At 37.0% G+C, this 51,870-nt stretch overlaps 2 protein-coding genes and 1 pseudogene across 5 annotated transcripts; 2 read left to right on the top strand and 1 right to left on the bottom strand.

Moving 5' to 3' along the window:
* Positions 1–5,414: 5,414 nt before the first annotated feature.
* Positions 5,415–17,175, top strand: LOC149838485 (uncharacterized). The gene is made up of 6 exons (XM_090006618.1): positions 5,415–5,845; positions 9,457–9,557; positions 10,524–10,621; positions 14,585–14,784; positions 15,126–15,195; positions 16,812–17,175. Exons 1-6 carry the CDS (start codon positions 5,533–5,535, stop codon positions 16,816–16,818), a joined length of 789 nt encoding a protein of 262 aa, XP_089862744.1. The 5' UTR covers positions 5,415–5,532; the 3' UTR covers positions 16,819–17,175.
* Positions 17,176–26,723: 9,548 nt separating this feature from the next.
* LOC149838484 (uncharacterized) lies at positions 26,724–28,764 on the bottom strand. 3 transcript variants are annotated; one of them, XM_090007707.1, is made up of 3 exons: positions 28,655–28,676; positions 28,412–28,534; positions 26,724–28,140 (listed from the first exon to the last, which is right to left on the bottom strand). In XM_090007707.1, exon 3 carries the CDS (start codon positions 28,078–28,080, stop codon positions 26,968–26,970), a length of 1,113 nt encoding a protein of 370 aa, XP_089863833.1. In that variant the 5' UTR covers positions 28,081–28,140; positions 28,412–28,534; positions 28,655–28,676; the 3' UTR covers positions 26,724–26,967. The 3 variants fall into 3 exon arrangements, with proteins under 3 accessions (XP_089863833.1, XP_089863832.1, XP_089863831.1); XM_090007706.1 differs by having other exon boundaries at positions 26,724–28,523; positions 28,655–28,764; XM_090007705.1 differs by having other exon boundaries at positions 26,724–28,534.
* Positions 28,765–38,444: 9,680 nt separating this feature from the next.
* On the top strand, positions 38,445–45,810 carry LOC149838483 (uncharacterized; annotated as a pseudogene). Its single transcript, XR_016432190.1, has 2 exons — positions 38,445–38,766; positions 45,044–45,810. The product of XR_016432190.1 is annotated as an uncharacterized LOC149838483 (transcript).
* Positions 45,811–51,870: the final 6,060 nt, after the last annotated feature.

Below are 51,870 nucleotides of genomic sequence, written 5' to 3'. Positions count from 1 at the left end.
AAACTTTTTATGAATATATTGGTCACTGATCTAGGTGACACTTTCTTTTTGTTGTACACTTTCCTGATTACCAACCCACAAATGGTGGGATACACACATGTATTTAAGTTCAATATCGATAATGGAGATCATATACCTCTTTCATCTCTCATCTTCACATGGTATCAGAGCACGACTATTGATCTTGAAACTTCTTTGGGTCGTCTCTCTCACGAGATTGTCATTTTTGTTGTTGTCCATTGCACCTCCGTTGCTTTGGCCGACTAGTGCCCATCTGCAGGAGGTTTGATTTTCTCCCTGCGGCTGTCATGACACTATCACCCTGGCCGACTAGTGCCCATCTGCAGGAGGTTTGATTTTCTCCCTACAGGTGTCGTGACGCTATCACCTTGCTGCTCATTAAGTGATTCTTCATCAACTCCTCAACTCCTTTTTGACATTCCCTATTGGACGTCACTACCCTGTTGTGATGCTGAGGTTTTTCTTGGTTCAAGCTTCAGCATCTTCAACCACAACCCAATGTTGGCAGTTGCAGATTAGAACCTATTGTCTATCATTGATTTTTTCTCAGGGTTACTAGCTGATATTGTCGTCGTCGTGCTGCCATAGTCGTGTCTTCGGCCATGTTGTCGTCGGGTCGTGAGATTGCTGTTGTTTGCTATCATTGTCGTGTCCCCGACTGCGACTATTGTGTCTCCGACTGCCACTTTCGAAATGCTGCTGCTACTGTGCAGCTAGTTGGTGCACTACCATGTCCCCAACTGCCATGGTTTTACTGCTATTGTTGTTGTGTCAGCGATTGCTGCTGTCATGTTGTTGTATCCGCAGTTGCTGCTTGTTTTGCAGGACCTTTAGATCGATCTCCTTGATTTAGATTCATGGCAGACAACAACTACCAATCTGGTGGAGATGTGAGGATGACTGCTTCACCATTTTTTGGTGACAACTATTCAACTAGGAGATGGACCATGCACATGGCCTTGAGAGAGAAGAACAAGCTTGTGTTCATTAATGGGTCATTAGCTTGACCAACTAAAAGCACAGTAGAGGCCGCCATTTAGGTCAAATGCAATGCAATGCTATGGTGTTGTCTTAGATGTTAAATGTGCTATCAAAAGAGCTCACAAACAGTGTTATATGTGCTGACAAAGCTCACGATGTGTGGATTAACCTTGAGCAATGTTATTGCCAAGGTAATGCTATCCCAACATATCAATTGAAGAAATTGATTTTAGATCTTAAACAAGAGCGATCTCCTCTTGCCACTTATTTCACCGCACTCAAAACATTATGGGATAAACTTTCATCGTATTTGACCATACCCAAATACATGTGTTGCATTTAAGGAGTTCAATGAATGCCAAGAGAAGAAAAAGGTTTATCAATTTCTTGATGGGCCTTAACAAGTCACTTGAATATCTTCATAGTCAAATCCTAACCATTGAACCCTTGCCGCATATTAGCAAAGTATATTCAATGGTGTCTCAGGATGAGACCCAACAACTCCTAATGTCATCCAGCCAACATCAAAGTGATATTACAACACTCATGCTCAAAACAAATGTCACCTCTCAATCGTGGCATGGGGAGAGGCAAAGCTCATCCTAGGCGTGATTGTGGAATGGTCAGACATAAGAAGGCACGTTGTTATGCGCTTCATGATGACCTGCCCAATCACCCAAAAAATGGCAGCAAGGAAAATATGAAAGCAGAAAAAGCTATGTCCAACACCACGTCAAGTGGACCCAGTCTCCAACCACATGCATCTTCTTTCCACCATGGGTACCATCCTTTCACAGCTTTCTAAGGACCAACTAAGTCAACTTGCATCATGGTTTAATGTGGATGCTAAACATGCCAAAACCAACTTAGTAGGTAAATCGTCGGGTTTTTCAATTTGTTCTTCTTGGATTATTGACACCAGGGCATTACATCACATGATGCCACATCTTAAGAACCTTTTTTATGTTGTTCCTTTTATAAAGTTGTGTCCAATGAAACTTTCAAATGGCCAAGATGTGTTGGTCATTCATGTGGGCAACACTTGTATTTCTCATTCCATTATCCTGACCAATGTCTTATATGTGCCAAATTTCTGATATAACTTGCTTTATATTGAAAAGTAATCAGCTCCATGAGCTGCAATATTTTCTTTTTTCTTACTTTTTGTTTTCTTCAAAACCTTTCAACGAAGAAGCCGATTGGAGTGGGTGAACTATAAGATGGGTACTATCGTTTCATTCAAGCGCTACCAATTAAGCCAATTCCCACATTTGGCATATAAGGCTTGGACATCCATGCTGTGACCTATTTATTTTTTGAATAAAGAGAATGCTAACATTTATTTTCATTCCATAGATTTTTGTGATGCTTGTCATAGAGCTAATCAGACTAGAATGCCTTTTTCATTAGTTTCAGTGTTAGTACTGAACCATTTGCCCTTTTTCATTGTGATATATGGGGTGGGTATGCTACATCTTAATACATGGGTGCACATTATTTTTTAGCTATTATTGATGATTTTTCACATAGTACATGGGTATATCTCATGAGGTTCAAATTTGAAACCTTTTATTTTCTATGCAAGTTATGTGCTATGATTAAGACTCAATACAAAAGCCAAGTTCAATGCTTCTGAACATACAAGGAGGCTGAATTCATGGCACGAAACATGTAAACATACTTCCATCAAAATGGGATAAATCATCAATGGTCGTGTGTGGGCACACCTCAACAAAATGGAAGGGTTGAATGCATGCATAGGCATCTTCTTGAAGTTGCATGTGCATTACGATTTCAAGCTAATCTACTCGATCATTTTGGAGAGAGTGTATCCTCACAACTGCATATTTAATCAATCGAATGCCCACTTCAGTATTATAAAACAAATCTCGTTACGAGGTTTTGTTCTAAACCAAACCTAAATACAAATATTTTTGCATGGTACATCATCGAAAAGAATAGCAGACAAAAAAGCAATATGGATAGATGAAATTTTGGATAAATGTATGAACTTGGCCATATGATTGTACCTGAAGAGTGCTGATTAAAGATGATCGGTGAACCTTGAGTGGGTTGGGCTTCCACAAAGGTGCATACATAGTTCATGAAATAGGTTGGTTTAGAACAATGCTTAGTTGAATGATGCAAGTGAGCAAAATTGGTTGGGTCTGGGTCAACAACAATGGAGGGGTTGGACGTACTGTCAAAATTTTGGATTGGGTCATTAGGACCAGATGGGAGTAGAGATGCATGGGGGGATGGACTCGCTGTTGGAATGAATGTCATTTTCCTCTATGAGACAATCTAGAGGTTGGGGCAAGGTGAGATCATTAGTCTTGAGTGCCTTATTATGAAAAGAAAAATGACATCCCAACAGGTGAACTGGATATGATTTTCAAGATCATAAACTCAATACATTTTTTGTCCAAATGAATAACCATTAAAAACACAACACAAATTTATCATGAACTGGAGAATGATTGTGAGCATAACATATATTGGCGGAATGCAATGTCAACTCAAATTGGAGCCAGCTTGAGAGCTAATGATACTTAGACTCTAATGCCCCTACCTCTTGACAAAGAGGTCCTATTAAATGTAAATGGGTGTACAAAGTGAAACACGGATCAGATGGATCTATTGAACAATACAAGGCTCATCTTATGGCTAAAGGCTATACTTAGATAGAAGGATTCAATTATCATGAGACGTTCACACCTGTGGCCAAATTGACCACTATGCAATGCCTGTTAGCTCTTCAATTTTGTGGATGGTCGGTTAAGCGGTAGCAATGCTCCTCTATGGAGACTTTTATGAAGAAGTATACATGCAACTCCCACCCGGTTTTTATTCTAAGGTGTAGCATCGGGTATGTCACCTGAACAAGTCCATCTACCATCTTCTTCAAAAAAAGGTTCAAGCAGAAATAATAGCCACTGAACATATATCCACTCACTTGCAATTGGCAGACGTATTCACAAAGGCTTTGGGACGCAATCAATTTCTTTTCTCATATCCAAGTTGGGTATTAGGGACTTACTTGAGGGGGAGTATTGTGATTATATCCAATATATCCAGATCCACGATTACCATGGGTCGCAGTTGCAATCAATCACGATGAGATCCTGCTTACATATTGTTTCCTGTTGCAGTCAATCACGATAAGATCCTACATACATATTGTTTCCAAAATACTTTGCTTTCTAGTACACTTTCTTTTTGCTTTACACTTTCCCTGGTTACCAACCCACGAATGGTGGGATATGCACATGTATTTAAGTTCAATGGACATCACATCTCTTTGGTCTCCCATCTTCACAAACCCTAGCAAAACCTTTGGTGGGTAATTGTTTGTTTCATATTTCACCACATCGGGGGCTGAAGAGCTAAGGCCCCCACCCCTGAGAGGCCTATGTGAGACTTGTTGGCCTTATATGGCAATATGAATTGGCTATGTCACTCCTCACATGCATGGAATCTACGGGGCAATATGAATTGGCTATGTCTCTCTCTCTCTCTCTCTCTCATTAACGCATTCAATGAGCAAATCCAAAAGGATTCTTCAAAGGTAAATACAAAACAGTTTCAAAAGCACAAATTAAATTTTATTTCTCTTGATTTTCTGCATACATGAATTTACATCCTCGTTTAAATAAAGGCTGGTGAAATGACTATCCAGGAGAGGACTATTATTTTTGCCACAGCCCTTACGCACTGCAGGTGATAATCCGAGTGTAAATCACCCCCTGAGCAGGCCATTTAGAACTCCCCCCTTTTCTCCCTGTCTCTCTCACCCTCTGTGCACATCAGCCGATCCTCTAAAGACTCCAACATGACTTTGGCTTTGGATTAAGCAACGGCGGGGATTGAACCTAACTGCTGGTTAGGGATGGCAGTGGACCGGGGGAAAGCGGGGCCCCGCCCCGCCTCACCCTGTTTGGACCGGGGATGGAGGCGGGGACGAAGGTTAAAATCCATCCCCGTTCGGGGATGGAGGCAAGGATGGACGTACCCTTTTCCCGCCTCGCCTCATCCCCGTTTGAACCGGGGATGGCGGACATGAAACGGGGATGAAGGCAGGGTGGAGGTTAAAATCCATCCCGGCCGGGGATGGAGGTTCTAATCTTGAGGCGGGGCGGGGGTGGAGACCTTGTCCCCCGCCCCACTGCCATCCCTACTGCTGGTATGACAGCTAAAGCCCGCTCCAACTGATGACTCTTTGGGTCTTTGGTGGGTAATTTAAAACCTTAAAATGTTTGGTGTACAGCTGAATTAAATCGATAGGTTTATTGTGTATTTAAAATTTGTTAAAAAAATAATATATATATATATATATATATATATATATATTTTTTTTAATTTATCGCGAGGTTTTCTTATGCCGAGAAAATCCCAATATCGAGATCTGTGACTTACTGTAACGACGCTTTCCGAGTCGTTTTTTCCTCACGTAGAAAAAGAGGGAAGCTGAAGAAACTCTCTCTCTCTCTCTCTCTCTCTCTCTCTCTCTCTCTCTCTCTCTCTTGGGCAATGGATGTGTGGTTGCAGAGGGCGAGGGGCCTGGCGGAGGAGGCGGCGAAGGAAGCGTCCAGGCTCTCCCAGGGCTTCGCGGTCGAGGCCTCACGGGCTGCCGACCAGATCAAGGCCGAGGCCCTCAAACGCGCCGACCTGATCAAGACCCTCTCCCCTTCCTCCGCCGCAGGCGCCATCCCCCTCCCCTTCTCCTCCGACGCCGGCTCCGATTCTCCGCCACCGGACCTCGAGAAGTACGGCGTCACCGATGGCCTTCGCGAGTTCGCCAAGGGCCTCACCCTCACCACCTTTCTCGACTTCCCCATCGCTGGTGAGGATCCCCCACGATCTCCTTCTTTGCTCCCCCCTTCTTGGGGGAAATTCGATTGCGGTTTCGATCAGAACGGTTCTATTCGCGCGGAACTCGGCCTAGTTTGAGATCTACGATCAATCTGTTCTTTTGTACTCTTTGAGAGTAGTAGAATCGCTTGATGATCATGAATCGGTCTCGATTCTCGTGATCGTGAATGCGATTTGATGTGCATTGCGCTGTTTTTTAGTGCTTGATCTTGATCTTCATGCAAAGAATCTGCTTTTCCGTGGTACATTTGGGGGCATTACGTGAAACGTGATTCAGTTCATGATCTCCAAACGGATGCTTATTCTACTAATTGGTAGAATAAGAGAAATCATGAACTCGGTTGCAATTTTCATGAGGCCAGAACGTATGTTAAGGTTGCAGATTTGTTTCTTTTCCTGGGGAATCTAGGTTTAGACTTAAGGATGCATTTGGATTCAGGGAATTCAGTGGAACTAGAATCTGATTTCTCTTGCTCCTCTTTGTGTCTCTGGAAAATGCCCGAGGCACTGAGAAGAAATATTGGAATTGGATTCCAATTCCACTAAACTCCTTGAATTCAGAGACGCCCTTAGAGTGGTGGATCCAAGGTTCAAACTACAGAATCTAACATCGTTCTTGGGTCAGGACAGAAAAGTCATTCATGTTAAATATGACAAATTTCCTATGAATTTCTTACAATACCCATGGTGTTTGTTACTCTTGACGCTCAGTTTCCTTCACGTTGGAGGATGGATCTCGTGCAATTTATATGACTATAATTGTTTGTAGGATGCATGTTTGTGAAGTTATCAGTGGCCCATTTCATTGTCTTGAGCATTCTTTGTGATGCTGTCGAGATGGCAGGATCATTTTACGATTTCCTATGCATGATGTGCATATTGTGACAAATCAAAATTTTCCTTTCCTTGCTCTGAGCGGTATTTGAATTAATTTATTTGATACCTTTGAGGTTCCCATCGTAAATCTTCTTGGAAACTCCTGTTTCACGCATTCCAGATTTGCTTCATGGTCCTATGGACCTCAGGAGACAATGACACCATGTACTTCCAAATATTGCACATCTTTTGATTGATTGGGAGCAGAGTGGAACAGTCTATGCAAAGAGAAACGTAGAACTACTGTCTCCATGTATAAAAATAAGGTGTGGGTGGACTATATTTCTTAGATGGATGTCAAAGTCATAAGATAGCTTGAAGCCTTGGGCTCCGGTTTGATGATATGCTGAGAAACCTTTTCTCTTGAAAATCTGGTTTAAAAGCTTGCTGTTTGGATGACATTCTACTAGTGTAGTTTTATGATTTTTTTGTACCAAAATAACTTACAAAATTTATTTTTAATATATGTATACATGCACACACATAGATAAATATATTGTCACCATCATCGTGTCTTATCCCAGCTATACATATAAATGTATAATTATATATTATATATTTATAATACATGATATTATTATATGTAACATACATATGGATATAATATATAATATATAATATATATTATGACATATTATATTATATTATATATATATATATATATCATACAAGTATATGTCCAACTTCAAAGTTAGCAATTCAGCTTTCTTGTTGAATCAAATTTCCTGCTTCCATACTGATTTTTTAAAGTCAGAGTGGTGATATGTCCTTAATTAAAAAAAAAAATAAGACGGATTGGTGGGCCAAGTTCCATAGTTATGTTACTCTAAAATTCTTGTCCTACTGACATAGATCACATAAATAGGACTTCTTTTGTCATCTGTAAAATTGTGGCTCCAAATTGTTGTGATGGTCTTTGTTACATAACAATTGAACATTGTGAATGCAATGATTAACATCTGTCACATGCAGAGGAGGTTATTTTGCTTCTCAATTGTGATAGCAGAAGCATTTTTGCTCTCACCTATTTTTTTGTGACACTATACTTCTGAGGCATATTAAGAACGGATTATATACTTGATCATGGAAATTATTCAACTGCCACGAGGTTGGTGCTATGTCTGTTTGAAGCAAAAAGCAGGAGGCTGATATACTATGTCATCTGGGTACGGGTACGACATGGAAATTCCAAAAACTGTGGGTATGGGGGCACACACACACACACACACACACACACACACTATATATATATATATATATATATATATATATATATATATATATATATATATATATATATATATATATATATATATCACATAAATTCAAAATAAACTGAATATAATCTAAATATATATGCTATATCTAAAATATATATTATATACTGAAAATATAATTATAAATTATAAATTGAATACAAACTTGTATGTACGGATGATAAAATGGCATGTCTCGGTGTCGATGTGTGTCGACATGGGGACATGTGTGACGACACCTATGTCACACAGACTCGGCTAGGGAGGCGCCGCACCCGAGTCGACACTCCCCGACACGGGTGCGGCTTCGGACATGGCCCGGACTCGGTCAACGCCGAGTCGGACTCGGTCAACGAGTCAAGGCCGAGTCCGTCCTTGTTTTGGACTCGGTCAATATTGACCGAGTCCAAAAATGTTCATTTTTAGGGTAAAAAACAAAAAAATGATCTTTTTATATATATTTTTAAAATATATATATATAGCATGAGTCTCAAACATAAGCCCCAGAAAAAAAAAAATTCCGTGGGGCGCTGCCCCCCTACGCCCCCCCCCCCCCACCCGCTGACCGCGCGGTGGGACCCGCGCCGGGGGGAGCCCCCGGACCCCCCTTTCTGCAAGGGCAAAAGTACAATTTGCAAAGTTTATAAAAACACTCATGCTGGTGCCAAACTTTAGAGGACAATATCCACATATATGCACACAGGATATATTATTATATATATGTATATATTTTAAAATATATATATAGCCGAGTCCCGGTGTCCAAAATTTTTAAAATTGCGCTGCTCCCGCACCCATGTGACATAGGTCGACACGCATATGGAGGATGGAAGGATTAATGCAAGAGCCTCTCTAGTCATTATAGGCAAGGAGTCCATAGTGTTAAGTGATACATGCTGCATAGTGTGCACTCTGTAAAAGTGTTACAGAAGATTCTAGCATTTTGATGTGTGGTGCTTATGTTCAAGGTTGCCTTTTTGAAGCCCTAATGATCATCATAAGCACATGCAGTACACACACTCTCTCTCTCTCTCTCTCTCTCTCTCTCTCTCTCTCTCTCTCTCTCTCTCTCTCTCTCTCTCTCTCTCTCTCACACACACACACACACACAAACAAGCAGACATGCAATGAGATGATGGGTCCTACCTAAGTGTTCTTTTGTCTGTTTTTTTTTTCATTATCATCATTTTCATTATTATGCTATCTAATGGATTGAGGTGACTTATTTGTTATTTAGGGATTCTCCTTCCCTCACTGTGTAATTCATATTGCTGATGAGTCCCCTGTTCTATGAATCAAATTCTTTTAAAGAAAACTAATTCTATTTAATATAATATTTGCATTACTATCCAGTAGTTAGTTAAATTTTCCATTTGATCACTGTAATGTGTTGTTTTCAGCAATATGATTTAGATTTTTCCAGCTGACCACTGGTATTGGTGTTTTGTAGATGAACCACAAGCATCAGATGTGCCCACAGTTTTGAATGTTAGGCAGGACTTAACAGAATGGCAAGCAAGGCATGCTACTCTTGTGCTCTCTATAATCAAGGTTATTGTTCTCTTTTATGCTTTCACTATAACTACAGCTGTAGGATTCTGAGCAGCTGGTTCAAGTTGGATTTAACCTCATAACACACTGAAGAAAGGACAGTAGTATTTCTCTACCTATTTGAAATTAGAAAACTATGGTTTTTTCTTTTTTTTTTCTAATGAAAAGACAAACAGGATCTAATTGACAGACAAGTTACATAATATTTGGTCATATAGGACATAAACCTTGTTGAAAGAGTCAGAAACCTTTGATGGGTTGATGATAGATGAAAGAAATTCTTGTCCTTGTAGCACCATGAAGATCAATGCTAGCAAAAGGAAAAGAGGATAAAATAGTCAAACAAAGAGAATACAGAGAATATAAGAAGACACAAAATGCTAAGAAATCAGGTGATTACAGTAATTTCATAAGAGATAGAACAGTGATGTTGCATGTGAAATACGTTTATGTGATCTTGCTTATGGCATATGTTGGGAGATGGGCGAAGAACATGGATTAGGTTTATAATTGGGTCTGGACTTAGAAGATGGACTCTTAAGATGAAATATTGATACTTTTCTTCATAAATTGATGGTTTGCAATAATGTGATGAATGGGAATAGGAATTTCAATGTGATGAATCGAAACAAGAGTTGGTCGTTTCAAATTAGCTGCAAGTATTGGTCTCATGATAATTAGAAAAAAAAAGTTGGTTTGAGGTTGACCTTTTGTGTTTTTCATTTTTTCTGATCTTTTTTCTGTGTTTATTAGTTTTATACATTAAAGTTTCTTATTTGATGCAAATCTGTTGATTAATGTAGTATGGTAGTATCAAGGTGTTGGTGCAGTAAACTATTTCAAGGAACTCTACTGCTACGTGCCTGATGGTGCGGTTGAGCTTTTATTGGATGTCGATTCTTCTGGATGTTGGCTTTGTGTCTGTGCTTCATATTCAATTCTCATTTGTTAATGGTGACTGTGCAGGAAATTTCTCGCTTGAGATACGAGCTATGTCCACGTCATATGAAAGAGAGATATTTTTGGAGAATATATTTCACACTTGTGAAAAGTTATGTGGCACCGTAAGTGTCTTTCATTTGTTTAAAAGTTATATATTGGCATTTTATTGAAAGTAAATGGCATTGCGACACGAAATTTATCTGTTAAAAACTAAAATAATTTTGTGATCATTTTTACCTGCATGGGAACCTTGTATAAGTTAGGGGTGAGGGTGAAAATGGATCGGATTTATACGGGAGTATGGATGCTCTCCTTATGATCTGAGCTTTTAGAAAGCTAATCCAGGTCTAATCAAGATCCAGGACAGGTGTAAGGCATGGGCTGGATCTTGGCATGATAATTCTGAACTGATGAAATGGTTCAGAGATGGTTGGAACACACTCAGATTAAGTTATATATAGGAAAATGAAAAGGAGTTAGGCCTGACCTGAACTCTGCCTACACTTACTGATCAGGACATCTTGCAGGTCTGATCAAATAGCACTGAACTAACCCAGATCTAACCTGAACATATAATTAGATCTAGTCCGACCAAAAGCAGGTCTGATCGAGTAGCTTTAAACTGATCAGTAAGTGCTTTTGGTCAATGGTCTGTGATGTTGGTCACGATTGAGTCAGATTTGATGTATAGTTCTGAGCCGCTTTGACTGTGATTGCACAATACTTGCAACTACAGTCTAATGCTATCTGGGTGAATCATATCCCAGATGCTCTTTTACAAAGATTCATAGATTTCCTATCATTCCCAGGAAAATACCAAAAGGTGTTTTTGCATCACAGTCACCTATATCGTTCAAGGTAATTGCTCGATGAGGGTTTTCCTTGGAAGGATTTTCAGAAACTGGTTTTTCTCAAAAAAATCTTGGGAGTTTTAAAAATTAAAAAATATGGAATTCTAAGAAATACAAGAAAATAATAGGTTTTGTATAAATTTTTCTTTAAAAAATATAAGGAAATAAGTTTGGTTCAGAGATGGTTGGAATACAATCAGATTAAGTTATATATAGGAAAATGAAAAGGAGTTAGGCCTGACCTGAACTCTGTCCACACTTACTGATCAGGACATCTTGCAGGTCTGATCAAATAGCACTGAACTGACCCAGATCTGACCTGAACATATAATTAGATCTAGTCCGACCAAAGGCAGGTCTGATCGAATTGTTTTAAGCTGATCAGAAAGTGCTTTTTGGTCAATGGTCTGTGATGTTGGTCATGGTTGAGTCAGATTTGATGTAGAGTTCTGAGCCGCTTTGACTGCAATTGCACAATACTTGCAACTACAGTTGAATGCTATTGTGTGAGTCATATCCCAGGTGTTCTTTTACAAAGATTCATAGATTTCCTCATCCTGTCATTCCCAGGAAAATACCAAAAGGTGTTTTTGCATCATAGTCACCTATAGCGTTCAAGGTAATTTCTCGATGAGGGTTTTCATTGGAGAGATTTTCAAAAACTGGTTTTTCTCGAAAAAATCTTGGGAGTTTTAAAAATTAAAAATATATAAAGAATAATCAGAAATACAAGAAAATAATAGGTTTTGTATCAATTTTCTTTCAAAATATAAGGAAATAAGTTTGGAAAATATTTAAAATACAAAAGAAACAAAACAATTAAAGAATTTTCTTAAAATATATAAAATAAGGAATTTTTAAATATTGTGATAAAATCATGGTATTATCATGTTATTTTCATAGTTGTGGTATTTTGAAAATATCACAATATTTTGTTAATATTATTGGGTTACCTGATTTTGCTGATATTATTGCGATATTTTCAAAATATCACCGATATGGATGACACTGTTTTGCATTTATTTGTGCATTATTCATAACGTTTAGGTCACCAGCATCTCTTCCATTGTTATCTTGTTTGCAATTGCTTGCTTACAGTAAATTACCTATTACACCAAAATTGGTATAGTTAACATTTTGTTTTTCCTTGTTTAAATTTAGCACTGAGCAGAGTACAGCCATTTTTAGATAAACTGGTCTGCCTTGAACTGTGATGTTTGTCCTTGAGACATCCTTGCCAGATCAGTGTCATTGTCCAATTGTATTGTGCCTACAGTTGGCTTCCTCAGGATCCAACTAGGCATGCTCATTCTCTATTCTTATCAAGTAAATCCCCTTTCGAGAAGTGTGCTTCCCACCTATCTATGAAGCTTCTGGTAACTTGATAGAAATCTCGATTCTCCCACTCTTGTATGCTTTCCACATGTTTCTTCCCTGCTTTGCTACATGCTTCCTATGGGTTTTCTTTCATGCATTTTTTCATGTTTTCCATGTGTTTCATTTCATGCTTCCTACTCACATCCCATGTACTTTCTCTAAATTGGTAACCATCATTTTTAAATTTTGAAAAAAAATTAATTCTTACACTACAAATTTGTGAAATTTAAGGATAGTCATTTTTATTTTAGTTTTTATTCCCATTTCATTCTATTAGTATTCACTTCCCATTTGATCCCATATCACTTCCTTTTTTATTCCTACTTCGGTTTTAAATTGATTCCTCGCTTCCCGCTTCTTATGAATTTTAAAATACCTCACCTCTCGCTTTCGCTTCCCGTTTCCGCTTCCTAATCTGGTAACCCTGGATTTACTCATCTGACTCTCTTTTAAATTGGTAACCATCATTTTTAAATCTTGAAAAGAATTTCATTCTTTCACTACAAAATCATGAAATTTAAGCATAGTCTTTTTTATTTTAGTTTATATTCCCTTCCTATTCGATTAGTATTCACTTCCCATTTGATCCAGTATCACTTTTTTATTCCTATTTCGCTTTTAAATTGATTCATCCCTTCCCACTTATGAATTTTAAAATACCTCGCTTCTGCTTCTTATTTCGCTTCCCGTTTCTGCATCCTAGTCTGGTAACCTTGGATTTACCCATCTGACTCAATTTACATTTAGAAGCAGTAGATGGGTTCAGATTGCATCTTGTCAGATTGTGAGGGTTTAAAGTCGTTTAATAAGATTCAATTGTATGAGATGCATCCAGTTCCAACCAAATTCAAGAATGTATTTTATCATATGGATCTTAAATACTATCTAAACATACCTCTGGGTTTGGATTTATGTAATCCAACCTTCTTTGGATTTGGTCAAATTCAAACCAAATGTTTCTGTCAGAAATATCAGATCTGTATTCAGATCCATTTGTACTTTTTACACATACACCCCTTGTTTTCAACCTTTTCTAGCCAGATCAAGTAAATGCCATATAATATTCTGATATGGATTAAACCCTATTATGTCAGTGCTAGTTTGGATTCGGATTCATATTTTGATTTGCTGCCAGAACATTTGGGCTTGGATTTGGATCTATTGTGATCTGGTCCCATATTCAACCTGTTTGCACCCCTAATTTATGTATAACAATATGCACACATCTAAGCATCCACATACATGTAAAATGTGAACATATACGGTTGCAATGACACACTGGCTGCCATGAACCTTTAAAAGGCAGGTAAAGTTGTGTGCCTCTCTGCATGAGAACATACACTTATTCTTGTTTAAGATGTGAGGCTTGTGCCTTGAGGCTGTAGGCAAAGAGGCTTAAGGGCATATGCCGTTTTGCCATTGAGGTGATATCTTCTAAAACCATGGTCCAGTCATCGTTCAAAAATTTTCTTTGGTCATACGCTGGAAGAAGATTGGTTACAAGCATTCATTAGGAAATGAAGCCAACATTTGGAAATCTAAATTTTCATGAGTTGAAAGCAGGGATTTGGTGGATTGACATTACATCTTTCTTGTGCAGCTGTAATGAGTTAAAAACCAACTTGAGGCACCTAAGAATGCTGAGCTAGTTCTTGTTTTGATGCACCATTTCTCATCTGGTTATCAAATTTTTCTTTTTTTTCCTTTTGTTATTTATTTTTAGAGACAAGGATGCCTACAACTCTATTCATTGGCTTGGATTATCGACTAGTAAATTTTTTTAGTCATTGATCTGTTCTTCTAGAATGCCCATTTTATATTGGTGTTTTTCCTATTTATTCTGTATATATCAATCAGATATGAGGAGGCAGCAATGAACGAGGCAAAGTTGAGATTGACAGAACAGGGCAAGGATGTTAGACCTCAAGTAAATCAGCTTGTAAGGGTACCGTCTAAACCTGAATTATCAGAGCCACCACGCCAAAGCAAGAAGACTACAGAGCATGACCTGGATGCATTTCTTTTGGGAGATTTGGGGAGTAGCGATGACGAACCAGGTGTGCAGGACTTTTAATTTCTTTTTCTGTTCTAGATTTTTAGTTGATACAAGTGTGTGTGTGTGTGTGTGTGTGTGTGTGTGTGTGTGTGTGTGTGTTATCAACATATATAGTATTAGATTCATCATTTTTTTATTTTTAGATATCATTTTATCTCGATTCCTTGCTATTCCCTGAGAGAGTGATACAATATGAGCTCAGTATTATTATCAATTTTTAGTTTCTTTGCCCCCCGTCTGGCATAGCGCTTCGCTTCTGGCTCTTTGGAAGAATCAGCTGCCTTCTCCCTGGTTTTTTTATTCTCACCCTGCAAGTTGTTGATCTATGCTGTTTTTCTCCAGATGGTGGTGTTGGTGGTTTTGATGATGATGAAGATTTTGACAAGATTGTGAAGGCGCCTTCGAGCAAAAGGTATTATACCAAATGTTTACTTGCTAATTATCATTAATCGGTGACAGACTCATCCTTCATCTAAATAGAGGGGTGAGGGTTCTTTGTGTGCATTCAACTAGTTAATGCCAAAGTTCTAGGGAGTAGCTGAGACAATGAACGTGGATTGAAGAATGATTTTGAAATTAAGAAAATGTATAGGATTTTACTTCCAGCTGAAAACATGAGTAGTTCTGTGATATTTTGGGACTTTGATCACATATGAAAAAAATGGCACTTTATACTTTTAGGCTTTTGAAAGCAAAATGTATTTCCATCGGACATGCAAACATGCACGTGTAGAAGTATTTGCCTAGTAGATGCTTGAAAGAAGCATAGTCACAAATATCGGTTTGGCTATTTCTCGTGATATTATAGGTTTGATGATAAATCTCAGAAAAATATTGGGGCTTAAATATATATATAACAAAAATAAAAGAAAATATGATGTTTGTATAACAAAATACATATATAATAAAAAAAAACAGTAAAATGCAAAATGAAGAAGAAAAACACATTTAAGATGTAGAAAGTAAATAAAAAAATTAACAATAATTGATATTATTGTGATGTTCTCATGATAATATTGTGATATTATCAAATTGATGATATTTTCAAAATATCGTGATATTTTACCTATAATATCGTTTGCTGAAAATACAGTGATGATACTATGATATTTGGAAAATATCGCCGATATTTGGAAAATATCGCCGATATTTGGAAAATATCGCCGATATTTGTGACTATGGAAAGAAGTGACTTTACTGGAGACTTGCTTGTGCATCAAGTCTTCAAAGAGGCTCTCTGCAATTACTTGGCATCTAAGTCACACGGACTCGGCTAAAAGGTCGATGCACCCGCATCGACACGCCCCGACACGGGTGCGGCTTTGGACACGGGGCGGACACGGTCAACTAAGTGTTGGACTTGGTCAACGCATCGGGGCCGAGTCCATCCACATTTTGGACTCGGTCAACTTTGATCGAGTCTATTTTTGTCCATTTATTAAAATTAATTTTGGACTCGGTCAACTTTGACCGAGTCTATTTTTGTCCATTTATGATAAGTTTTGTTGTTATCACACTCACAAGCTTCTTTATGTGTTATATTTTGGTAAGTTTGTGTTGTTACTTTAATAGAATTACTTTTTTATTTTTGCTTTAAAATTTACAATCTTATTATTTATATATATATATATATATATTTTTTAAATATATATATATATAGCCGTGTCCCCATGCCCAAAATTTTTGAAATTGCTCCGCACCCGTACCTGCACCGATGTGACATAGCTTGGCATGAGTGTTATTACTTAAAAGAAGTAACTTCAATGTCTTGGCATGAGTCTTGTTACTTAAACATATGATCATTTCCCTCTGAAAAGATGTTTCTGCTAGGAGTTTGAGGACTTGTCTTTAGTAAATTTTGGGTCCCCTGTTGATTCCATCTAGATAAATAGTGGCTGTCTCAAATTAGAGCTAGTGATCAGTTATAGTGACTGCACACTCAGGCCATTGAATTGTTGCATTGGCCTGCCAATGTTGCTGCTTAAGTATTCAAATGTGTTAGGAAGTTAAACAAAAGTTAATTTGCAGGACTTAGAGAACATGGAAAGTGGCAGGCAAAGTTGGCATCTAGGAAAGCATGACCTATGGTCAAGTTATTCCGTTGAAGAATTTGGCAAAACCTATCAAGCTTTAGAAGTATATCTTGCAAGTATCCGGCTGTATGCTTGTTGATCACAGTAAGGTTTTAAAAGGTGTTCCTTGTAGCTTATCTGATATTTGTGGCTCTTGTTCCAAGTCCGTGTAATGCATTCCTCCATTATTGTTCTTGTGAAACATGAATGTTATTATTTGTGCCAAATTTAGTCTGGTTATACTGATAGAAGTCCCACCATTGTACTAGACTCTTGTACTCTTGTTGAATGTGATATTATTCTTGCTGGTTCATTTCATTAGAATCTTTAGCTGTTCTTTGAGCAATGAGTCACTAGAGAGCTAGTGATTGAACAGGATGTTGATTGTTTGGAGTGGTACTTTGGAAATGAGTTGGAGATCTAATTCCTTAGCTGTAGACTGTAGTTAATAGTTTCCAAGTTTGAGCTATAATAGATACTGGCCCTATTTGGAGGTCTGTTTTCCATTGTGTGGATGACAACCAGCAGAAATAAATGTTTAGAGGCAAATTGCAAGTACGTCTAGATGATGAGTAAATTTAAAAAGCCGCCTAACTAGTCAAATATTATAAAAAGCTGCATAACATTCAGTAATTACATTTTGCTGCCTGCTTTTAGAGTGTTTCTAAAACAATGTTATTCCTAAAATCATTTAATTAGCCTTTGACTAGTAAAACTGAGTAAATTGCCCTCATTGTTAATTTGTTTTACAGAAAAAACATAAACATAAGATGGGATGAAAATGAGTTGTTGTACCCGAAAAAAGGACACAAAAATAGAATAAAAACGAGTTACATGTGAAAAATGCAATTGGATTGGATTTTGAATTGGGTTAACTTCTGATCCTGACTTAAAATGCTGATTCAAATCTGACCCAAATCCGAATGTTATCCGATTGAACATATCTGAATGCACATTCGGATTTTACTTATAGGATCCATATCCAGAAATAACATGTCAGATTTGGTTCTAATATCTAACCTTCTGATCCATTTGCAGCCCTATTTAAGTGGCCAAGTTCTTGACTTGTTCAAGTGTAACATAGAGTTGCACCAATTTAAGTTTGGTTTGAAAATATAAAATCAATCAAGTATGAAGATAGACCAGACTTCAACGGCTGTGCTTATCTGGTAGGCGCAACTGGCGAAAGTTGATGGGAGGTCATGAACCTGAAACTCACAGGTCCATGGTGGGCAAGACAGTTTCTTCTTAGTTATAAAAAAAAAGTATGAAAATCAGGCGAGACTTTAAATTGGCCTGGTCTTGTCCGAATCTGACGGAGCCATAGATCCGCTCCTGGTTCACTAACGCTAAGCTGTCTTTTGACTGAAATCAGAGCTCCAAATCTTAGCCCAAAACTTGCTTAATTTATCTGCAAAAACCCATGTCCCCTGCTGTGCTAGGTCTGGCTATGGATCAACAGTCTCTTGGGTTGGTCGTATTTGTTTTAAATTCAGCAAGTTTTGGAAGCTTAGACCCATGCCTGAGCCAGCTGGGTTTCAGCCGGCCTAGCCTAGTACTGGAACTTGCATTCCCTTTGGCTTGGGTCAACACGTGCGGTGTTTGGTCAAGTCGTTATTATTCTATCAGTGACAAATCAATGTCACATATCTCGTTATCTGGAAAATCTTGCGATATTTTGAATTTTTTTGGTTTTCTCGAGATCTCAATGAAATTACATAAAAATTATATAAAAAGGTACATAAAGTATAAATAATACAAAGATGTCAGAGAAACTGTTTTTATTGTTTTAATATAATGACAAACCATAACATTTTCAAAACATATAAAAATACCATCAGAACTGCTTGGTGATATAAAAATGCCATAAGACTATCGAAAAAAGATATAAAAATACCATAAAATTTGCATAAATCTCGCCACCAAATGTTAGATTTAACCAATAACATATGTTTAACATGGCTCATTTATTGTGCTAGTCAGTTTATTCATATTCCATATATGATAAGATTCAAGTTTTAAGATAGTGATAATTGAGGGCTCACAAGTAGGAGGTGTCAACAGGTCGGGTTTGGTTCAGACTCAGTTTGAACCAGATGGCACCAGGTCTGGACCCAGGTCTAATGGAACTAGAGGTGTCAACGGGTCGGGTTTGGTTCAGACCCAGGTGGTACCAGACTTGGACCCAGCTTTCGGGTATGGTATCGGGTCCACTATAAGAAAAACCATACCTGGACCCAATAAAAATTAATGAACCATACCCGGTAAAACCATATTTTTTTATCATTTTTACATTGAAAATTTATGGGTCTTAATCGAAACTCGGGTAGGGTCGGGGTTTGGTATAAAATTTCACAAACTATACCAGGGTATATGTATTAACCGGATCCATACAGCATGGCGATACACTCAGATAAAGTGTCGCCAAGCATTTGAGAAGTGGAGAAAGTATTTAGGGAATCTCCTCGTTTGCGTTTGAATAGAAAAGTGACATTGTCATACTTTTTTTTCAGGAAGTAGTTGCCAATAACCCGAACATCCAATTTTAGATGAGGTTTTTTACCATACCCGTGGCCCCATTATCATCCCAAACTTCTTTTACCCTTCTTTGGAACAATACAATAGCATGTGAGTCTCTGAGATTTATATTATGAAAACCATAGCATAAATTAATTATTTTCGACGAACAATAAGTAGTTATGTCTTTTTCTCTAGAAAGTGGTGTCATTTTTGTCAAAAAGAGTCTTTGTTGTTTACCCAGTAAGTTGGATCCTTATTAATTTTTTTCAGTAATGTTTATAAAGAGAAAACCCAATTCATGTTACAAGCACTTCAGAGTCGCAAGAAAACCTTGCTAACCCATGGGAAGGGTGTCCAGCGTGTAAAATGGAGGCTGCTTTCCTCGCGTGTTGTATTGTGGGGGCTCGCGAAAATGGCATGGGCGCCTCCTATGCATTTGTGTGAAAAAATCTCCGCGACATGCAAACAGGCCCATAGAAAAAATAAGAATTGGCGTGGCATTCGTTGATGACAGTTCCACGTTTCCGCTACCACCCTTGAGAGGTGGTAGTCAGCAAATCATATGCCCATTCCACTCTTAACGGTGCCCTCGGCTGCCTCCTGCACCCTCCCCCACCTACCTACCATATTAACTCTCTGACTACTTCATTTTTCTCCAAATAAAAAACTGATGACACCAGTGTGTGTGTGTGTGTGTGTGTGTGTGTGCCTAAACTGGTTTTTGGGTTGTGAGTGGAGGGTTGTGGTCATTACTCTCGTCCCCAAGTACGGTAGAGAACCTGAGCTGTATCTTCTGGTATTGTCATCTGCCCCAGCTAACCAACTCTATCACCATACTCCACTTTCTATAACCACCTCCATAACTGCATTCCAACACCTGGATCTCTTCACTTCTCTTTCCTTTCTACCTCTCCCTTGCTTCCTTCCTTTCATTTCTGTGTTATATTTGCTAAAAGGAGACCCGGTAATGGCGGAATGCATGATCAGAGGCCAGATTCAAGAGTTCCCCAAGGCTTTCTGCTTTATTCGATAAGGATGGGGATAGTAATTGCATTCTTGACTTGAGTGTTTGAGATTTTTGGGTTTTCTGATATTTTTTTGGTCTTTGCTAGTTTATGTTCTTCGTTTCTTTTTTGTGAGTAATAGTTACTGGTTTAGGTTCCTATTTTTTTTTCTTATTTTGACCCTTGAGATTAATGAGATGACCCATATGCTTTTGGTTTCGGGGTTTCTAAGGGGTTTCTAGAGTTTGGGGGTTGTTGCACTTCTTTCATTTTGATGGGGTGTTTCTGTAAATTATACAAAAGAAGAGGTAGAGTTTGACTAATTACCGAGCGGCACTTTTTTGTTGGTGGTTTTTGAAAAATGATTGTAAAAAATAAACCACGAAGCTAACGTTTAGTTTATTTCAAAGAAAAAGATTGCACATATTTTGTCTTTTTGTATACAAGACTTGTCTTGTATTAAGAGGAGGTCATTTTGTTCATGTTTTAAAGTGAATTCTTTGATCTAACAATAATATTTAGTATACAATTTTTTTTGGGCTCCGCTCATCTGGAGGGGTGCTTTATGAATGTCGCCTAGTTGAAAGGATATCATGAGTTCAAAACCCGTGGTGTGTGTTTGCCTTGACGTTGAAGCTGGGTGTACTCTCCGGTGGGCAAGGCAGACCTGAGACTTTACGCTCATGAACTTGATGAGTGAAGCGGGTTTGCCCTGTTATAATAAAAAGAAACATTTTGCTTAGATCTAGGGATTAAAATGGTTCTTCTGGCCTTTATCTGATCCGTATGTCTAATAGAAACTGTCTGAACCGGGATCTAGGTAGGATCACAAAACACATTCCGCTGCAGCATTGTTAAAAGTTAGATGTGGGTAAGTATATAGGGATGGCAGTAGATCAGGGTGGGTGTGGGGGAGAAGCTCTCAACCCTCGCCCCGTCTCAAAATTTTGCCCTTCATCTCCAGTCCATCCCATGGCGGCAGAAACTTTGGACCTTTATCCTTGGTCTATTCCCTGTTTCATATCCATCCCCACCCCAAATGAATCAGGTTCGGCCGGATCTCCATTTTCTCTGAGTCCATTGCCATCCCTAAGGATACAAAGTTGAATCTTGGTTAGAATTGGGCCTCAACCCGCTCGTTTTCCTTCAGCATAAAAAAGACTTGGTAAAATGTCTCAACAATGTGGATCTATATCGAGTAATAATCAAACTATATCTCCTGCTATCAGACTTAAAGAAGCTCCCACCAGACCAGATCAAATAAATGGTTAGATATTTATTACCATTAACAACCTTATATGCGTTGATCTGAGACTAGCCCAGCAGTGATTCTTCATATTTAGCTTGCCAAGCTTATTTTAGGATCGTACAAGCTCTTTACAAGCCGAATGCAAGTTGAGCCTCGAGCGGCTCGGCTTGCTTCTCAGTTCTACTTCCGAGTGGCTGAGAATTTTTTGTTTGTCAAATAGAAGGTTCATAGCTCCAGAATTGCCAGAACAGAATGGGATCACAATTTTGTAGTCTAACGATCTGGCCTTCCTCAAACTGATTCTGATGGATCCAGTGATCCCATTGTCAGGAAAATGGATGACATTGATGCTCGCCTACTTGAAAATTACAGGATACGCATTTCAACATGCTAACAAAGAAAGACCCATGAGGACTCAATCTTGCCAGACAGAAGGTGCCATTGCAGGAGCACAGCATCCTTCACGTGTGGGCCTACAGCAAGGTGGAATATGAGAACATAAAGCTGACAGAAATTTCATGTTCCTAAGGAACAAGAGCAAAATAAAACGATGCATGAACACCCAACCAACACAAGCTGCAGTAATGGGCTGAAAACCCACAGATCACAGCTACCAATATTGAGCATGAAATCATGCGGAGTGCTGAATACCAAGCATATTTTGCAGGATATATATTTGCTATAGTAGTTTGCATGTACAACCTAGTTGGGATCTGATGATGCAAGTTGTTTTGATTCAATTTGATGTAGTAAATGTGTTCAGCATACTCAATTTAGTGGAAATCAACCCTTGAGTTAGAAAAATTTGATGCATTTACAGCCTTTAATTTTTCAATCACCAGAAAAACCTGCTCCAATGTCAGAATCTAGCTATACAAATGCTTATCCCCCTCCTAAATAGAGCATATAGAACATATCCGTGGGATTAGATTTACTTAAAAAAAATAGATTTTCTAAGTCATTTGTACATGCAAATGATTGTAGCAAATATATATCCATTTTTGCTACACAAGCCCTCCTACAGTAACGGTATAGGTGGCATCCACATGAACTACCAAGCATGATATTACAAGTATTAGATCCTCTGTGGTAGCACCATCAACATCAGTGGGTGATGTAATGCAAGCATCACAATATTTTCAAAATAGAGAGAAACGATCATACACGAGGATGAGTGTTCATGTGTGACAGATATGAGCTAATCATCAACCAAGATTTGTATTTCCATGCAACCTCTACGTTACCATCAATCAGATTGGGTTGGTAACGTAAAAGAGTGAAGATTACATCTTTTAAATGGCAGTATTGTAGAAAAGCAAAGAAAAAGAGAACAGTGTACATGTAACGTGTTGCATTTAAATGGGTTAGGTTAGGCCCCTCAATGTGGACCATGTTAATAATGTAGGTCCCAAACTTTTACAAGGTCTGCCCCAAAATTTAGACCCATCCAGTATACTAGAGGAAACTGCCTGCTGGAACATGTTTCCAATTCTCCTAGGTGAATCTTCATACAACTTTCTTAGAGAAATCAACTCACGTGTTAATTCAACAAATACTGTTAGCTATATGCAAAACTTTTCTGCTTGTCTATTTTATTGTTTAGCTTTCAGCTGACGAATTTCAAAGATGTTCCTAAAATCGTTCTTGGTTTGCAACAGAAACAATTTCTTGATTTACAGAAAGAAGCAAATAAAGAATGTGCAGCAATTGCAAGTTTGTGATTAATCAACATGGAAAAAGTGTTGCCCGGAGATCAACTAATGGACTAGAATTTACAGATGTTTTGGTTCCACTGTTATGGCAGCATAAGCAAATTTAAGAAACTTAGTTTCAGAAGAGACCTCAGAATGATCAGAAAGTGAACAGAAAATTCTGTAGGTGGAGGGAAAGGAGAAAAAGGATCAAAGTTATTCCCCTATGCTCAGTGAATTGTTCAACCTAATTTTTTCCAGTTTCCTTTGACTTGTGATCAAATTTCCCTAGCTCATCATCTAAACCATTTTTCTGAGGTCTATGTTCTAATACTCACCAGTCTCATGGAGGACTCACAGAGTGAGCCAATGGGTCATTTTAACTCACTCTTATGTAAAATGCACAGATATGCAGTGCTTAGAAGGTGAAATTCCCGCTGATGCCTTCAATGCACAAGTAAAACATTAAATGAGTTGGAAACCCCGGTCTTGCTCACCTTGGAGAACAGACTAACACAGATCAAGAAAACTGCTAGAAGAAAACAGTGGAAAGAGTGATTAGAAATTTATCAGTGTAAGAGAAAAAAACAAGAGTCTGTCCAAGGTTGTTACTTTCATCTTTTTGGTGTCACTAAACCAAATCAATCCTTCATTGGCCAATGTTTATAAAATACCAGACAAGTTGTACATCCTTTAATCATTTTTGGTACAGTCTTTGTTTTTCGCAACTGAATCTGTAAATGGTTAGATAATTTGTTTAGTTAGGTCCACTGGATACAACTTGATCATACTACTATACTACACTAACCAAACCCAACCTCTAGACTTGCAGTGAGGCTACTGTACAGTTAAGGTACTCGGGACTACATCTGGCTCTCTCATAAAACTGGTATCAACGTAGGTAGAATGTAGAACAGAAAATGCTTGACATAAGAGAGAAATCAAATGGACCAAACATGACCAGAAAGACAGAAAATATAAATTCAGTTTTCGACTGATGCCATCTGTGCCTTGGGCCTTTTAGGTGAAATCAAAGAAGATGTCTTCATTCCAGGAAAACTGATATTTTATTATCAAAATCAGACACTGGCTAGCAGCGTGTGAAATTTGAAAAAGGATACACAAACTGGTTTATAGTATTTAAAAGTTGACAGCTATAGATGTGATTATACCAGCATAAGTGCATCCACGAACGCTCAAAAGATGAGTGAAACCAAAATCTCCTATTGGAGCTGACTACCTATTAACGTGGCTTACATCCACAAATATATGAACCACAATCAACCAAGTCCTGGTTTGCAATCCGTATGTGAGGAGAAAAAATAAGATAAAAAAGAAAAAGCCTCAAAATATGTTCCAACATCACAAATCTGATTCCATTTCAACGTGGAGGCTATTGGACATAGGACTTCCAGCTAAAACTATAGGTTTCAAACACTAAGGGGTTGTTTGTTTCACCCATAGTTACCAGAAGCTTCTTGCTAGACGGGGAAGCTCGTTTCCCCGGAAGCTCGCTTCAAAAGTGGAAAACTCCTCGCTTACCCGAAAGGAGAGGAAGCTTTGGGAAACTCGTTTTCAAAATATGGGAAGCTTGATTCCCTTTAGTGGGAAGCTCGCTTCCTCTTCATTTCTCAAATCGATTCCGTTTTGCATCTATAATGTTTCCCTCTCGCTTCTTGTCACTTCTTACTCTCTTCTTCCTTACTTCATATGTTTTTCATATTAAAAAATAATATTTTTTTATAACAAGCTTACATGTTGGTTTTATATGGTTTTATACTTGTGCTCATGTCATTTCTAATTTGCTTCAGCCCACACTTCATATTGCTTTATATGTGTTTCCTTTTTATTTTTCATGCATTTACATAATCGCTTCCCAACCGCTTCTTGCTTCCCGCTTCATACAACTTTTTAACACTCGCTTCTCGTATCCATTTCGTTTCCTGGTAACTATGGTTTCACTGTCTCCCAATTCACACATTAAAATGGGGGTTTATGTATGGAACCCTCCATTTTTGTATGCAAGTGAAACAAGCATGACAACTCCATTTCCTTGTGGAGCCCACAGTCATCATGGGTTTCTCTTCACATTGACCATGCATTTACTACGCAAATGCATACACACCACTCCCCTTGTGAATGGATTTACCTATGCATTTTTTCACACATAGGATGGCCTTCCCATCATGGGATGCCTTTCCCATGGAGCCTTTTCTTATTGGTGGGAATGAAACAAATGACCCCTAATTATTTTCCAAGCCTCCATGCCACATCTTTGGGAAGAGAAGATTCCAAAATACTGTGCAGTGCAACCCAAAGCAACTATGGACTAAATGAAATTTGTCTCAATGGGAAAACAAATCTTCTCCATATATCATTCCTCAATCAACCATGAGAAAAGCACTGTTCATGTCAAATCAATTTCAAACATGGAATATATCTTACACAATTTTATTTATTTATCTTCAAGGCTGTTTCATCTTTGCATAGTTTTCAACACACGACATGAGACAATTTCTTTTACCATGGATAAACTAGATTCTGCTCATTTATTTAGTCCTTTAAATTTGAAATCATTGTTACATGAATACAAAGTACTTTGGCATTGCATTACACATCAGAGACTGGACCTCATGCAATACATTTTGGTCATACTCAAGTAAAACAGACAACCTCAAGACAGAACCACCATAAATACACTACACTATCATCTACCAGACAATTAAAAAAATGGCAACAGAGATTAAATGAATTATAATTTTCATGTGTAACAAATCTTAAAGTTCTTAGTTACTTGATTTTCTATGTATTCCAGATTCATCACATGAATTAACCTTCTATCACAGATCATAGACCTTTGAATTTGATATCAATCTGTAGTAGTTTGATGATCAGAGTTTTCACACACACAAAGTAGTAGTGGTATATGGCTCATCTTCCAGGTTCATTAGGCTGTTGAAATAACAAAAGTGCATTCTGCCACCATTCTTAGTGTATGTGTGAGTCATTCACAATCTTTGTTCCATCTAAGAACTTGTGCACGTCCACTAAGAACATAAATGGTAAGGTATACATGGTTTTTGCTCATCAACAAGATTTGAACCTCCAATTAGCTAAGAGAAATAAACTGTATTAGTAGATCAAGAATTCCCACTAGACTTCTCCTCCACATCTACCTTGCTCTAACTAAAAATATCAATCATTTTTGTTAATTCCTATGAATCTATGATCCATGTAGTAACACAGATATTACAAAAATGTGGCAGTTTCTAATAGGTGTACCCAAGCAAACAAGGATAAGATCATCCAAAAGAGAGTGCAAACAATGCAGAGGAAGCATCTAGATCTTAATGGAACAGAAATTTAAACAGTTCAGCTGAACATGGCAAATATAGAACAAAATAAAACAACAAAATTTGCATGTGTTACTTTGGGCTTACAGTGTTCCATGCGAGTCCTTGCATTTGTGACAGATAAACAACTAAACCACTGCTTAAAAGAAAAAAAGGAAACTGGAAAAATTAAAAAAAGAAAAGGGAAAGCTCTGTGGTTCTAAATTTCACCATTGTCTTTTTTCCTGTTCTTCCTTACATAGGCAGCTGACAAAATGCAAGCTTACTGGTCTAGCCTAGGTTCCAGAATTATCGTCTATGCTGAAAACCCTTCCTTTAGGAGCTGAATTGCTGTGTATATCTTACGTCGAGGACCAACAGCATTAATTCCCATCTCTTTGAGGTCTTCAAAAGTTAGAAGTGGCAATACTTCCTTGTCGACCTCATGAATTTCAAATATATTTGCATATTTACCAAACCCCAGTTCATCCAACCATCCCTTGACACTATCAAAAACAATGCCACTAATCCTTGCAGTAAAAGGTATAACCTTTTCAACAGACCCAGCCCTCTGATCCCACAAACTCCCACTGACATCATTCTTCAACCTAGAAGTTCCATCACATGGCAATTCCATACAGTTAGCATCATGAGACGATCCACCATTGTTATCTTTGCAATCATCCATTACTTGGTAATCTGCTGAATCAGCTTGTGCAGGTCTATCAGGGAGAGGCTCAACCCATTCGTCGTCCATATGAGGGCTCAGTGATTGATCAAAGTTGACAACCACAGCATCAGGAGACAGATCCTTCGAAGCACCACTCAGATCCTTCGCATAGTGCGGACTTGCTGAAGTTTCAAGATCAGAGCACTTAAACCGTTCGTGTGCATTATAAGAAGTATTAGTTGCAGCATGGTCATCGAACCCATCTTCTCGCTGACATTTCCCAACCTCATTAGCAGTATCAACACCAACCTGCATACTCTTCCAAACTCGATCACCAAACCCACCTCCCCTATACCCCCCACCCCGGAATTTAGTATGCCTAACCTTCTTCACAATTGGCCCAAGTTCCAAACTCTGCTTCCAGTAATCTTGACCGAAGCTCTTAGCTGCTCCAATTCCCTTACCAAAACCATTCTTACGTTCATCCCCAATTGCCGCATCGACCTGAACATCGACACGCATCAAACTGCTCCCGTTCACAGAAGATGGTTTCCGCGATTTAAAAATTTCCCGTGAGAAACCAAAAGGTGGCTGCCTTACCAGCTCTTTCAAGCTCCCAGGCCTAGCCTTCGATCTTGTTTCCTCCCAATTCTCACTAGGCCTTTGAGAAGGGCCGCACAAAACAGCAGCAGAAACATCTCCAATTTCACCTAGCCGAACATTCGGACGCCGCTGACGCTTAGGATTTATCCCATCCATCAGGATACAACCTCACAAATTCTAGGGTTCTTCCTTTAAGGATTCATCCTCAAATCAAGTCTGGTTTGACCACGAAACCCATTAAAAAACATACACACATCCATCAAAAATTCAAAAGTAACCCACTTACATCCAACCCTGAACAACATCAGCATATGAAAATGAAAGATACCCAATTGACACTATGACCCAAATTCGTAAGATATATCCTGAATTTCCCAAAAAGTAACAAGAAATCCCTGGTCTTATTGATAAAAACAATCCCCAAAATCAAAGGAGAGGAGGAAAGAGAAAAGGAAAAGTTTTGTGGGTGCAGTGGGAAAAAGTGTACCTTACAAAGAGGAGCGATTGGGTAGCACTCAATTAACCACCATTCTTCTTCTTCTTCCCGAAGCTCTATTTTTTAGCGCACGAAGTAAACCATTTTGCTTCAGCCGGCCCGCCTGAAAATTTTCTTCAAAATAGAGAAATAAATACAGATTTCTCAGTAAAATTGCTGCCATAAAATTTTCAGATAATGCAAATAAATGAGAGAATCATCACCATCAATTCACTACCATCATGATCATCTTACCGTGAGTAAAATAGGAGCATTTTCATGGTTCACTCACTCGGAGCAGAAAAAAGAGAGAGGAAGGGAATTTTTTTTTGTTTTGAAAAAATTGACGAGTGGGTAAATTTTCTTGGTTTCAATAGTTCATACCAAAAGAGATAGACGGAATCACCTCTATTAATTTCCAGAATAGACAATTATGTTCCTAACATTTTTTAGGCCTTGGGTCTGGGTCTGGGTCTGGGTCTGGGTCTGGGTCTGGGTCAAGTCCGATCAGACTAGTTTAGGCCGGATCAAATATAGGTCCACGTATGATGGTAAGGACACGACTAGGCTTAAACTTTTATTTTCATTTTGGTATTTTACATGAAAATTCCTGGATCTTAATTGGAACTTGGGTCAAACCCTAGAATTTCCTTGCCCACCAAAGAGAACCCAATCTTGGGTCACAACAAGGGACACATAGCCAAATTTGCTTGGAAAGCATCGTTAGGTCTGATTGCTTAAGACGTAGTTCCTCAGTCCAAATTTAGTAAAAGTTGAAAAGAATATCCCACAAGGTCTCCATTCAGCTGGTAGGGGTGACTTATATATGTCAGCAAGCTGAAGGAGCTCATGAGTTTGAAACCCATGGGTGCATGTGGCCTTGTCGTGAGATCGAAGTTGGGTACATTATATGGTAAACAAATGAGGCTTTTTATCAATGTTGTCAGTATCGGTACAGGCCCTGAATCGTTGGGTCATCGATTCAGCTGTTTAGGACAAAAAGTAATTAAAAAATATTACATGTCAATTATAACATAACATGTGTTAAAAGTATTAATATTAATAAAAAATAATTTTTTTATATTTTTGCATTTATTAAAAGTTAGACAATTCATGTGTGAAGGGCATCGTATCAGCAACTGATAACATTGGGTTTTACACCAATACATTTAAAAGTGAGACAGCTTTTTGTGATTATCTGAAAAAAGATATAAAGATTGTTGAAATTTGATAAAGTTTATAATTGATGAGTTTATTTAGCTTGCAATTTCTAAACTGATAGCACCTAGTCATCACACACATACATCTCTCTCTAATATATATATATATATATATATATATATATAAATAAAGAGAAAAATAGGTAGGCGTACATGCTAAATAGGTTTTTCTGCCCTTTCGATGTTTTTTTTGCAGTTTCAACCCCATAAATGTGTTGGGCATGGTCGATTTATGAGAAATCCACACCCAGATCATGCATTTTTGATGAAAAAATGATATTTGGAGCCTCAAAAACTTATAAAGATTTTTTTATTTTTTGAACCTTATAAAAGCCCACCATATGTCAGAATCGAACACTTCAAGAGTTGATCCCTATAAAATCAAGTGCATAGATCACATCTGTACGGATAGCATTTAAAAATAAAATGTAAAGCTCTAGAAAACTCATTTAGCATGTATTATTTCGCACCTATGCATTACTCTCTCTATATATATACAAAAAATGATTGTATTGTACGACTAATTTAACCTAATTCCCTAAAAATCCTATAATTTTTTATATTTCTCTCGATGTTCAAAATCGCAAATATCCGACATTGTTATAACACATTTACCTTTCGTAACTGTGAATTTATACCTTATTGCGATAAATTTGTATCGCTCGTCGGATGGGTCTAACTCTCACTTAAATCCAGAATCACAAGTTTTTTATACACAAAGTCACGAATTCGCATAGATTTATTTGCAAAATTTTGGTGAAACTGAATCACTAAAATTGCAAATATCCTACTCTTTCGCATATACAATAATATTTCACATATAAATATTTGTAAAACTTCACTTAAACTTAAACCACTAAATTCTTATTGTTTCACATAAATCATAGTTTGTGTATATAATTCACAATTTTGCATAAATATATTTGTGAAAATCCTGCTGTTTCGCACAAATCCTTTTGTTTCGCAAATGAATTGATTATTTATGATTTTAGCTATTTCAGCAGTTATGTGAAATAATAGGATTATTGCGAAACAATCACACTTTTCACATATAATTTATAATTATGCATAAATATATTTGCGAAAATACTACTGTTTCACAAAAATCTTTATGTTTCGCAAATAGATTTGTTATTTGTGATTTTAGTTGTTTCAGCGGTTATGTGAAACAATATGATTGTTGCGAAATAGATGAATTTATATGAAATAATAGAATTTTCACGGATATTTGTTAGTGAATTTGTGAATTAATATACAAAAATCTATGATATATGCAGTTTTAGTGGTTTCAGTTTAAGTGGACATTTAAGCGAATACATACAAGATTTATGATTTTAGTGGTTAGTAGATTTTTGCATATAACAACTCAAATAACAATGAATGTAAGCAAATAGGCATTGAAATCATTTAAACATTCAAATGATTTGAAAATATGTAACATATAAATATATAAATAATGATGTTATATACAAATCATTCAACATTCAATCAGTTTGAACATTCAAATCATTTAAACATTCAACAATGCTTTCAGTTTAAACATTCAAATTATTTAAACATTCAACAATGGTTTCAGTTTTATATTCAAATAATTTAAATATTAAACAATGGTTTCAGTTTTACATTCAAATCATTTAAACATTCAATCAATAACATTATATACAAATCAATGACAAACAAACGACTTTATATAAAAATTCACTCATAGAAACATTTAAATGACATTATATACAAACCAATGAGTTATAATATTGATCTTTGAATACATATAAAAAAATAAAAAATAATCAAATGAATATCTATGGATGAGGATATTGTGATTGTCGCGATTGTAACTCCTCGATGACCTTATTTGTGTTCTCCAGAAGGCCAGTTTGAGTACGTATCAAATCATCTTAAGTATGTAGCATGCAGATTTCTTCAAGTGCAAGAGTCAATCCTCTCTCTTATCCACTTACGATCTTTTTATGCTTCTCTCAAACTTTCTTCTTCCCCTAAAAGGCCCACTTTGTTGTTACAGAACATGCAACCTGCTGGGCAGCTATAAAATCATCATTTGTGGCATGTTCCATGGATGACAAGTTGATGTTTTCATGGTCCTCGAACCAATCTTAAAATTCGAAGAGAAATATTGTGGGGTAAACCTTCATCCAATCATTCATTGAATGCGATAAAAATTTGCTAATTGTGCAAGGTGACTAGTTGGTTGTTGAATAAACCCAAATTGCTGAATGACTCAGCTAGTCATATGACACTCAACTTCATTTATATTGTGCATCCAAATGTCCTTCCTGACAATGTCTTTCATCCCCACAACCACATCAACATTCTCTTTCTCCTCTAATACGCCTTCATAGGGGCACCAATCCACCTATATTTTCTTTATGGTTAGGCCTACAAATATGCAGTTATTAAAAATATATATATAATATTAATAATACTTACGTTTGTCTTAATCGGCCTGCAAAGCGATGCAACGCAGTCAGCACATAACATGCGAGGACCCATCAATCTTCGATCACAACCCTCTTTGTTACATGACTGACTTCATATTATAGCACGCAAAAAATCATTGACAATGTCATACATCTGGAGCCTTTCAATAGATATGTACTCTTATATCCAAACCTGCATAACAATGATTAACAAAGATTAATACACAGTACGTATCAAAATACAATATGTAAGTATAGGAATAACTAAAAAAGTTTAGGTACAATGAAGGAATAAATACCTCCAACGACACATATTCTGGCAAGGTTTTTTCTTTAGCTCCTCATGCTACTCAAACTTACATACAGGTCTGCAAGTGCAGCTACTATCCATGCGTATTAATTATGTGACGCCCCAAAGATTTGAAGATTATTATTTTTTATAATAACTCTTTTAAAAACACAATGAAAGTCTCTTTTTTTTTAAACAACACTAACCTCAAGCACACCACAAACTTTTAAGTAAAAACCATTCATTCATTTAAAATAACAAAATTTATTTCATTCTTTTTATTAAATGAAATATGAGAGTTTAACAACCAAAACAACAATAGTCTCTCATATGCACTCCAGTTCATTCAAAAATCTTATTTTAGTCCCCATGTACTGGATCATCCATTTGCCTACTCTTATGAGCCTAAAATTTAAATTTTTAAAAAGGCTTAAGGCAACTTAATACTTTGCATTATTCTACTAACCCTTACCTGGTCTCTAATATGCAACATACATAAAGCAGATAGGAATAGGTCATCATTTATACAACATTAAATCAAGGAATAACAATTATGCATATGACATGAAATGATTTATATATTTTCATTTAAATTATTTTTGAATTAGATGGCATGCTTGTAATCATTACTAATTAAGTAATCATCCTGATTCAATTCTCGAGACACCACTTCTCAGTCCCTCTTGGAATCTTAGATCTCCCAGGGGTATTTATTCAACCATTTCATTTTATATTTTAAATTCCTAAAAGAAAACTAAGACATTTGAACCAAAGTCCAAGATTCTTCGTCAAGACATCCTTCTCCCTGACACTTAAAGTCTGAGACATTTTGTCTCTCTCCCTAAAGTCAATGTAGTGCACCACTAGGCGTACGGTCGTAACTCTACCTCTACCTTAAGTATCGGAGTTTGTTGTCTCCTAAGCCACTGTAGAAGCGGATGGGTTCATATTTGACCCATGACATAATCACTGAAACGTGCCCATGTCAACACTTATTCCACGGGGTTTGGTGTAGGCGCTTGTTCACAATGACAAGCTAGCTCATTCACACTTGACGAGCAATGTCAACCCATCTTTGAGGGTGTGACTATTTTTAGCTCAACTTAAAATCAACTTTTCGAGAATAATTTTTCAAATGCATGTCACATTTTTAAATTATCTTAAATTGCAACTAAGTTGTTACTCATAAATTTTCATGACATTCATCCATGCATCTCATGCATTTACATACTTGTAAATTTAAAACATAAACAACAGAAATTTAAAGCAAGTATTTTCATAGAAAATATCTAATGCAATATATCATGCATTCACTCTGTTCTTTCTCAAACAGGTCCCTGAATATTTTTAAAATACATATTTAACTCAGTTTTGACCTTTCATGCATAGGTTATACTTGCATACATGTGTTCTATTCATTATTGATGCGTGTTGTAACTACAAACATGCATCATAAGAGTTTCATATGATTGTAAACATGCAGCATTCATCATTCAAGTACATGTTTTGTAGAGTTTTTTTCATTTTAGACCATAATTTTTCTACAAAATTTTTGCCAAAACTCACTTTATATCAAGTCATAATTTCTTAGAACTTCCTTTAGATTAAGTCAAAAATTTTGAAAATCAGAGAAAAATTTTTGCCAAAACTTTCTTTAGAACAAATTAATATCAGATGAAAATTTTGCTAGAATTTCCTCTAGATCAAATCATAATTTCTGAAAATTAAATAAAATTTTTACCAGAACTTCCTTTAGATCAAATCAATATCTCTGAAAATTAAATGAAAATTTTATTAGAACTTTCTCTAGATTAACTCGATTTTTTTTTTTAAAATCAAATGAAAATTGTGACAGAACTTGCCATAAAAGACCAATTTAAGGGAATCATACTAAAATCTCGCAAGTTCTAAAGAATAATACCTTATTCATGTCTTAGATTCATTAGAATTTCCTTTACAGCTGACTAAATATTTGACACTAACCAGGTATCGCCAAGAAATAAGCTAAACCCAAATTTCTAAAAAAGAAAAGGAGGAGAGAGAAGAGGGAAAGTTAGAGAGAGGAGAGAGAGGGGACAAGTTAGGTAAGTGAGAGAGAGGGGGTAGGGTTATTTATAGCCCCTAGAGGAGGTCGCTTCTTATGGGTGTCACACTAAGGAGAGGGGAGGGGGTGTCTCACCCCTTCCCTGTCTAGGTGTCGCCATAGGGGGAGACTCACCCTCCTCAGGTGGGTCCCACCTCCAAAACCACTAAACAAAACTATCAAAGTTGATGCTTTTTTATTATTTTATATTTTGTTTATTAATCCCATTAAATCCTATTTAGTTTTACTATTTTATTCTTGATTAGTTTCATAAATAACCATTTTAAATAATATTTAATGGCCTTAGTAATTTTACTATTTTACCCTTATATAATTTAATTATTTTCCAAAATATGTTTTTGGGTCATGAAATTATCATTTTACCCTTGGATAATTTTACTAATTCCCAAAAAATTCCCTTTGGTTATAAAATTACCATTTTTTCCCTAAACAAATTTAATATTTACATGCATGTCCCTAAAATATAGATACAGATAAATATCTGGATCTATTAAAAATATTCATTTTATTTTTGGACATGGGTCAGAATTTGTATCCATATCTGGTAAAAGATCCAAATGTGAATATTATTTGGATCGAGCTTCTAGACTATGAATTATGTGCAGATTTGATTCAAGATCTATATAAAATAAATAAATTTATTTAATATTTAAAAATTACAGTTATTACAGATTGACGTGATCCATCTCTTCCAATAGTTCGATCTATGATGCATGAATCAATTTTTCACCATTATCGATGAATAAGCATGAGTCAAAGAAGTACAACAAGAATGTTCTCACTGTCTTGTCTACCCTACTACCACCATTCCCTCAAATACACAGTAGTTTTGCCTTCATCCTCATCGCCTTACTAGGATCATAATTGCTCCTAAATATTGAAAACTTGATCTTATCTTCTTCAAATACATCATCATTTGCTTACAAATAAATATCATATAAGTGCCTGAAATATTCTTTCATCATGTCACTTACTAACTTCCCATGACACTTAAGTCTGGTGATTTGTGTCACATCTTTCAATATAATGGTCATCTCAAGATCTTCGAACTGGAATGTGTTAGTTGATGGATTTCAAAATTGCACAATAGCCTGTAAGAGGGGGTGACTGATGTTCCATGGTGTGATCTCCAAGAATTTGCGAAAATGCATTTAATTTAATAACTTATTTGCCTCCTTCATCACAATTAAAAACCATTGGTATGCTTGGTTCCAATAGAATCAATGTATATAGGATGTTAGCTCTTCTGAATTAATTGACTAAAAATCCTGCAATCTAAATTAATTTAACTCAAATCAGTCAACTTCAATGAATTCATATATAGTAGCAATATATATATATATATATATATATATATATATATATATATCTTAATTTAATCAATGAAACCAATCGATTGCAATGAATTTTTACATGTTTCACACATACATGTCAAACGAATCAATTGCATTCATGTATAGTAAAAGAATATATATATATATATAATAAAATCAGTCAATTGCAATGAATTTCTACATGTTTCACACATACATAACAAATTAATCAATTGCATTCATGTATAAAAGCTATATATATATATATAATCAATGAAATCAGTCAATTGCAATAAATTTCTACATGTTTGACGCATACATTTTTTGAAAATAAATGTAATTTTTACTTATTAGTTTCTTACCTTCGTTAGTAGCCAATCTCTCTCTCTCTCTCTCTCTCTCTCTCTATATATATATATATATATATATATATATATATATATATATATATAACTCAGCAAGTCATGAGCTGACTTGGCAAAGTCAGGTTAAATTTTTTTTGACTCATCTAAGTTTTGTTCATTTATGGGTCATTCATTGGTTTGACCTAGTAAATGATTGAGTCAACAGAGTCACTGGGTGGACCAGATGAGTTTTTAAACTTTATAATTGTACTTTTGTTAGTTCTCTTATAAACTTAGTATCATCATCACTAAGGACAATGTGATCCAACACAAATACATAACGTCAAAACAAATAACATCACAAAAATAAGTATAACCCACTTAAACTTTGCATCTGCTTAAGAAAATGTTTATTATGAAATCATCTTTATCAAGTTATGTTAACCTAAAAGGTAACAGGACATCTATAGATTTACTTGCTAAATATTTCATCATTATCTTTGGATATCTAACAATGATGAACTTGTAGATTTGTCTTCAATATAATCTATTAAAAGAAACATTTTATTTTACTTTTTTAAAGGAAAAGAAACATTTTATCACTACCAACTTGATGTCACATAAATGCATAGGTGATTGAAGGCAATATGCCGAACCTATCTACTCAACCCACAAAAGACATATGTGTGCTTGCATTTTTTTGTGTGACTTTGACATGAGGACTTTATTTATACTAACAAGTAGATGGTTGTATTAAGATCAAATCCTAAATATTATAAAAATAGAAGCAAGGGTAACAGGTGCAAAAAATGGGATGCTTTATAACTTTTTCTTAATTAACATTCTTGTCATTTGGTTTAGAATGTAATTAAAAATTTGTATGGGCATGTACACAGTTCTCATAAAAAGGAAGTATTACTTACTTACATGGCACATTATAATTTTTTCAAAAAATAATGAGCTACTATTTTATATCTGCTTTCTCTCTCCCCCTCGGCATAATAAAATGACGAAACTACCATTCTATTTCTCTTTCTCCAAAATGTCTTTCTCCTCCTTAATAACTATAAAATAAAAATATTTTGTAATCTTTTACAATTATCGATATATAAAATTAGGAAACTACCCCTTAATAACTATAAAATAAAAATATTTCGTGATCTTTTACAATTATCAATATATAAAATTAGGAAACTGCCGTTCTCGTTCTCTCTCTCCAAAATGTCTTTCTCTTCTTAATAACCATAAAATAAATTTATTTTGTAATGTTTTAAAATTATGAATATATTTATGGTTGTCTCATTATTTTTATTTTTAATCTTTGATAAATGTATATGATGAATAGGGCCTGGCCATATGGGCAAATAATGCAATTTGCCATTTTTTCCTTCTTTACTATCAATCGTGGCTCACATTCATGTTTTGAGAAATATCCAGATTAGGTTTAGGTCCGATTAGGACTCGGATCCTATCCACGAAGGTTGCAAATGGATTGAATTTGCTCAGACCGCTATTCCAGATCAGACTTATTTTCTCAAATACAGATCTCAAAATAAGTCTGGAATGTGTAATGGATCGGATTGAGGCTTGTCTGTTTGGAAAGTTTAAAATTCTAAATTTGATTTTAATCAATAGTTTGTGTCCGATTTATATTTGGATACATACTAAATCTGACTCTTTAGCAATCTTTGCCAAATTTGGGTTTGGATCCCGATAAGACATGACCAATCTGTCTTAGATCCATTTGCACCCTTACTAGCTATCACTAAGCCGCTTTGATAAGCAATCGTGTGAGCGGGTCAGACTTTCACTGGACCTGGATTTGACTCATGTACTGGTACCAGGTCCACGGTCTGGGTCTATCCGGACTTATGAAAGGCAAAAGCATACTTGAGTCCTATGAGGCTGATGTAAACCAATATACTAATTTCTTGTGCATTTTATATTAAAAGAATGCGGATCTTAATCAGGACGCATCGGACCCAGGTCTGTTATGAAATTTCATAAATCATACCCTGTTTCATTGGCGCGACCCAAATAATTAATTGGACCCCTTTCTTTGTTACCAAACCCTAATCTTACTACCACCGAGGTGGCATCCCATGTGGTAAGCGGGGTCAGGTGTCTTAATGCCCAGGATCGAATCCCTCTGCCAGATTGGGCGGCTGTTGTTCTGGTAAGGTCCCCCCAACCCCAGCTTGCTTATAAAAAAAACCCTAATCTTACCGGATCCGATGCAGGTCAAGATCGAGTCATACCCGATCCGTTGGCACCCCTAAAATTTAAGCACCCTTCGTCCCCTTCGATGAGTTTCCTGAGAAATCTGGGGTCCATCTTCAGAAGAGCTCAAGCCTTCTCCTCAAATGGGTCGTCCTCCTTTCCCCCTTCGATGGGATTCATCCCTTCCTCTTCTTCCTTGTTGTCACAGCAGCAGCAGTCGAGGGGCATCCGAGTGAAAGTGATCAACGGGAACCTGGAGCAAGCGCTACAGTTCATGCAGAGGAAGACGATCTCCAGCGGGATGGAGAGACTCATCAGAAGGGCCCCACCCACCACCTGAAGAACTCCGAAAAGCGCATCCTGGCGCAGAAGAATCTGGAGAGAAGGATCAAATCGGAGGATTTGGCGAGGAAGATGAAGACATCTTGATCAAGAAAGTCAGGTATGATCAAAATTCCTACCTTTTCTGAACCATCTTATTGATTTTTTTTTGTTTGATATTGGTCTTCTGTTGCTTTGTAATTGGATGACATGGTTTCTGTGGTTGCCGTTTTGAGTATGAGATTGTTTGTGAGATCACCCATGTCCCTTTTTGACGGTTTTGTGAAGTGGGAAATTGGTAAATGATCAAGAAAATTCACAAAATGAAGAGGAATGAGAAGGGGGACTTCATCTATGGGCGTTTCACCACTTATAGTCTCTTGTCAGTTGTTAATCCATTCCTTTATCACTGTTAAAATACTCATTCATTTCTATGCTGAATCCAAGAACTCCATCTCGAACAAACCACTCAACCGAAATCTAGACCACTCATAGGTGGGGCTATCATGCTACCTCACTAGATAATTGCAGACTGCTAGATGAAGTCCCTTGTTGTTTACCACGCATGAGGACCGATTGATCACTTTGCTCCAAGTAGCCTTTTTTTTCAAAGGTAAATAGAAATTCGTTCATTACGTCAAGAAATGGTGACCAGGAGTCACCAAATGACATTCATGAAATAAAATAAAATAAATGCTGTGAATATTCATCTATCCCCTTGGATCGACCAATCCGAGCGATATTACAGTTTGGACGTTTCCTCAAAGCCACTCACGGATGTCACTCAGAATGGCATAAAATTACCACCACCAATTATTTTCCTTGAAAAATTCGTTCCTTTCTCTCAAACCAGATGTAGATGGCCCACCAGGCTGATAACAACCACAACTTCCAAATGACCCTCCATCTGTTCCTTCTCAGTTTTGAAGGCTCCACAAGAGCTCTCTGATGCAGCCCAAATTAGGGAGAGATTTAAAGTTATGTCTGGCCAAGCCAGCTGGAAAAAGATTGCATAAAAAGGGCATAAGACCATCATGTGCACAGCCAACTCCCTTGCTGAGTGGCCTATGTAACATATACTAGCTAGTTACTATCAACCTTACTTAAGGGACACCAACCATGTGAAATTTTTTGCCCTTGGTGACGGTCCAAAACTCCAAATGGTGCCTTTCAGAGATAATTCAACTCCTGGCTGCATAAGGGCTCTATAAAAGGATGTGAAGCTGAAGTATCCCCAGTATAAGATTATATCACAATTTTAACAAAGAATGTATAGGAACTAGCCACTACAAACCCGTTATTGAGAATCATAAAATATGATATGGTTATAGGTGTTTTTCCTTGTTTCACCTTCAACTTGACCATTTCAATAGAGATCATGCTTCCATATGATCCACTTTAATAACATAGTATAAGATAATTCGACGGGCTTCCTATCAACTCAGATTCGCTACATGAATTATTAATAGTTTGATAACTCAAATGCTTTGACATAACACATGCGGTATACAGTGTAAGCCAGTTTCAGTATGCACCCGCCACGATTCACATGGTTGTAGTTATGAGAATTATCAGTAATTTGAAGGGCATCATAACTAAAAGGGTTTTTCTTATCCTCTTCATCTTTAAACTTAATTGCCTATATTGATTCAGATTGAGGATGATCATATTTCTACTAGAGGTTATCGTATCTTTTTTTACTATTCGTTCATCTCTTAAAGGTGTAAGAAGCAATAAAATGTGCCACTTTCTTCCACTAAAACAAAGTATCGGGTAATCACAACCACCGCTACAAAAATTGTTTAGCTAAGAAGTTTACTGAAGAATATGTGTGCTAACATCTTTACTCCATCGATGATGTGTTGCGACAATAAAAATGTCATTTACATTGCGAACAACCACACCTTCCACAAAAGCACAAAACATATAGAGATGGATTGTCACTACGTTCTAGAATAATTCTTTAAAGAAATTATAGAACTTCCACGTGACATCAGAGTTCCAACTTGCCGACTTCTTCACCAAAGCGTTGCCTTCCCCACATTTTTCTTTTCTTCTTGACAAATTGTCGGTCATTTCCCTATCAGTTTGAGGGGGAGTGTTAAATGTATTTGTTTTTCATACATATATATTTATATTAATATGTATATACATCGTATATGTATTTGAATATAATATATATCATAGTTACAAATATCGGTATTGGCTATATCTCAGCGAGGCTATTTCTCACGATATTATAGGTTTGGTGATAAATCTCAGAAAAATCTCAGGGCTTAAAAATTATAAAAAAATACCAAAAATAAGTAAGAAAATATCATGTGTAGACAAAAATACATAAATAATAAAAGAAATAAGTAAAATTGTAAAAGAAAGATGAAAACATATTTAAAATATAAAAAATGAATAAAAACAATAAAACTAATTGATAATACCATGATAATATCACGAGAATATCACAATATTCTCGTGATAATGTGATAATATTGTGATATTATCAAATTGGCGATATTTTCAAAATATTGTGATATTTTACCTATATTATCGTTTGCTGAATTTACTGCGATAATATCGTGATATTTTGAAAATATCACCGATATCTATGACTATGGTATGTATTTATATATTAGTATACATATATATGTATTTTCTATAGTTTGTATTTTTCTTTTCTTTTAGTATTTTTCTATTTTTATTTTTATTTTTGTAATGGGTATGCCCATTAGGGTCATTTTTGTCCCAGATTTTATAGCCGTTGGGACTAGCCCAACGGCTAGTAAGGCCTCCCTTCTTCCTCTTCTTGTTGTATAAATATATGGGAACCTCACCCATATATTTTATGCTTTTCATGAACATTCTTTGGTGAATAAAATAATATGTTTTTATATGCTGTTCAGCCCATTAGTGACTTGTGTACTTGTGCTCTTAAGTTCTTGTTCTTAGCCTTTGTGGCTTATTGAGTATTGCCCTTAGCAGCATTGTATTTGTGCACATTTGAAATTGTATTTGTGCACATTATTTCATTAAATGCCTCACAAGAAAATGTCACACTAAGTGAGTTATTTATTAGCTTAAATAGGCCTCAGGAGTTTGCCTGAATAGATTCCTTATTTTTCTATGGTCTCATGGCTTCAATGGAGTCCAGTAGATGTCTCGTTGGCTTCATGTCTGTCCTTATAGTATTATTTTGATGCAACAATGATGTTATTATGGGAAATTCATGCAGCTATTTTAGGAAGTGTAACAACTTAATTGCTAATTCTATTCAGGTGCTTCCTAAGTGCTGTTCACCATCATTGTGATTCATTTATCATCTCTCACCTGCCACTGCCCAAGTATGCCATCAGTTTACTTGAATGTAAAAGCATAACTCCTGCTATGATGAATGAAGACCTTCAAGCATGTGATGGTGAACCAATTCTTAATGGATCAAAATATCAGCACATCTTTTGCGTATTTCATTCTCTCACTTCTACCTGCCAAGACATTGACTTTGCCGTTGAACAAATTTTGAAATTCATGTATGCTTGATGCACTAATTTTGTGTAGCTATCAGCGGTTTACTTGTTATTCTTTCACATTTGGTGAACACCACCTTATGGAGCAGCCGAAAGGAATAAAAAGTTGCTCCTTTCTGTTGTGTGGTTACTGCAATGCCATCTCTATTTCTCTGGACCCTGTTCAAAATTTAAAGACAAGAATGTGGAGATCTAGTGGCGTATCTTGTCTGCACAATGATTGGACACTCATAAGTTCATGGCACTAACTAGTGCACAGCAGGGTGGGAGCTGTTAGGATTCAGACACCAAGCTTATTTTTGTAATATTATGTTTTAATTTTATTTGCACACATGCTGTAGTTGGTTTTCACCATGATTATGGATGTAACAATAGTTTGTCTACAACTCTAAATCCCTAATAACTCTTCATGAGTTACACCTAAAAATAAACAAAGGAAATCTTCTTTTGGTTGAGGATCTCTCATGCTCTTTCAGATCCCTTTTCCCTGCCTCCTCAAGTTCAAAGCTTATCAGCTATATAAGGGCAGCACACCAGAAGCTTGTTAGGACCTCAGAGAGGCAATTGCCAAGAAGGTGGCTTCAAAAGCCTGAAGCTTTAGGTGAAGCACCCTTTTAGATAATAGATAGCTTGCTTTCCCCAATATGAGAATGGAACTTCCTTGATATATAAATTGTGCTTTCCTTGCTAAAGGAAGTGTACTTCTTTTTCAAAAGTTGTCTGTTTCCTATATTCTTCGTGTTTGATGGATATGTTTGGTAAAAATGCTGAATAAATTGCATTCAAGTAAAAGAATACATTTCAACTTCTGATTTCATGTTACTTCCTACTAACTTCGTTGCTGCTTCCTGCTTCTCCTAATGTTTACTAAATGCTTCATGTTTCATGCTTCACACATCTGGGAGCTTGTAAACACTCTCTCGCCTCCCATACATCACTTCTCAAACCTACTTCTTACTCTGGCAACTATGACAACACCGCCTTCAGGATGGCTACAAGTACTACCTCTATTTCTAAGATGTCTAGTTTATGAAATTTATGGTTTTCTGTCTTGCTAGAAAAGACAATTGGGTATTCAATTCCAAAGGTTGCAGTTTAAAATACCAACTTGCAAATTGTTCACACACAAACAAGAAACACAGTTGTCCTGCCGGTAAGGACTGAGCAGATTGCCATCCATTTGCCAGCTTGTTTGAGCATGTATCAACCAGGCAAGTTGAGCTCGAGGGCAATACCTAGCTGGACTTGGTGCATGCTTGGCTTCATTTGAACCTATGTCACCTGGGTACAGGTGCGGGTATGGGTATGGGTATGGGTATGGAGGATACGATACGAAATCCCCAAAAATGTGGATATGGGGACACGGTTATATATATTAAATATCACATAAATATAAAATAAATTCAAAGTAAAAATGAATATAATCTAAATATATATGCTATATCTAAAATATATATTATATACTGAAAATATAAAGTTATAAACTGAAAATATAATTATAAATTATAAATTAAATACAAAGTTGTATGTACGGAGGGAAAAATGGCATGTCCAGGTGTCGACGTGTGTTGATGCAGGGACATGCCTGTCGACACAGGTACGGAGGGCAAAATGGAGTGTCCGTGTGACATAGATTTGAACTTGCATACATTTTTGATAAATGTGTGTGTATTATGTTTTCACATGCTTGATGATTGAAAATTAGTGTGTCTGAGTTTGTCCATTTTCATGTTATTTGTTGGTTTATGGTTGTTTAAGGTTCCTCATCCTTTTCTTTATTTGATAGCTTATCATGTGTGAACTTGATTCATAACGGTTGCAATATTTCCTTAAGTTATATCTTTGAGAGGAGCTTATTCTGAAAGTACAAGTGCTGGTCTGTTTGATGCTGCCTAATTATCACTTGGTTCCTAAAGTTATTCAAATGTGAACCTCCTATTTTCCTATTTGATCCACCCAGTCCTATATCTGGCTTGATATGATTATTTGCATCTTTATTTTTTCACATCTAATGGGGAGAACCAAGCCAGTAGCTCAAGCTTCATCTCTGCCCATGTGGTCCAACTCAAGCTTATCTGTGCTTTCTTTAGTGAGCTACAAGATGAGCTTAAGCAGCTAAAGTGTTTCTTAATGAGCTAAATTTGAGCAACCAGATGTCATTCTCTGCTCGTTCACACATACCCCTGTAGGCACAACATATGAACTAATTTTGTTGTTGTACAATATGATGAGCACATCGTTATGTTCTGAAAACTTGATCTCATACATTTGAAGATTCCTTTATTTCCTCTCCTTATGTTCCATGAACCTTTTCTTTATGTTCTCTTCCCTTCCAGATTAATCTGAGATATTTGGGAACTAGAGCCCTCGTGTCCTCCGAGTCTGAAGCAGTGTTCTTTTTCAAAATTCAATGTAGCATGAACACAACCAAGTGAAAAAACTGACGTGCCAATTGTCCCTCCTTTTTCTTGCTCATATCTAGACCTTTTCTTTTTGTTCTCTTCCCTTCCAGATTAATCTGAGATATTTGGGAACTAGAGCCCTCGTGTCCTCCAAGTCTGAAGCAGTGTTTTTTTTTTCAAAATTCAGTGTAGCATGAGCACAACCAAGTGAAAAAAAACTGTTGTGCCAGTTGTCCCTCCGTTTTCTTTCTCATATCTAATAGTGCTTGGAGGGAGCATTTGGATTTGGAGGCGCTATATTCATACCTATCATCTAGCATTTTGATTAATGCAATAAAGACTGTGGCTTGGGAAAGAGAAAAAGGAAACTTGAATATCAGGATGCTGTAAATTTTCTCTTCAAAGATCTGATATTGTTTCCTGTGTACTAATTTCTCTTCGGTCTTATATTCTACTCTTTGGATTGTGAATGCTGCAGGGGACTTTGAGGATACTTCAGAGGGCTTGAGCGGGATAATTTGGCAGATCAAGTGATGAAGTGCTTTCAGTTTTTAATCTTCTATACCTCAGTAAAGCAATTCTGTCATGTGTCCCATTTCCATTTCCATTTCCATTTCCATTTCCTCGTTTTGATTTTGTAATCCTTTCAGGATGGGTAAGGATATTTGCAACACATGCTAACTAATGACTTGGCTTCAATTAGGTGGACGTGTGAGAACAATCTATATTGCTTAAGTGTATTTATGAAACCAGTTAGTGGTCTAATCGAACTGGCCAAAGTCAGGACAATTAACCCAATGGTGACAGTGCGCAAATTTAGAGATACAGGTGAAGAAACAGATTGTCTTGGCTACAGCCTACATGTGGTGGCATGCTAGCAACTTGTCTGGAGACTCCCATGGACTTTGATGGGCCAGTCAAATCGAGTAATGCACTCAAGTTGTGGACTCAGCTATCATGAAGACGAAGGGCATGTTTGTTTGCACTTTGCAAAAGTGAAAATGAATTACTTTTGAATCACTCTATAATCGCGGTCACTTCCTCAACCCCGTGACTCCCTTATCTCTAAGTTGGCGAATCATTTCCCTCCTTTGATGTGTCCTCTCATACAATAATAAGGAAACCATTTTCTCATGCTTGTGATCACGTGGAAAAACGGTTCTTGTGATAATCACTCTCAAAACTGAGAAAGATTCTCTTTTGGGTGTAATCGAACGTGTCCTAAAATAAGCCTCGATTCGAATATATGCTTTTCTAAATTTAGATAGCTACAATTGGTTGAAGTCAATGAATCGCTTTCTGATTCTCTGATTTGCTGCAAGTTGCAACTATGATTTTGCTTTTCACTGCTCGGATTTTATTCAGCTATTGCAATCGTGACTCAAGACACACTATGATATGCTTGCACTGGTAAAATACAAAAATAAATGCCTGTCATTCCTGGAAAACTTGGCGTTTATTATTACTGTATGCGTGTCTAGCAAATGTCATGGCTTAAAATATGTGTTCCAACTCTCTCTCACTCTACATGCTACACAATTTGCTCACTGACCAACTGGGGGCTCTGCTTGTCTGGTAGGAGCAGCTAGTGCAAGTCACGTTGTGTTGGGTAGTAGGGGTCTGCCTAACCCCAGCTTGCCTTTCCCCAAAAAAATAATAATAATAATTTGCTCACTGGCAATCTGGTGATGGTCCTCATTGGTTTCCCTTCAAAGCATACCTTCGGTTTCAATTTCATTCCAGGGCTGTTCCCAAGTTTGCTTTAAAAAAATTACAATAGAATGAATAAAACATTGCTTGTGCTTACCCATGGTTTTGTCACATCGTGGCTGTCAATTGTTGGATGCTGGTGATAGAAAGTAATAATGTGTAGTAGAAGCTAAGTTGGTGATAGAAGTAATAATGAATGTAGTATAAGCTAAAATAGTGCTCTATCACATAGAGTACACTTTATGCTTCCCATGGTTGCTGTGGTTGGTCAATAGTTCAAATATCAGGGATCTCCCTATCTGGATTTGGAGGTCTTGGTTTCAAGCTCCCATTACTTGACGAGGGGAACCTATTCCTATACTTTTGAGGATGTAAGCACTGATAGCAGTAGTGGCAGCAACACAATGGTGGTGCCCAGATTTCCACGCACAGATACTGGCCCTAATATCTTGATTGCTGTTGTTGAACCTAAAATAAATTTTGTGGGTATCCACTCAATAAAAGTTTCTAGGCAATAGTAATGGTTCCAGTAACAGAAACACTAGTGGTGATATGGAGATTAAAATTCGAGTTCACACACTAGATCTGGTTGTGCCTTCATGAGTTGTCTCGTTCTTATGTTGAGCCAAGCCGAGCTTGAGTTGGATCATTTATAAAAAGAATGCAGTTTTTAAAAGTGAAAATAACAGAATTTGGACTCTATACCAATTGGGTCAATCTCAAACTGGTGCATTTATGAAATAAATACATTGTTTCTAAGGTATAAAATAATAGAATTTAAACTGTAAACCCATATCTGCTTTGCAAGCCAAACACTTCAACCATCTACACTCTATGATATAAAATATATGTAAAGTATATTCATTACTAGGTAAAGAGCCTATACAAGTCGAGCTGAGCCAAACACCTGTTGTTCGTGTTAAGTTTGTTGAGTCTATTTCATAAGTTCTGAATTAGCTCTTTACGAGCCAAACACAAGATAAGCCACATGCTTATCTCATTTTCCATCCATAGGAGCAGAAATGGATCGGGCAGGTTAATGAACCAAGCTGCTCATAACTTGGTGAATTTGGCTTGGTAACAAGCTCGTTCAGGCTGGTGAAAAAACTTCTTATTAAGCTTGATGAGCTTCATGGGATTGAATGAGATTGCTTGATGAGCTTCATGGGATTGAATGAGATAGCTGGATGATAATGCTGCACTATCATAGCCAAGGGGTCTCAAGTTCAAATTCCACAGTGGGCTATCCTCAAACTTGCCTATCCAAAAAAAAAGAGGGGGGGGGGGGGGGGGTGCAGCTTGGTGAGCCCGGTGTGCTCAATGGGCTGCGATTCAACAAGGGCTTGTCGGTTTTGGTAGGGTTCGGTTTAAGCTCAAAAAAATTAATTATGCATACTTTTCTGTAGGATATGCACCTTATAACAATGTGTGGAGAAATTGGTTGATTATGTCTAGCTTATGCACAAGTTGGGAGTTCAATTCTTCTATTATACCTCTTTGAAAAAAAATATTTTTTTTCAAACCAAGTTTGGGAGTTAAATTCTTTTCCTCATCCTTAACAAAATATTTTTTTATCCAAACTGGCTGGCTCAAGCTCGTACCTGCTACCATCAACATCACCACTACTGTAGTGCCAGTACTATTACATATTGTGAGGATGATAAGTTGGTAATAACAGTAGAATGAGATAATAGTAGTAGCAAAGTAGCAACTAGGAATGTAAAAGGGTGGGTCAGATTATCTCTCGAGATTAAGATTCAGATTCAGATGCTGCATTCGGAATCCAAATTTCTTTAATGGATTCTATTTGCTATACTGAATCTGACTAATCAGATATGGACTCAAACCCGATCCAATTACATCCCTTAATCATGCCTTCAGAGCAACCACAATACCAGACAACAAAAAAACAACTGTCATTATTGTTTTCATTACAAAATGCTCAAGGAATGAATTTTGTATTTGGAAGTGCCAATGGGGCCCAGTTTAACAAATTTATTTCAGGGACGAATTAGCCTCATAAAAGCATCACCGTACAAAATAAAATAATACAATGCAATTTGAACTTGATTCATGAGAGTCATGGAAAGAAACCAGTCTTTGTCAGTCACAGGACCTTCTCTCTGTCTCCCTCAGAAACTTTTGACTTGACTCAGGAAAATACCAGAATGGGACAGGTCTGACAGAGCCTTTACAGTGGAAGGTTTGCTGGGTGTTGGAAGACCCCAACTCTGACTTGACTCTGGGTCCAAACCAAATCTGACCAACTTGGTTTAGTTGTCGGTGATAACAGAATACCAAATCCAAGTAACATTAACCTCAATAAAATTCTAAGAAGTTGCAGTTTTTCAGTCTCCCATTAACCTCAATAAAATTCTAAGAAACGACATGCTAAGGGGTAATTTATATATAGGCACTTACAGCATATGGTAAATTCACGTTTAGCCACCTTAGGTATCACATTCACATATTTAAATAAAATGCCTTCTTTAGAAATTGTTTGGTTGGTATCCTGCATTATTTTTTTTTTACTTTTTGAAATTATTTATTTGCCCTTATGTAACTACAAAAACAAGAAGATATAGAAGTGGCATTCAATAACTTAAAAAGAAAAGTTAAAGCTGTCGTTTTGAAAGAATTTGGTTTAGGTGAATAAAAAGTAACCCAGGTGGACATCTGAGCAATTTCTGAAAAAAATTAGAAGTGTAGCTTAAAATCTTTGAAATGTTTACCAAACTTTAGGCACATATATGCAAATTAACCCTTTTTTATGTAACCTCAATAAAGTGATGGCTTTTGTTCTTTTTATCATATCAAATAAGAATGGGTGATCACTATAGAAATGAGGGTCCTACCCTGTTTTAGAAAAACTTGCTGGCTAGTGAGCCTTCTTTAGGCTATATTTTCAAATCAGGCCTTGGATTTGAATTCAAGAGACCTATATATTGTAAACATTTCTCTCAATGATTAACAAAATGAGCCTTTTACCAATCAGTAGTAAAACTGTAAAAGGAACTGCATCATAGTTCATACTTTGTACGTCTAATCACATGGAATTGATGGCACAAAAATGAAAGCCTGTAACTTCCCAAAAGACGCCAAAACCATGGACAGAAGGCATTAGAATTCTGATGTGGGACCCACCAACTATTTCTGGTTCCCAGACTTTCTTGCAGAGCAATGCAGTGCTGGTAAGTGCCACATTGTGACTTCAGTTTAGTTTTCATTTTGTGCCATTTCCTAAACACTATTTATTTATTTATTTATTTTTCTTTTGTGAGCTACGAGAGCCTATTATTATGGTTCAGATCGTATAGCTACCAGAAAGTGAAATGACTACGCGAAGCAATGGACAAGGCTAAAGCCAAGTGTTATGAAGAGTAAATCAGGATTGATTGCCGAAAGTATGAAAGCATCAGGGATGTCACTGGACCTCCTCAGAAAAAATGAGAGATAAAAGGTGGGAATGGACTTACTCCTACCCCATCACCATCCCCATTCTCATTCCTTATCTCCGTTAATGAAATTATTATATATATATATATATATTCTTAATCCTAAACCCTTCTTCTCATTATTCCTCTTAAAATAAGAATAAAGTTATTTTGAAACGATGACAGAGATAGAGATGGAGACAATTATTTTGAGACGGGGATAGACTACTGGGCAAAATTTTCAGATGGGGGGCAAGAGTGAAGACCTTGTCCCCCATACCCGCCCTGGCCCACTGCCATCCCTAGGAAGCATGTGAGAAATGAAAAAGGAAAAACATAAAAGAAAGGAGAAGGAAATAAGAAACTAGTAGGAAGCAAAAAAAGTAAATAATAACATGAAAAAATAAATAAATAAAAATCCAAGAGGGAAGTAAGAGAGAGGGGGAAACTTCTGGAAAACGAGTTTCTTCCTCAGGGTGCTTTCGGATTCGAAAGCACGCTTCCTCCCTTAGGGAAGCATTTCCGGTAACTATGGTTTAGACGTTTGTTACATGTCAAAAGGTGCTACCTTAATGGTAGTCCTGTTTTGTTGTCTGCAATGTAAAACTCTATGACTACTCTTATAAGATGTTTAGAAAGGATGGTTGGCCACATTTAGGGGTGTCAACGGGCCTAGTTTACCCCGACCTGACCCAAACCAAACCCTATAGGGTCCCGGTATGGTGATAAATTATAAGAAGACCCGATTAAGACTCAAGTCTGGACCCGAAGGTTTGATTAATACATGGACCCAGGTATAGTTTCCGAAATTTTATACCAGACTCGGACCCGACCCGAGTTCTCATTAAGACATGCAATTTTTCAATGTAAAAATGATAAAAAAATATGGTTTTACCAGATATGGTTGAGGTTTGGTTCATGTAGTTCCTATCGGGTCCGGGTATGTTTTTTCTTATAGTGGACCCGATTGGACCTGGGTGTGGACCCGATATCATACCCAAAAATCTGATCCAAGTCAGGTTCCACCTGGGTCCGAACCAAACCCAACCCAACCCGTTGACACCCCTAGCCACATTGGTTTGTGATTGTACCGAAGATCCAGTTTTGTGTATCCTTCAGGTCCGCTGTTGCAAAAGCGTTTGTACATTTACGTGTAAAGTGTAAACCAAGATCAAAACCATGAATTTCTTTCAAGTGTTGTTTGTGCAGCACGTGAAACAAGACAACGTACATGAACAAGAGTAATATTGGATTTTCACGAGGATGGTGCGTCGTGTGATATGCCACAGTTTTCTATTCATGAACTTCGTGAAGTGGTCTGCTGCTAAGTCTGTGGTCTCAAATACTCCTACATTGGTAGACACAATGGATTTCATGAAGTTGGTCACATTCTCACGTTTTAGGGCACGGTGTTCTTCACGGCTCCAACAATTAGGGATGTATGTCCCCCCCCCGATGATTCACTTAATCCCACGTCTGTGTTCGGGGCTTTGAATGAGCACCACGTATACAAGCACATGGGGCTCGTATTCCCGTGTTTGTTGACATAATTTTGCATCAGACTCTGGTGTTGTTGCAAAGACTTAAGTACCCTTTTTTGCTAATCTTCTCATAAAGTGATGGTTTGAGAAAATGACAAAAATGTCCTTCATTCAAAAAAGAAAAAACAAACAGTTCAAAAAAAGGACAAACATGTCCTCCATCCAGAAAGTCGAGGATGATGTTGACTCTTCAAAGTCTTCTTCTTCTTTCTTCGTTCAAAAAAAGGACAAACATGTCCTCCATCCAGAAAGTCGAGGATGATGTTGACTCTTCAAAGTCTTCTTCTTCTTTCTCCGTAAAACACTGTAAAACCCTCTCTCTCTCTCTAGAGAAGAAATCAAGGGAGGCAAAGAGTTCTCCCTGGAGAAGGCCATGAACATCAACCCTCTCACTCACTCTCCCTTCTCTCTCTACTTCTGTGCACATCCAACAGACGATCCTAAATTGCTCCATCAAATACCAACTGACCTGCACACTGACGGTAGCATCGTTCAACTTCAAGAGTTGTGGAGTCTGATTCAGAGTTTTTACCCTTACAGAAGGGGGGTCTGAGGGCTCCTCCCAGCGTGGGTAGCATCATTCAACTTGATTCATTGTGGAGCATGATTTAGAGTTTTTG

This window comes from Nuphar pumila, chromosome 5 (assembly GCF_984573655.1).
Source record: "Nuphar pumila chromosome 5, dmNupPumi1.hap1.1, whole genome shotgun sequence".
NCBI lineage: Eukaryota > Viridiplantae > Streptophyta > Magnoliopsida > Nymphaeales > Nymphaeaceae > Nuphar > Nuphar pumila.
Note: the sequence above shows the minus strand (reverse complement) of the source record. Positions and strands in the feature narration are given on the sequence as shown.

Coding starts and splice junctions, on each gene's coding strand:
- LOC149838484 (XM_090007706.1), bottom strand. CDS start 28,080: ATGGATGGGATAAATCCTAAGCGTCAGCGGCGTCCGAATGTTCGGCTA.
- LOC149838485 (XM_090006618.1), top strand. CDS start 5,533: ATGGATGTGTGGTTGCAGAGGGCGAGGGGCCTGGCGGAGGAGGCGGCG. Junction 5,846..9,456: donor TCTCGACTTCCCCATCGCTG/GTGAGGATCCCC, acceptor GGTGTTTTGTAG/ATGAACCACAAGCATCAGAT. Junction 14,785..15,125: donor GAGTAGCGATGACGAACCAG/GTGTGCAGGACT, acceptor GTTTTTCTCCAG/ATGGTGGTGTTGGTGGTTTT.